The following is a 72,089-nucleotide window of genomic DNA, read 5'->3' on the forward strand; positions in this document are numbered from 1 at the left end:
ATATAAACACAACATAGGGTTTACACTAGACGTGTTATCTTAATCGAGAATATTATTCATTGTAACCCTAACAGCTCTCGTGATATTTGTTCATCACTGAGAGAGATCAGTTTCATTGTAATACTGTTTTATTAATAAGATTATTCTGTGTTTCATACTTGTGTTCTTAATTCGATTTGATTGTACTATACACTGTATTCAACCCCCTTCTACAGTGTGTGTGACCTAACATAGTATAATTGCAAGTGCTTCTGATCTTTCTTGTAATGTAATGCAAGTACTTTTGAACTCTTTTCATTATGTTGCAACTATTCCTAATAGTTTTTGTTCTATATTGCAAGTAATTTGAAGTACTTAACCCTAAAGCCTGATTCTTATTGATCTTGAGCCGCAATCCTGATTTCTTATAAACCATTGATTATTGAATTCTTGGATATGGACCACACATATACAATACTACTCCATATATACATATATATCACATACTGATTCTTGATATGAGATTGCTTAACATACGAACCTTTATGCCATGTATAAAAGAAGACCATTGCTTGTCACCATTGAACCCTGGTCTTCTAAATTCTGATTCTTTCCCTGAATTGAAAATTAATCTTTCTGTTCACCTTGTTATAACTTCATGGTATTGTGAATCACCCTATGCTCCAAGATAAATGTTGTTTAAGCCATAGATTAGAAGTCAAGTGGCATTACTGGAGATCAAGAATTATTCTGTTTTGGTACAGAAGGCAATGACAATAGAAGGAGAGCGTGAAGCTACGAAGAGAGAAAATGAAGGAAGGAAAAGAAAGTTTGACAACTCGGAGCAAGAGCAAGGAAGTTCAAAGTTTAGAGGAAAGTTTGGAAGGAATGGTGGAGGTCAACACCAAAAGTTTCAGAAGTTTAAACCCGGTAACGGAGCCCAGAAGAACCATTTCCAGAAAGTAGGACAACCGGGAAATGATAACAGACCTCAGATTCAAGAGTGCAAGAATTGTGGGAAGAGAGACCAGGGAAGGTGTAATAAGTTGGACATGACCTGTTTCAAGTGCAACCAGAAAGGGCATTACTCTTCAGAGTGTCCAAATGGAGCAAGGAAGCCTGACTTGGCTTGTTTCAAATGTGGAAAGGTGGGCCATATGGCTAGAAACTTTAAGGAACCTGTTCAGAAGGCCAATGTTCTTAGGATTGCTGGACCAGCGTCTCTCCCAACACCGTCAGCTCAACCCAGAGCTAGGACCTTTAATATGACAATGAAAGAAGCTGTGCAAGATGTGGACGTAGTGGCAGGTATGCTCGTTATAAACTCAGTAGAAGTAAAAGTATTGATGGATTCTGGAGCAACTAGATCTTTTATTTCTGAAAGTATTTTTGATAAGTTAAATTGTGTTGCGTACACTCTGGAACCTAATTTGATTATAGAGGTAGAAAATTGAGAGAAAGTTATTGTTAATAAAGTTTGTCCCAATTGTGATGTGGTTATAGAAGGCGGCACTTTTCTGCTGACTTAATTCCTTTTAAGTTAGGAGAATTTGAGGTTATACTAGGAATGGATTGGTTGTCAAACCATGAGGCGCAAATAGAGTGTAAAAGTAAGAAGCTGAAGTTAAGAACCAAGGATGGTGAGGAAGTGATATTCAAAGGGAAAAGACAAGAAAAGAAGTTTCTTACAGCTATCGAGACGAGAAGATTATTACGTCAAGGATGCGAAGTTTATTTAGCTCATGTTAAAGATGTGGAAAAAGAATCCGTAAGGGTTGAATATATTCCAATAGTAAGAGATTTTCCTGATATATTTCCTGATGAATTGCCTGGAGTACCTCCAGATAGAGAGATCGAGTTTACGATTGATTTGGCCCCTGGAACGGAACCAGTATCGAAGGCTCCCTATCGTATGGCGCCAGTCGAGATGAAGGAATTGGCAACACAGTTGCAAGAATTGTTGGATAAAGGAGTAATTCGGCCGAATGTATCCCTGTGGGGTGCACCAGTATTATTTGTTAAGAAAAAGGATGGAAGTATGAGGTTGTGCATTGATTATCGTGAATTGAATAAGTTGACGATTAAGAATAAGTACCCTCTACCGCGAATGGATGACTTGTTTGATCATTTAAAAGGAGCTTCGTGTTTCTCCAAGATTGATTTAAGATCTGGTTATCATCAATTAAAGATTAAAGCGGGAGATATACTCAAGACAGCGTTTCGAACGAGATATGGGCACTACGAGTTTTTGGTAATGGCGTTTGGATTGACGAACGCGCCAGCCGCATTTACGGATCTTATGAACAGAGTGTTCAAGCAATACCTGGACAAGTTCGTTATTGTGTTTATTGACGATATATTGTTATATTCCAAGACGGAAGAAGATCATAAGGAGCATTTAAGGATTTCCTTGGAAATTCTGAGGGAAGAAAGTTTGTACGCTAAGTTTTCAAAATGTGAATTTTGGCTAAAGAAAGTGCAATTTCTTGGTCATGTAGTTAATAAAGAGGGAATCAAAGTAGACCCAGCCAAGATAGAAGTTGTGATGAATTAGGAAAGACCCAAGACTCTTACGGAAGTCAGAAGTTTTCTGGGATTAGCCGGATACTACAGAAGGTTTGTGCAAGATTTCTCTAAGATTGATGTCCCATTAACGAAGTTGACAAGAAAGAACGAGAAGTTCGTGTGGACGGAAAGGTGCGAAGAAAGCTTTCAAGAGTTGAAGAAGAGATTGGTAACCACCCCAGTGTTGGTGTTACCTGATGAAAAAGGAGAATTTATAATATTTAGTGATGCTTCGTATAAAGGACTTGGATGTGTGTTAATGCAACATGGGAAGGTGATAGCATATGTGTCAAGGCAACTCAAGCCGCACGAGCAAAAGTATCCCATGCATGATTTGGAATTGGCAGCAATTGTGTTTACCCTTAAGATTTGGAGACATTATTTATATGGGGAAAGATGCGAGATTTTTACAGATCATAAGAGTTTAAAGTATATTTTCACTCAAAAGGAGTTGAATATGAGACAAAGAAGATGGTTAGAGTTGATCAAAGATTATGATTGTGCGATAAACTATCATCCTGGAAAGGCAAATGTGGTAGCAGAAGCTCTAAGTTGCAAGGAAAGGTTGAATATGTTAACGTCATCGGAAGATTTGATCAAGGATTTCGAAAAGATGGAAATAGAAGTGCAGACTCCAGAATTTGGAGGTGAAGCTATATATGCGATGTCATTTCAACCCAAAATTTTAGAAAAGATACGATGTTGTCAAGAGCAAGTGATGAATCGCGAAAAGGATAAGTTATCCGGAGAAGAAGTCAAAGCTCGAAAGGATGAAAAAGGAATATATCATGTTAATTCACGTATTTGGATACCTAATATTTTAGAGCTAAGTCACGAGATTTTGTAAGAAGCGCATAACTCGAAATTTTCAATTTACCCTGGAAGTACGAAAATGTATCAGGATTTAAAAGAGAGTTATTGGTGGCCAAACATGAAAAAGGAAATTGCGGAATGGATAAGTAAGTGTTATACGTGTCAAAGAGTCAAAGCGGAACATCAGAGGCCAAGTGGATTGCTTCAACCACTAGATATACCAGAATGGAAATGGGAACATATCGCGATGGATTTCGTGGTAGGATTACCTAAAACCAAGTCTAATCATGATGCGATTTGGGTGGTAATCGATCGATTGACAAAATCAGCACATTTCTTGCCGATAAATGAAAGGTTTTCGTTGGAAAAGTTGGTCAAATTATATTTGGATGAGATCATGATGCGTCACGGAGTTCCTGTATTTATCGTGTCTGAGCTAACTCACACCCTAATTCTAGTTGCCATTTAGCTAATACACACTTTTCTTAGACTATACCTAATAGTCTAACTCAACTATATATGAGTCGAACTCTCAAGCTATATAAATATATACCCAAAATACCCTTTTTAATCCTAACTTGTCTCAGGGACTAGATCCTGTAGCTCTGATACCAACTTGTGACGCCCTCAATCTCGGGGTTAGGAAATGAGGACACACACCTCTAATCTACTAATTAAATAAGCATAACCCCGATTACATACTAACAAAATCAAACAGGATAAAGTATGAGACAATATTACAACTACCAATCATAAAATATAACTTACAACCCCAAAATAAATTCAAATATACATAGTCGATCTCGGCTTGGAACCGACAGATAACCCATTGTATCTTTACAACTCTCTGGCTAAGCGCTTGCTCACTCAAAAACACTACGACCTGCTCTGGAAACCAGAAGCCCTTAACACGATAGGGACCACCAGGTTCGCTCTTACGAGCAGTGCGCCTAAGCCTAGCCATCTTCTTGCTTAACTGCCATGGTTAGATTAAAACAGAACATATGAGTATAAAACTCAGCAAGTAACTATAAAGCAGTTCTACGGTATAAAACCCACAATATACTTTATCAATCTCAGGGCATTCTACTTTATCAGATCTAGGTGGCAGATTTATATCTTTCGGGTTATGAAGGAAATTTTTAGGCTTTCAATGAACAAGGCTCAAAGTAGGGGGAAAGCCGACATTCATCACAAATCATTAAAGAATCAAAACAGATCTTTCAAATGGAAAGCGACAATCTTTTCATTATATAGAATCAATTGTATGATCAACAGAATTAAAATCAGGGTTCATGAACTATAAGCTTCTGAATATCACAATCAACTCTTATCAAAGCAATATAACCATTTTCATTTTCAAAGAATCAATTACCGAGTAGGAAATTTCAATTCCTTCTTAAAATCAATACGGAACCCTTGATTGGACCACTTTATCTTTCATTTCATTATGATACGGGTGATCAGACCATATAGACCTCCATCCGGTCTTTAAGGTACCAAATAGCATAATTTCATCCTTAAATTGGACTAGCCCCGCTAGCCTCTTACTATGACTGGACTAGTCCCACTAGCCTCTTACGTCCCAAATCAATCCATCAGGAATTCGTTTGGAAAACCTTGAGTTGGAAAAAAATAGCTTTTCTAAATTTATTTTATCATTACCAAGAATATGAAATCATTCAGACACTTTCAAGTCAAAACTCATTCTTAGATTCAATTTCAAGAAATCAAAGTTAAGGAAATGAATCAAGGATAAGAAGGTGCAATTCTAGGGGTCTTTGAATCAATGATAACAAGGTACTTAAGTTAGAATAATCAAAATTGTTTCGAGGATCAATAGGGAATATGGTGATCAAGGAGTGTAACATCATTAAAAAGGATTTGTAAAGGTACTTATAGGGTTTATAATAGTTCATGGTATGACAAATAATTTAAACAGGAAGATAGGTTACCAAAGGGTTGAATCAATAAGCTTATCAATATCAGTTTTACAAGATCAAAGACAGGGTATCTCAAATCAATAACAGGGGTTCATTCTTTTAACAGTTCAATACTCTACATGACATGAACAATATCCAGTATACCTTTCCCTTTCCTAGCCTGAATGCCCTCATGCTCCGAATCTACAATCAAAACCAAACCTTAATTAGATTCTCAACTCTCGTACCCAGAACGTTCACTCAATACAATAGCTCGACTATACTTTTGACTCGAACTATACGAATATAGCTTATATAGACACATGCACATAACACATACTTTTCTCGTGGCCTTTATAAATACTCAATAATCACCTTATACTTGATTTAATCTCGACTATTCTTTAAATCAAATGACTATAACTTATACGGGTACACAATTCATACACCACTAAATCTTTACGACCATAACTATCACTTATAGCTTTTAAAATCAATCAACTTAGTTCCCTTTTCTTTCATTCCTTAATTCGAACCACATAATATAATCAAACAATCAAATCCATAAACATTTACAGATACATACCCAATCATTCTTTTGATCATCAAAAACCAAGTTTTGACTTTTAACTCTTAGGGCCTATTCGGCCTTATTGCAAATACCAACCACAAAATCAACCAAATACTCACTTAGTTCACATAAACACATAACTCATTCAAAAACCTTTAAAGAATCATTTTCCTCTAATCAACAAAATTCGAACCATAACTATACATATATGCTTACATGCAATTCAAGTCCATCTCTTAAATCAAACACTCATTTTAACCACAATTTCCGAATTACACATCAAAACATCACTTAATGATTTAAACCCTAATCAAATTTTCCTAATTAATCATGCATGCAGTCAATTAACATCAAACCAATCTCTTTTAAACTCATTATTCATTCGGCTATAACCATAAATCACAACTCAAGAACCAAACAATGACATGCATCACTAATTCTTCTTTTAAACCAACATGCAATCTCATTTAAACATAGTTTACACCAAGATCAAGTCACAAAATCTAATTCCCTTTTATTAGTACAAAGGCCGAACCAAAACCTCAATATGCAACCCTCAAATTTGATTTCTTTATCATCCAAATCAATTACACAAGTCCAAATACTTTTAAAACAATCATAAAAAATCCTTTTATCAATCAACACCTTATTTTCATCATAAAACCAACTTAATAAACAAGAATCATTCGGTTTTCAAGCAAAATAATACATGCAACTTCTATTTTGATTCTCTAAATTCTCAACTAGTCAAATCTTTTATTTACCACTAAGAACATGCATGAACACATCATTTCATCAAGAACAATCACATTTATTTTTCTAAAAATCAAGGACTCATTCGGGTTTTTCAAGAATAACACATGCAACAATCAAAAATGAGTTTTCTGGTGTGGTAGAGCTCAGTGATTACATCATCACTCACCACCGGTTCACCGGAGTTCATCACCGGTGGCGGTGGCTTCACGGTGGTGCCCTCATTCGAGGGTATCCAATCACGAAACCTCCGATTACTTCTAAAAATCTCAACAACAAACACATGCAAGACATGATCATCACAAATTCACATCATCTTGCTTCTATAAAACAAGAACTCGGCACAACCGAACCTACATACACACACATGCACATGCAAGTGCCAAACCACACATGCAAGTGGATCAAAGCTTATATATAGAACAAGGATGAAGTTCTATGGAAGAATTCATAAAAAATCAAGTGAAGAAGAGAGATTTACCGAGAGGAAGAGAGAGAGAGAGACTTCGAGAGTGAGAGAGAGAAGAGAGAGAGAATAATGAGAAAATGGAAAAAAAGAAAGAAGTGGCCGGGTGGAAAAGAAAGAAAGGGGAAGATAATGAGTTTATATATAATATGGGGGTAGGGGTAATTTGGTAATTCACTAATTCCCCTTTATTTTTTATTTACCTTCTCTATTTATGCAAATAAGATATAAATTGAATATTGAATTTATCCCTCTCGGAAAGTCGAAAATTATTGCGAGTGACAATTCTAAGATATAGATCTCGAAATTAGCTTTCCAACCATTACTCATAATAAACTTTTGAGCATACGGTTGATTTCATATGATTTTTACAAGTTTGTGCTAATAATAGCATTTTATCACATAAAAATCAATTTAAAATGCACGATCATCAAAATAAATCCGTCTATCATTTTTAGAAAGTCTCTAGGACTATTTCGAAGATATCAAAACAAGTCTCATGCCTTTACCTTACTCAGATAATTTTATAAAAATGTGCGAAGGTTAAATAAACCTTATCTAAATCAAATGATTCCCTTAAATCCATAAAATATTAACGGATCACGTAATCACGCATACAGACAAGCAAGCACATATACTGACACATGACAACTCATGTCTGATCAAAAAAAATTCCCTTTTTATCATTACTCCTCTTTTCGCGTATCGGGTCACGTTCTGCCTGACGGTCCGACGCTCAGCGTTTCAACTACGCTTTACCATATTATTATCGACTGACACGTCACTAGAAAGCAATACATCACTTAAACATTCATTTCACATATTAACACATATTTCACATTTTAGATACTTTAATCCCTTTTTAGGAGGGGTTCCGTTCTACCTGACGGCCCGACAACACAGTTTAATTTCTAAGCTGACTCTTTAAATTGGAACGCGTCTATCTACACTCCCAGATGCTAATATACAATAAGGATAATTAATCATCACATAAATCAAATATTTTATAATCACATCACATAAATCATACTTTATTGACTTAATTACGTCGCAAAATTCTCGGTCGTCACAATCTACCCTCCTTAAAGGATTCTGTCCCCAGAATCTAGTCTAAGCAAATAGATGGGAATACTTTTCTTGCATTTCACTTTCTAATTCCCAAGTTGATTCTTCCACTATTGGATTTCTCCACAACACTCTGACTAGAGGTATGACTTTATTTCTAAGTGTCCTCTCTTTTCGGTCTAAGATTCGAACTAGTTGTTCCACATAAGACAAATCTAGTTGAATTTCCACTGGTTCCAATTCGATCACATGGCTCGCATCAGCATTATACTTCTTTAGAAGAGATACATGAAATTCATTGTGTAGATGTTGCATTTGCGGAGGTAACGCCAATTCATATGCCACTTTTCCAACTCGTCGCAATACCTTGAATGGTCCAATATACCTAGGACTCAACTTCCCTTTCTTTCTGAATCTGGTTATACCTTTCCAAGGAGATATTTTTAACAAGACTTTGTCTCTAGGTTCGAATTGCACATCTTTTCGTTCTCGATTTGTATACTTCATTTGTCGATCTTGTGCTGTAACTAATCTTTTTCGTCTCATTTCCACTTTTTTTTTTATTTGTTGAACTAGCTCCGGGCTAATTAAGAAGCTTGCTTTCATGACATGTAATGATGAGGAAAATCTTCAACTGATTAGGTATTATCTTATGATCAACGCAATTCAACTCTTACAATTCTTAATGTTGAAACACCTAATATGCATGTTGGAACCATCACTTCCAACACATAATCTAAGTCAAGTAAAGTGAATATTATGGCTAAAAATCTTGAATCTTTAAAGACGGTAGATGGTAAGAATAATAAATAGACTAGGAAAGGAATGTTAAGCACATGAATATTAATATAATAAGCATGTGTGCCTAATATTTCATGAAATAATGAATATATTTCTTATAAATCTGCCATTAAGTCACTAGGACCCAATAAGAAAGGATAATCAATTTGTGAATGCGGGAAGGGGTGATCGCGGTACGGACGATGCGGGTGGTTCGGATTTTTCATCGAACCAAAAATCAACTCGCACATGTGGTTTGATCGAATTTTCAAACCGCACCGTGTAATAGAGAAACCGACATAAAACACCCAAAAAAATGTGGTGTGATATGGTGCATTGCGGTTTTTGTAGTTCAAATATATTAAAAAATATAAAATTAAAACATAAATAATTTTGTAGTTCCGTGAAATGATAAATATTTATAATAAACACAACATAAATTTGTAATTTAACATAACATGGTAACAAAGTGACAGTAAAAATTGAATTACGAATAGAGTAGACTAGCTTATACTTTAACAATATAAAAATTCACATTATAACAATAATAATAATTTTCACATAAATTTATAAATTTCTAACGTTAGTATTATCGTAATTGAATTTTGTGCTATTAAGTTGGTTCATTGTGATAAAGACAATAACAATTAAAATAATTTTTAACTTAAAGGTCGAAATATGATATATGTACTTATATAATTTTATGTCCAAACCTTCTATGCCAAATTTCTTGATATGTATTAAATGTTGATAAAAAAATGTGTGTTTTTGTTCTTTATATTCCAATATATATATTATATATATATATATAACAAATTGTGATACTTTCACTCTTCTTCATCTTTCGACTAATTAGTCTTAACATCTTTGTGTTTGTAAGACAGGGGTAAACAAAGAATTTTGAAATCGAACCTAAAAAATGAAAAGTATAAATGTACAAATATTTTTGGTATTAGCTTTAAAAAAAAATACTCCCCTGTATCACCCAATTCTTTACATTATATTTGGGCATACAGATTTAGAAAAAGTGTAAATACACTTATATATAGAAAAATGTATAATGTCTAGCAATGTCATCAGCACGATAAATTTTTAGAAAAACATTTATTAATCATTTAAAAAAAAATCATAAACTTTTCACCAAATTATATTTATCTATTCGGTGAGAATCCAATGAGTAGTTATATGTCATGTTTATTTGTAAATTTACTTATCTACACTATCTATACTATACTATAATAATTCGAATGAGGTATAATTTGTAATTTGTAATTTGGTTAACCCCTTTTTGGTTATTCCTTTTTCATCACTACCTTCAAAACTTCTTATCAAATAATCAAAGCCGTTAGATCCAAATACTAAAAAAATACACTCCACAAGTTCTCAGGTTCGAATCGCGTCAACAACAAACATTTTCATTATTATTTGTAAAGATACATATAAGTTCTCGTGTTTGATACCCGTTACAAACAAACATTTATATTATTTATAAAGATACATATAAGTTTAAAAATTCGAATCTCCCTCAACAACAACAAACATTTATATTATTATTTATGACTAAGATCTCAACCTAACTTGAAATTATAATTATATAATAATTATTTAGTAGTTAATTATTTATATAAAATTTTAATAAAATTAAACAAAATAAAATTAAAAAATATATAAATATTAATCAAAACCCACGGGCAGCTAGTTTATGTAATTCTCAATTAGAAAAACCACTTTACATCTCGAGAATAAATAGCAATCTTGTAATATGTTATACAAGTTGTAGAAATTTTGTTAGTAGGTACATGCAAATAATAAATTTCATATCTTCATATGAATGTAGACCGGATTTTGATTTATGTTCTGTCATGAATGAAAATAATTTATTAATAGCAAACGACAAAATTCTTTCATTTACAGATATTGAAACGCATGCGTTACAAGTCAAAACGCGTATTATAAATGTATTTAGAAAAGTGACAGATAAATACAAATAGTAAATAAATTTAGAAGAATTGTGACATTTATTTTTACTCATCTATTTATTGATATTATGAATATTAAATCCTTCCGATGTCAAACAAAATATTGAACAATTACTAAATGGATATATGAGATATTATTTTTAATTTGCATTTTGAACAAGAAAAAAATCAAAATTAGAAAATAATCTAAGTAAATTCAAAAATAAATTGTTTTCTGTATAGGTAGTAAGTAGTGGATATGTTACAATCTGTGATTCAAAACTCTTGTTCTTTGTACTTGATTAATGATTGATATATTGCATTTGATCTCTGAATTGCTTGTGAGATAAAGATGTAAACTAGAGAGATAAAAGAGAGAGAGAGAGAGAGATCTTGTGAATGTGAAATTTTGGAAAATGAAGAAGTTAGTTACAACAGAATTGAGTTCTCGGCTATATAGAGCCACAGACTAAAACAATGTGAAAATACTACACTGCCCTTTACTCACTACAAACAAAGTAGTAAAATTAACAGTAATGAAAAATTCCAAATGTAGAATATTCCAACAGCCCCCCTCAAGCTGGAGGAGGTGTAAACATCCCAAGCTTGGACTTGAGATCAGATAGTTGTGCAGAAGGAACGACCTTAGTGAGCATGTCAGCTAGTTGAGATTGAGTGGACAAATAAGTGAGCTGAAGAAGACCTTCGAGTACCTTGTCACGAGTGAAATGACAATCAATGTCAATGTGTTTTGTACGTTCATGAAAGACGAGATTACGGGCAATATGAAGGGCGGACTGATTATCACAGTGCAAGGTCACAGGACAGAGATCAGAAACACCAAATTCAGTCAACAAACGAACGAGCCAAGTGACCTCAGAAGCAGCAGCTGCCATGGCTCGATATTCTGCTTCTGAGGAAGAACGAGAAACAGTAGATTGCTTCTTGCTTTTCCAACTAATTGGAGACTTACCCAGGAGAATAACATATCCTGTGACAGAACGACGAGTATCCAAATAAGCAGCCCAATCGGAATCCGAAAAAGCTTGAAGAGTAAGCTTAGAGGCACCTTTGAGGAGAATACCTTGCCCAGCTGTACCAGCCACAAAACGAAGAGTGTGAAGTAATGCTTCATAATGAGGTACACGGGGCTGACTCATGAATTGACTGAGTGTTTGAACTGTGAAAGATAAGTCAGGACGAGTATGACAAAGAAAGTTCAATTTACCAACCCAACAGCGGTATAAACCAGCATCATGAAACAAAGGACAAGAATCTCCGGTGAGTTTCAGATGGAGAGGTAAGGGAGTAGCAACAGGAGAAGAATCCATCAGTCCAGCATCAGTCAACAACTCCTTTGTAAACTTTCCTTGAGTTAAGGTGATACCCTCAGGTATGTAATTAACCTCAAGACCCAAGAAGAAATGTAGAAGACCAAGATCCTTTATGCTAAAAGTGACATCCAAATACTGTTTGAGAGAAGAAATAGCAGCTAAATTGTTACCAGTTAATATGATGTCGTCTACATAGACAGCCACAATGGTAAGGTCTGCATTAGATCCTTTGAGAAATAAAGAATAATCATTCTTAGACTGTCTATATCCTTGTAACAATAGAGCATGATGCAGTTTGGAGAACCAGTGTCGACTAGCTTGCCTTAAAATATACAAGGATTTATTCAACTTGCAAACCAAATTAGATGGATTATGTACTCCTTCTGGAAACCTCATATACACCTCTTTATGGAGATCTCCATGAAGAAATACATTATTTATATCCAACTGATAGAGCTTCCAATTGTTACTTGCGGTCAAGGCCAGAATGCACCTAACAGTAGTCATTTTGACTATAGGAGAGAAGGTTTCCTGAAAGTCAATGCCATATTTCTGTGTGTAACCCTTGGCGACCAACCTGGCTTTGTACCTCTCAATCGTTCCATCTGATTTAAGTTTGGTTTTAAAAACCCACTTACAACCGATCGCTCTTTTTCCTTTAGGTAGAGGAACAACATACCAAGTGTTATTCTTGGCTAGAGCATCCAGTTCAAGTTGCATAGCAATATTCCAATGATCATGCTTAGAAGCTTCAACATAAGAAACTGGATCAGTAGCAGCAGCAGAAATAAATGCATGATGTGAATTTGGTAAACATGAAGATGATACCAAATTACACCAATGGGAAGAAATCTGAGCAGAATTGCAGATAAAATCATTATACAGTGTTAATTTCCGAGGTATTCTGGTGGATCTTCTCAGAACAGGTGAATGAGAATGGTCAGATTCATTTGAAGGTGCATTAGAAAAATGAGAAGAAGATTGATGAAAAATGTCAGGAAGTGGAAAATCATCAAAAGTTTCAAGAGTTGGAGAATAAAGTGGCAGAAAGAAAGACATATTGGAATTAAAGGAATGAACTGGCATGTGAAAAGGAAAATTATTTTCATGAAAAATTACATCTCTGGAAACAATGATCTGATTTGTGGAAAGATTCAAAACTTTATAACCTTTCTGAGATAAAGGATAACCAACAAAAACGCCAGGTTGAGCCCTAGGTTGTAGTTTGGTTCTATTCTGATGAATAGTAGAGACAAAACAAAGACAGCCAAACACCCTCAATAAAGAATAATCAGGTTTCTTAGAATAGATGATCTCATAAGGAGACATGTTATGAAAAGATTGCATTGGCATTCTATTGATAAGATAGGCAGCACATTGCACACAATCACCCCAATACTTGATAGGAACCTTTGACTGAAAGAGAAGAGATCTAGTAACTTCTAAAAGATGCTTGTGTTTCCGCTCAACAATTCCATTTTGTTGAGGAGACTCTACACAGCTAGTTTGATGAGATATACCATGAGAATTATAAAAATTCACAATAGAACCATAACATAGCTCCTTAGCATTATCAGTTCTGATGTGAGCTATATTAGCAGAAAATTGATTCTTTATAATCAAAGCAAAATTTTGCAAACTGTCAGCAGAATCAGATTTATTAGCCATCAAATATACCCAAGTTGCTCTACTGAAATCATCAACTATAGTGAGAAAGAACTTAAAACCTTGATGTGTCACAGTACTGTATGGGCCCCACACATCAACATGAAGCAGCTCAAAAATTCTGGTTGTCTTGGTAACACTTGAGTAAAAGGGTAATCTATGTTGTTTGGCAGGAGGACAAATAGAGCATATATAATTGCTACAAAAACCTTTCACATCTAAATCAGGCTGTATCAAAGACATTTTTGAAAAAGCAATATATCCTAATCTCAAATGAAGCAATTTGGCCAATTTAAGAGAATGTGATTCAGTATGTGTACCAGAAGAAGAATCAGATCCACAATTTGCCATTCCTGCATGATGACCTGAAGATGAAAGAGACAAAGGTAGTGGTCCTTTGATAAAGAGACTTGTGTCAGCAATGTATAAACCATTCCTCAATTTACCAAAAACTGTTGACAAACCCTTTGATGAATCTTGTAGGAAACACATGTCAGGAGTAAATTGAACCGATAGATCACTATCTTGACACAATTTAGTCACACATATCAAATTGAACTTAAACCCAGGTCCAAATTATGGAATCAGTAAGTCTAACTGTTCCAACATGAGTGACCACAACTCTAGAACCATCAGGTATAGTGATAAAAGTATCAGCAATCTGTGTATAAGAGTCAAAAGAAGAAATCTCATAACACATGTGGTCAGAAGCACCACTGTCTAAAATCCACTCATTTTGTGTAGTGGCAGAAAGCAAACAATGAATACCAGTAAACAAAGTGCCTGCAAGCAATGCATTTCCATTTGAGTAATTGGAATAATCATTTCCCGAAAAACTGCTTCCAACTTCATGATCCTTAGTCTTAGTGTTGATTAAACTCAGTAAATGATTGTACTGCTCCATGCTGATGTAAGAAGCATTTCCAGATCCTGAAGAAACCAAATTTCCTGATTCTCCAGATCCAACCTGATTGCTTACTTCTAGATTACCATCTTCAATAGTAGCACAATTAACAAATCTTTTCAACTGTCCACCTCTAAAGTTGGGTGGATAACCATGAATTTTATAACATCTGTCAATGGTATGACCACCCATCTTACAATGATCACAAAAATACTTACTACTTGGACCTTTTCTATTACCAACAAATTGAGATCCATCAACCTTCTGAGGAAGCACATAACCAGTTTTGTTGTTAGAATTAAATCCTCCAAATCTGTTATTATAAGTTCTCTTTTCTGCTGCAAAAGCTGTAGATTCAACAATATTCGGAACAATTCTACTAATCTCTCTGTGTCTCTGCTCTTGCAACAACATCCTATAGGCTTGTGGTAAAGAAGGCAGAGTATCCATCATCAAAATATTTGATCTCACATTAGAATAATTGTTGTTTAATTTCATAAGAAAGAACATCAGTCTTTGATCTTGCTGCATTTTCAGAAACTTTGCAGACAAAGTACATGTACAATTGGCACACTCACACACAGGGAGTGGACTCAAATTGTCAATTTCATCCCATGTCTTCTTAAGCTGTGTATAATATTCAGCAATCGGTAGATTATCTTGACTAGAATCAGAAATTTCTTGCTATAAAGCATACAATTGTGCAGAAGAGGCATGTCCAAATCTCTCTTCAAGTTCTAGCCAAATGTCTCTAGCAGTATCTACGTACAAGATACTAGCAGCAATTTGTTGATCTAACGCAGTGATCAACCAACCAATTACCATACTATTGCACCTAGACCAAGCTCTATAACTATCATCAGTTATCAAAGGTTTCTCCAAAGAACCATCCACAAACGTCATCTTATTCTTAGCAGTCAAACCAATTATCATAGATCGTTTCCAATTAGTATAATTCGATCCATTAAATTGCACTGAAACTAACTTCAGGCCAGTGTTATCACTAGGATGAACAAAATACACAGAACTTGGATCTTGATTGAGATCCATTCAAAGAAATTCAACAAATCACACTTTATATGATCTAATAACAAGCAAACTAATCTAACAATATCAGATATGCGGATAATCTGAAGCAAAACCACCAGTAAAGAAGTGAATCAATCACGAATCGAATCAAGAACAAATATAGACAAATAGTCAATCGAAAAATCTTACGATTGAGTCGACCAAAGATCAAGAACCGATAAACTCAGCGGCAAAACTTCAAACAGATCATAGACACTCGCTCTGATACCATGTTACAATCTGTGATTCAAAACTCTTGTTCTTTGTACTTGATTAATGATTGATAAATTGCATTTGATCTTTGAATTGCTTGTGAGATAAAGATGTAAACTAGAGAGATAAAAGAGAGAGAGAGATCTTGTGAATGTGAAAATTTGGAAAATGAAGAAGTTAGTTACAACAGAATTGAGTTCTCAGCTATATAGAGCCACAGACTAAAACAATGTGAAAATACTACACTGCCCTTTACTCACTACAAACAAAGTAGTAAAATTAACGGTAATGAAAAATTCCAAATGTAGAATATTCCAACAGATACGAGTGCCATTTATATTTACAACACAAGTCCATAACATTTGCAACATTGCTAATCAGAAACACACAGACTAAAAAAACACACAGAAACACAAACAGAGACCCTCTTGGAAACAATGGCAGCAGAAAAGGGGAAGTGTATAGACATGAATACCCCCAGTCAGCAGGTAAAAAGAAAGAGGGGAAGGCTGGGAAAGTCCGACTCCGCAGGGAATTTGGCGGTGCCTCAAGGAAGTGCTGGTGCATCTCTGCCGATGAAAGGTGCTGTTATTTCACAGCCACCATTAACTGCTGTTGCTTCACAGCCTGTGCCACCCATTGTTTCGCAAACACGGCCTGCACTCACTTTGTCTCAGTCAGCTGAAAATTCAGTTAACAGGACCCAAGGGCGTGCTCGTGTACGACCCAGGGGTTCTGGAAACTTGGACATGCTTGCTTACACTGGTCAGTACTTTTTTCTACTGAATTTTAACAAATATTGATTTATTTGGGGTTTTTTTTTTGTTTTTTTTTGAGGTTTACACACTATTGTATTTATGTTGTTGGTCGTTTAGAAATAATAGATTTTTTTAAAAAAATAGAAGAAATGGATCGTTTTGGTATTTAATTTTTGGAATATATTTACTTTTCTTTTGTCTACTTTTAAGATATAGTAAATACCCATTTTAATAAATTATTTTTGAACTTTTCAAAAATAATTTTTTAATTTATGACAAGATTTAAAAAAAAACAAATAAGGGAGTGTGTTCAATGCACTATGTGTTTGTCTTTTTATGTTGACTTTATCTGTTTTTAGTGTTGACTTTATGTGTTCATTAATTTGTTAAGGTGAGGTATTTACAGACACCACTGTTGCTGACTTTAGAGTGCATGTGATACATGTAGACTCTGGAGAGGTATATACATGCTATTTCTCTTTTTAAATTTTTATTTTTTTAACGGGACTGTTTCCAATGCCTACTTTTTCCAGCCATCTTCTTTTGGTGGTCTAAGAACTTATGAGGTTTGACTCTTATCTACTACTACTTCAACTCTATTTTATTGGTTGCATGCGAACTAGGAAATTAGTTTGTATTTGCATTGTATGTGTCTGTTAGCAATGCAAATGAATTTTATCTTGAAATTTTGAAAAAGGTGATTAGCGGTTTTGTGCCTTGTGATTTATAGGCTAAAATAGAGGACATGCCCTGTTCCGATCAGGGCTATTGTGTTACTTGTGATTTCCAAGTGCGGGAGACAACTGTACTTTGTTTACATACATATATTTCAATGAAAATTTAATTGTTAAATGGAATTACTCTTTCATTAATCTGTCTTCTCTTTCATTCACAATTTGAACCTATATACTGCAGGGTCAGTTTCAAATCTTGTCATTAACTGGCTCATATACTGTCGCTGAAACTGGAAGAGGAAGATGTAGAACAGGTGGTTTCAGTGCATCCCTAGCATGTCCGGACGGCCGTGTCATAGGAGGTGGGGTGGTTGGTCCGCTAGTTGCAGCTAGCGGGGTTCAAGTAAGATCTTCTCTTTGCTCTACTATTAGGATTTGGTTATGTACACTTATAAGTGAAAGGTCTCATGCTAGCTGTTACAAAATTGGTATGCTGAGATGTAGTAGCATGCTCAATTTGTTTTCCATGCATTTCACTTTCCAACATTCTGCTGATTGAAGCTAGTAAGCATGCATTAAGTCAGACATGCATTTTTCAACTTAATACTCTTGTATTGTTAAATGCAATGTGTGCTATCTATTTAGTTTTGGGGTGCGTTAAGTCTATATTTTTAGTTATTTTTTTGACTCCTCTCCGGAAGCCTTTACCCAGGCTTGTGGTTGTCTTTTTTGGGGCTAAGTAACAATGATCACAGAGCAAAGTTTCATGAAATCAATGGGTTGATATAATCATGTATATGTGTGCTAGTTTTTAACCTTTATGTTAACACACATTTTCTTCTCACGCTGTGGTTGGGACCTTTCTCCCAAATTCTTAAAGAAATTATAGACGGCAACAAGATGCAGCAAGACCAGACCATGTGAGAGGCCGAGAAGCGAACCCCCGGCCTGATGAAGTATCATATTAGTTTCTTTCTTGGCTTGCTTGAGGCTCCTGGGAAGCTTTGCAATTATTGACTTTAATCTTTCTGCATATTATTTTCTTACATGAAGTTTCACCAATTTCGCCCGTATATCTTTCTATCTAGTCTAAAATAAATTTGAAATTGCACATCTAGATGATTGGGTGGATAGTTGTTATAGCTAACTAGTACCTGTTATAACGTATTACCCAACAATTAAGACGGTCAAGACAATTTGCGGTTAATACCACCGGATAATAATCGATACCTAATGAATAAAGCAAATAACAAATAGAAGCTTTAGCCAAATTTCTACCCATCATCCTAACCCTAATAGTCCACGTCCTTTTATATACCAACTTGGTAAAATATATTATATTAATCACTCAAATAATTCGATTACAATATCCAATGATATATGTCCTTTCAACAATATATATACGTCCTCTTTTTCCTTATCACTTGTAGTAACTTGTTGATAAAGTTATTCCTTGAATCAAATACTCTCTAGGACCTTTTAATAGCATATATAACATTATATACATTAGGGATCGTGAATGTACACAATTTGTTGATTTGTTAAATATAGATGATCAGGAATGAAACTCAAACACAATTGTATATACACTGCAACAAAATAGGCCAATTACGACGGCCAACTTACGACGGAAAAAAATGTGCGCCCAACTTACAACGGAAAAAAGTAAAACGTCGTAATGATTTATGACGAAATACAAAACCATCGTAAATTTAGTATTTTATTAATAAAATTATGCACGACACGATTAAACAAAAATGAAAATTATTTGAAGTTGCGACGATTTAAATATTTCGTCGTAAGTTAATTATTATTTTTTTTTTTTGAAGAAAATGAGTGGATTTCATTAAGCAACATCAAGCAAAAGAGTCTCCAACAACAATTCTGGAGGAGACGTTAATATGTTTGGACAATCTAGCGAACAAGGTAAACGAGCCATAAGATGGGCTGCCTTGTTTGCCTGCCGTTTAACAAACATTACTGAAAAACCTGGTCTAGATAGTAGTGCCACACGACAATAATCCAGAATGTGACCTACTTCTAAATGAATCTCATGAGCATTTTTAATCGCTTGCACACAAAGGAGAGAATCAGACTCAATGCATACTTTTTGGTGGGTCATCGAAAACAACCAGACTATTCCTTCCTGCAAGGCCAGTGCTTCTACAGTGCTCACCATTCGGATACACATAGTTTTACCTGCCACAAAATGTCCTCGATGATCTCGAAGGACTAGACCTATAGTAAAAGTGTCTGTTCCGAGTTTTATAGCAGCATCAACATTTAATTTAAAGCATCCCTCATCAGGTGGCTTCCATTTGTGAGACGATCGAGCAATAACTCCTGCACTCAGTGCCTGGAATTGAGACTTATTCTGTTTAGCCAGCTTCCAGTCTACTATTGATTTAGTGCTCCAGTCCATAGCCACTACATTAGTAACTACCTTGTCGTCCCAGACTTTTTTATTCCTGAAAAACCAGATGCCCCACAATACCTTAGCCAATACTTCTGTCTCTTCACTTGAAGCAATACTGATCTTCTGAAGGAGCCATTCTGTAACATCTTCCACCATTTGCATATCATAAACTATACCAGCATATTGCCAACAGCTGAGAGCAAATGGGCAGTCAAAGAACACATGAGCCATATGCTCAACATCTGACATACACATGGGACACGTAATTGGTAATCGCACTCCTTTAGCACTTAATCTTCTTCTAACAGGCACATTGTTTCTGCAGAAACGCCAAAGAAAGATCTTGATCTTGTGAGGAAGATTTAATCTCCAGAGCTTGTTCCAGCCATTTGATTGAATTATAGTGCCAACCCCCACATTGGACTCGTGCCAAAGTTGGTACCCAGTTTTGACTGTGTACTGGCCATTTGTTGTTCTTGTCCATGCTAGTCTATCTACTACATTAGTCTGAGGAATACGCATTACCAGAATCAAGCGAGCATCTGCTTCAGTGAAAAATGATTTCACCCTCTCAACCTCCCAACTCTTAGAATCAGATTGGAAAAAACTTGAAACAGGGATATGATTTGTTCCGTACTCAATGCCCTGTGTCACACAGAAATCAGTCGTGCCATGAATCCACGGATCTTTAACCGCGTTTATATCCACACCATCTCCTAGCACCCACTTGTATCCCTTAAAAATACTATTCTTTGCCGTCATAATTCCTGACCAAACATAGCTAGAGCCTGGACTCACAGAGGCATGAAGAAAATGTGAATTTGGGTAATAACGTGCTTTAAAAACACGAGCAACCAATGATTGAGGTTTTTTTATAAAATTCCAACAGTGTTTCCCCAATAATGCTATATTGAAACCATAAAGGTTTCTAAAACCCATACCACCTTTACTTTTCGATGAACTCATTTTATTAAAATTTTAACTTGAAATTGAAAAAAAAAATATTTAATCAAAATTTACAACGAAATATGTGCGATGGAAAAAATCGGATCGTCAAATTTACGACGGAAATTAAAATTCGTCGTAAGTTATCAAAGAGGGAAATTTAACTTTTTCCCCAAATTTTTGGCGGGGAAAATATTGAACATCCAATTTACGACGGAAATTAAAATTCGTCGTAAGTTATTAAAGAGGGAAATTTAACCTTTTCCCCAAAATTTTGGCGATAAATTTGTCTTTTCTCAAATTTTTTGCAGATAATAAATTATGATGGGTTCTGTCGTAAATTACCACATGATTTTATATAATTTCAATTTTTAAGAAATATTATTTCATTATCCAACCATATTAATGTCAGCATTTATTTGTTTGGGTGACATTTCAAGAATTTCAGTAAAAAATTAAATATTTTGATAAATAATTTAATATGAAACATTGATTATATCACTAATATATATATATAATCATCCATACGGTTGGATAGTTCAAAAATATATTTAAAATAATCGTAACACCAATTTAAGAATAAACACTAGTTACCAGTACTATTCCAACTGATGCTTCACTGGTAAATTGGCAAATCAGATAAAATTATTTTGACATTTAATTTTTTTAATAACATTAATTTATATCAATTGAAATCCATATAGATGTATCGTTCAAAAATATTTTAAAAATAATCGAAACACCAATTTAGAATTAAACACTAGTTAGTTGTACTAGTCAAACTAATGCTTGACTGTTAAAATGGCAAACCAATCTAAAATTATTTTGATATGAAATTTTGGTTATATCACTAATATATATATCTATTGACATCCATACGGTTGGATCATTCAAAAATATTTTTAAAATAATTGAAACATCAATTCAGGACTAAATACTACTTTCATGTACTAGTCAAACTGATCTTTGACTATTAAAATATCAAACCAAATAAAATTATTTTGATATGAAATTTTCGTTATATCACTAATTTATATATCTATTTACATCCATATGGTTGGATCGTTGGAAAATATTTTTAAAATAATCTGAACACTAATTTAGGATTAAACATCAGTTAACTGTACTTGTCAAACCAATGCTTGATTGTTAAAAAGGCCAACCAAATAAATTTGTTTTGATATGAAATTTTGGTTATGTCACTATTATATATATCTATTGACATCCATACGGTTTGATAGTTCAAAATTATTTTTAAAATAATCGAAACTTCAACTCAGGATTAAACACTAGTTAATAGTACTAGTCAAACTGACGTTGGACTTTTAAAATGGAAAACGAGATAAAAATATTTTGACATTAAATATTTTGACGGTAGGTTGATGGGAGGTATACGTGTGCCATCTTGCTCTTTGACATAAGTTGCAACGCCTTGAAGTTTATGTGCCCGAGTTGCTTGTCCCAAAACCATGCTTCATCCTTGTTCTTTGTCAATAAACAAATATGTTCTGCCTCTTTAATATAAATCTTATAGAGTCGATTTCCTGATCTTTTTACATGCGTAGTTTCCAACAACTGTCAAATACCCACACTATCACCATTTATCTCAACTTTGTTCCCTTCCTCGGTCAATTTCCCCAAACTGATAATATTGCTCCTCAACGTTAGTATGTAGTACACTCCATGAAGTTCTCTGGTTTCTCCATTCTTACAAGTAAATCATATGGTACCTTTTCCCTCGATTTTAACTAGTGACCCATCACCAAGCCTTACTTCTCCTTTTTCAATACTATATAGCTTCTCAAATTTCTCTCGATGCCCGGTCATATGGTTGCTAGCTCCATTATCAAGATACCATGTATTCTCCTCCATTTCTTTCTTATTCGTTGGTTTCTTATCTTTAGTTAGCATAATTATGTCTTCTGCACCTCTTTCACACATCACCATCAATAATGCAGGTTCATCATCGTTCAATTGAGTCAAATTTACTTCCTCTTTTGGTTGTCTGACCTTCCTCGATATTCTGCATTCGATCACGAAGTGTCTATAGGAGCCACAATTGAAATATTTTACGGTACATCGATCACGAACAAGCCGATTATCCCTCACACGGTAGTCACTTCCACCTACGGCGTTGTTCTTGCCACTTCTCTTCAACCATTCCTCTCTGGTCAGGAGGAGTTTACTCACTTGTTTTTCTTTCTTCAGCCACTCTTCTTCTGTCAACAAGAGTTGTTGTTGTCCTTGAATTCTCTCCTCTTGTCCCTGCAATCATTCCTCATGTGCTTTCAAAGCCCCTGTAATCCCAAGTTTCTTAATTGTTTCAATACTGAAGTAATTTGGAGAAACCTGGTTGGTAAGACTCTTAGCAACTTCTTCACTACATATTCTTCTCCAATCACTTCTCCTAGAAATCTGATCTTTATAACCAAACCAGTGAGTTTCATACAGAAATCGTCTATGTGCTCTAAATCCTTCATATTTAATGACTCAAATTCTAACTTGAGAATTTGAGCTTTAGCTTGATTAACCTTGTCTGCTTCTTGACACAAAGTTTTTATCGCTACCCACCCTTCCTTTGATGTTTTCTTCTCCGCCATCGACAACAATATATCGTCCGGTATGCCTTGATATATCATGGCTAAAACTCACTTATATGCCTTGTCTTCGAGTGCAGCCTTGGGATTTTTCGGTTCAATTGCCTCCCACACGCCATGAGCCCGCATAAAAACTTTCATCTTGGTGGCCCAGACAGTGTAGTTCGATTTCACGAGTATTGGATAACTCAACCCAAACTCCCCTTCTCTACCTCTGCTTGACTCCATCTTTAATCTAGCGTGTGCCAGAAACATAATGCACTGATACCATATATTGGATATAAACTAAATATGCAAAGAAACAAAGCACTTGATTTTCTGATATGGAAAACATAAAACCTAATAGTTATTGATATTATGGATATAAACGTGTTTTTTTTATTTGTCGCTTTGACTTTTGTACACATTTCAATGTGTTTTGACCGCATAGTTAAAATTATCATTTATAAAATTTTCTTTTTGTAAATAAAACTAGACAACTTATATTTTAATTCACAAAAAGAAAACTTTTAAAATCATATTTCTAACTAGTCAGTTAAATCACATTGAAGTATGTGCAAAAGTCAAAGCGACAAATAAAAAAAAACAGAGGGAGTACTACCCATGCTCTTACAAAACTGGTGGATGATCCTAACTACCCAGATTTATTCAAACTTACCAACGTTCACCACTAAGTTGGATTATTCAGACATAATTAAAGCAGTCCAAATTAAATGTTTAGATAAATAAGGCCCAACAGCTCCCGTCTGATGGGGACTGATGGATATCATATCATATGCCAACAATGTAGTGCAGTAGCCGGAGAGATGCACGACACAAGGAAGGCATTTTGTTGTAATGTGCTAGACTTTTAAGTTGGGACTTCTTCCTTTAGTTTTTATATATTTTATATCCAAAAAAAATTGTGCTGGGGATCTGTTCGTAATTAGTTGCTAGAAGATTTTTTCTTAATATTCCAATCAGTTCTTTCTATTCAGCTCTCAGAATAGAAATTAATACTTCAGCTAACAGTCTTTTTTTTGCCGGAAAAAGAAATATTTCATTAACTTCTCAAATCATTGAACATTACATGCGAGAGATCCAGATGATAATCATTCATCCTCCATATACGATCATCTAAAGAACAACTATAACTCGCTAAGAAGTGAGCTACGCCAGTTGCAGATCGCTTAACAAAATTAAGATAAATACCCATATTTTTTAACTCTAAAAGCAGAGCCCCGCACTCTTGTATTATACGACTAAAATCTGACAGTAGAGCTGCAGACCCCCGAATTGCCTGAACAACAGTCCGTTTCTACTGTCACATCTCTAATTTGTTGTTGTTTAATCTAGCTGAGTGCCTCTCTAATACCCATCACTTCTGCTCCCTCTGATGTGTTATTCCCAGACTTGCAACTCGACCATGCCTCTATTAACTCCTCTCTGTGATTTCTGTCAATATAAGCATAGCTAAATCGGTTGGAAGAAAGAAAAATTGCAGCATCGGTATTTACCTTAGTCTTATTTTCAGTTGGAAGAGTCCAGTGCCGGTCACCATCATCGCAGGTTATCATCCCCCACGACTGGTTGAAATGCTTATCTTGAGCAGCTTGCCATTGACTAAGAACCACTTTTGCCAATTCTGCAACCTCCGTAATCTCCGTCCATTTTTGATTCCATACCAGATCATTCCGACACTTCCAGATCGACCAGCACACCATCAAACCCATTTGACACTTATCAGCACTCCATTCTTCAAAATTGTTTATTAACCAATCCTGAAAAGTACTCTGAGAATTACTTTTTCCCAAACCTCCAGCTATTCCCAACAACCCTGAGCAAAAGAGCAGTTCAGTAAGACATGTGTTGTAGTTTCAGGTTCTTCATTGCATAGGGGACATTTAATATTCACTTTCACTTGCTTCATTCTCAGTAATTTCTTTGTTGGAAGACATTCAGTTGCTGCTCTCCACACGAAGTGCTAAACCTTTGGGGGTCCTCTGACATTCCACATCTTCTTCCAGAAATTAGAATTGTTATTTGAGATGCTTCCTGTTTTACTTTCATAGATGATTATAAGCGGTTTTTACTGAATAATGCCCAAGCTTTTCTCTTCTCCAATACCACTTATCTTCATCCCGATGACTCAAAGGAATTGACAGAATCAAATTTATATCTGTTTCTTCAAAAATATCAGTAATCAGCCCTTCATCCAATCTGTTTTCATCTGCAACCAACAAAGATGATATCGTTCTTCCTTTCAGTGATTCGTTCCTCGTAGTAATATATGGGTTGTCATTATCAGGAAGCCATGGATCTTCAAGTACACTTACTGACTGCCCACTACCAATTCGATGCACCAGTCCTTGTTTAAGGATAGGCTGTGCTTCCAGAACGCTCCTCCAAATAAAACTAGGGCTTCCTCCCAGATTAGCCGTCAGAAAAATATTATTTGGATAATACCGAGCTTTGAATATTCTAGCAACTAGGCTGTCTGGCTTTGTTATAAGTCTCCACCCTTGTTTTCCAACTAAGGCTAGTCGTGCAAATTTCTAAATCCTAACCCTCCTGGCATCTTTGATTTACACATCCTCTCCCATCGCATCCAGTGAATACTCTTATCCTTTTTTGTAGAAGAACGCCACTGGACTTACACATCATCGTCTCAATATCTATGCACATCTCAACGGGGAGCAAGAAAACACTTATGGCATAGTTAGGCATTGCTTGAGCTACCGTCTTTAAAATAATCTCTTTCCCACTTTTGTTCAACAATAACTTGCCATCCCACGTTGAATTCTGGATCAAACCTTTTCCTTTATATAACCCAGCTTAGCTGTTTTGTTCCTTCCTACACAGTTAGGCAGCCCTATATACTGACTATTAGCTTCTGCTTCATGAAATCTCAATGTCTCCACCACCACCTGCTTTGTTTCTGCATCTATGTTCGGACCAAAGAAAACACTTGATTTATCGACATTAGTTTTCTACCCAGACGCCTTTTCAAATGTATTCAAAATGTTTATCACCTGAGTAGCTTCTTCCTTGCTAGCATGACAGAAAATATAAGAATCGTCCGCAAAGAACATATGAGATACAGCTGGTGCTCCTCTCACGACTTTGATGCCTTTTATCATGCCCCTATTTTCATACCCCCTTTATATGGCTGAAAGACCTTCCATGCAAATCAGGAATAAATAGGACGACAGCGGATCCCCCTGGCTAAGACCCCTTTCTGGTTCTATATTTCCAAACTCCCTCCCAGCATGATTAATTCTGTAACGAGCTGATATCACACACTGCATGAATAAACCACTAGCTCTTCTTTAAAACCCATCTTCCTTAGCACTTCACGTAAATAACCCCATTACACCCTATCGTATGCTTTGTTCATGTCAAGTTTTAAAGCCATCCACCCCTTTTTACCCCTGGTCTTCCTCTTCATATTGTGCATTACTTCATAGGAAACCATGATATTATCTGTAATCAAACGCCTAGGAATGAACTCACTTTGAGTCTCCGAAATTACCCTATCAATTACTTCCCTCAATCGGTTGGCCAGTACTTTGGATACAATCTTGTACAACACGTGTTAAATATATGATCCTATTGGGGCCTTCCTCTAACACCCTAAGGTTTTAGATGAGCTGGTTACTCAACATGGTATCAGAGCTTAGGCTTCGAGTGAGGGGGAGTGTTAAATATATGATTTTATTGGGGCCTTACTCTAATACCTTAAGGTTTTAGATGAGCTGGTTACTCAACAACACGTTACGTAGAGATATTAGTCAAAGGTCCATCATATATCATATATTGTGGATTTTGCTTTTTTGGCACTAGAACAATGTTTGTATCTGTCAAGTGCTCACTGAACACCCCAGTTTCGAAAAAATTCTTAACAAGACCAACAATGTCACTACGAACGATTGACCAATATTTTTGATAGAATCCTGGACTCATTCCATCCGGACCGGGGACTTATCCGGGTACATGTGGAAAAGAGCTTTTTTATCTTTACTAACTTCAACAGGTTTCATCAGGCACGTGTTTTGATCTTCTGTAATTGAACTGGGAATGCAATCAATAATCTCATTCCACCAAGTATCTGAGGCTGAGAATAATATATTGAAATATTGGATCATCAAACCTTCTAACCCAGTTTCCCACTCGACCTTCTCGCAATTTTCATTTAACAAAATCTTGATTTAATTACTTTTTCGACGAGCCTTCGCAGTTGCATGGAAATATTTGCTATTTTGGTCTCCTTCCCTAAGCCGCAACTGCTTGCCTCTTTGTTTCCAGAAGACTTCTTGCTGAACTATAATCTCTGCTAATTTAGTGCTAATTTCCTGATATTTGTTTACTGCCTCTACATCTCTTCAACCTTTTGTACTCCGAATTACCTTTTTACAATCTGAGATACGCCTTCGAAAGTTCCCAGTAATGTCTTGTCCCCAATCAGTCAACACCTCCAGACAGTGATTTAGTTTATTCTGTAAAGGCTCAACTTGGTGTTTATTCCACGTATCCTCAACAATTTGCTTACATATTGGCTCCCTTAACCAAGCATTTTCAAACTTCAACCGTCTTTTTCTAGGAGTTATATGAAGCGTGATTGGCTCCAACAGAATGGGAGTATGGTCTGAAGTGGAGACTTCCAGATTAGTAAGCTTAGCATCTTGAAAAATTTCTAACCATGCTTTAGACACTATGGCTCTGTCCAGACGAATTTCTACCCACTTCTCTGTGCCTTTACCTCTTTCACACGTAAACGGGTACCCATTCAACTCCATATCAATTAAGCCACAATCATCGAGCACTTCTTGAAAGCCTTGTACCAACCAAGATGGATATAATCTACCTCCTCGTTTATGTGCTTGACCAAGCACATTGTTCATATTTCCGATTATGCACCATGGCATGTTAGATTGCGTACTCAAGTCACGAATGAGATTCCACGTACTCCCCCTCCTTGCTCGGTCTGGCTTTCCGTATATACCAGTTAATCTGAACTTACTCCACCCCTGCACTGTAATTATCATATCAATATGGCTATTAGTGTACGTACACAAAGAAGCTTCATTATTATTCCCCCACAGAAGTGCTATGCCTCCTGCCTGCCTTTGACAATCTAGTGCTAGCATTCCATCAAAGCCTAAGACTCTTTTAACTCTTTTAACATGGTCCCGTCTGATTGGGTCTGATGGATATCATATCATATGCCAGCAATCAGGAGTAGTGCAGTAGCTGGAGAGATGCAAGGCACAACACAAGGATGGAGTTTCAAGACATTTTGTTTTAATTAAGCCAGTAATTGTTAGTTAATCAAGTCTCAGTAGATATCTAAGGGCCAAAATTTTAATTATTGGTCATGAAAGAATTATGTTAAAACTTTGAAGTGTATTGAAGGTTAGTAGGTTCTACTCTAGTCTAAGCCCATTGGAATGGTTGTAAGGTGCAAGACTTTTAAGTTGGGTCTGCTTCCTTTAAGTTTCATATATTCTCAAGGTCATGGGATCTGTTCGTTATTTGCTGCTAGAAGATCATTTCTTAATATTTCAATCATTTCTTAATATTTCAATCATTTCTTTCCATTCAGCTCTCAGATTAGAAATTAATTTTTAAGCTAGCAGTCTTAATCAAACCATAATCTTGTAAGAAAAATCAACAAAACAAAAGTGGATGGCACCACCAATAAACACACTTTCGAAAATAATAAAAATCCACTTCATATATTAGAATGCTGAGCAGTTCAACCATGACTAATTTATTTGCAAACTAAGAATTAAGTCGTGACCAGTATCTGTGTCAAGCATAACAGAAATAACATAGAGTGTATATTCTAAGAGCTCGACCCTTGCTTCTGTGATGGCACTCCCTTGCAGAACTGACGGACGATCTTAGAGTAGTACGCCCAATCAGAATGCGAGGCTGTTATTGCAGGTTGTCCAAAAGGATTATCTTTGACGTAAGAAGGAACATTTGCAGCTTCAACAAGGCCATCTAAGAATGCCTGCAGCTCTCCCTTAGGACCTAAATAGCAATAATCATAGAACAATTTATATATATACAAAATACATTTTAAAATGACTAATTAAAAAGCCAATATCAGATTAGTCTTACCCAAAAAATTGTCCTTCACATCACTAACAATGTACTTTTTGGTAAAGATTGCTGTGTTAGGCTGCAACATTATAAAATATTATAATAATTATCCTACTATTGTCGATCTATATTCTAAAAGAAACCGAAAAGAAAACTTATGGAAATTACAGGATTCAGCAGTGCTCTGTAAGGTTCATCATCAATTAACAGAGTGTTGGAGGAGGAATACTGTCCATGCTTTTCCCAAACCTTATCAAGTTCCTTCAAAAAGATGGGCTTGTACTTATTTTCCAGGCACTTGAACCCGGTATCAGTACAATCCTCTTGATCCTGAAACAAAATGAGCAAAACGATATCGGAAAACTGGCATTTCTAACAAGAAACTGATTACAGGGTTTATATTATTGTCAGTTCTTACAGTTTACAATTACTTACCCAAACAAAGAGTAACCTGTTTCTGTAAGCTCCCAATAGGGTGTTCAATAAAGCTTGTATGTTATGTCTGTCGAAGCAATGCATATCAAATATAAAATCATCAGCGAAGTATTAATACTAATTAATACCGGTATAAACATGCAGAGAAAAATTACTAACTCTTTCGCAACAGACCAGAGTCCGACTTCAAATCTTTCAAAGCAAAACTTTAAGAATTCATCACAAAATGGCCTTTTATACACTGCTCAAATATTAAACCAGCACATTAAAATGCAAAATGTACAATATTGTAAATGTAAATTATATAACATCCACAAAATGTATAATCATTTCGAGAAAAAAGTTACCACGAAAGTGTCCATGAAAAACATCAGGACGAATATTTGATGGAATTTTGGTGAATTTTTCACGATCATGCTGCCTGTGAACTAACAGCCCTCCTAGAGCAATCACAAGAAGTTTCTTCTTGGGACCAAGGCTTAATTTGTCCAAGGAAATGTCTAGACTAGCTTCTGTCTTGTCCTCCTCATTGTCACTGCTTTCATCTGAAACGGAAACATTTTTCAGTTTCAAATTTGTCTGTGTGGATGCCATGAAATATTGATATTTGGATCAGTAATACTAGGCACGTATATAGGACGAAGCTTAGAACCTTTGGGCTTCAAATCAACCCAATCAAGCTGGCTTTTCAAATCAATCCAATCAAAACGTTTGGCTTTTCAAGGCAACCCAATTTAATTTATTCATTTATTGGGGAAGAATTTAGGCGGTCCCATGAACATGGGAAATGTGAAACTCAGTTCTAGTTAATTTCCCTTTTTCAAGTTAGATGTGTACTTAAAAAAATTACATATATTAATAAAAGTTATATTTCATAAACCAAAATTACCACTACAAGAAATTCGGGTACATACGACCGGCATAAAACCGGTTGTATTTAGTTAAATACGACCGGAAACGGTCGTATCTAAATACGACCGGTTTTCGATCCGATCGCATTCGGTCCCATCATATTTAGTAACCGGTCGAATTTAGTGCGCTTAATTTGACCAACGGTGGTTGAATTTAAATTTGCCAATTTTCTAATTAAATTTTTAAATTTTCATTTGAAATTTGAAAATCCCGCCAAAAAAATCAAATTTTCGTATAAATTCAAAATTCCCGCAAAAAATACTAAATTTGACCGGATTTACTCATTTATCAAATGCAACCACTTTTGGTTAAAATTAAATTTCGACTGCTTTTGGTAAAAATTCAATTTCTACTGGTTTTGGTCGACTATTATTTTCAACCGGCTTCGGACGAATTAACTTAACAAAATCCCAAAAAAAAATTCCTGTTAAGAGGAACCTCTAATGAATAACCAAATTATTCTCCTTCAGGCATACCCCAAGCATCACAAAATAATGAATAAAAACATATAAACCAAACAAGATTTAAACATAAAACTGATCACTACAAGAAATATTGAATCAGACAATGTTTTTCCACCGTTGTCTAAAAGATGAATTTTTCGTTGTCTATCCGGGGGCGGTGTGTTGGGCACTCATACAATGGTTTCGCACCATTGTAACAAATACATCACACAACTGAATATAAAACCTTTATCTCATTTTATTCACGCAACGCATATGACCCTTTCTAATATTCTACAAACAACAGTTTCTTAGCCGTTGTAACAATTTAGAGGCACAATAGTTAAAAATAGTGTTATGTGAATTTACTCCTACAACAGTTTATGTATAAATTTCATCTAGTTACACAATGGTTTTTATTAAGAAAACAATACTTTAGACAACGGTTTTTTATTTTTTGGGTATTGTGTTTCAGCTATGCTCACAACAGTTTTTGTAATGACCAAGATATTGTTAGAAGAAAATAATTTTATAAAGTAAAACATACAATGGTTTTAATAATTTTTAATGGCTTTCACACAATTGTGTACTAGATCAAACTCATTTAAAACAAATCAAATAGTATTGTTAAAATAAAACTGTGTCTTAATCCTATTGTAAAAATTACAAATAAAATTAAAATTTAATATTCAAAATTTATAAAGAAGAATTACAATTATAGCTACAAATCTATTTTTAACACTCATTTTTCAATTAAGAAATTGAGATCTTGAGCTCCCCTCCTTTTCTCTTCCATCTTCAAACTTAACATCCTGTTACCTACCTGCAATATTAGTTATTTGTTGGAGTTAGGACATGAATTAAATCAAATTGAATGCATCGGAAAAAGCTTAATCAAAAGTGCACAAATTTTACATTATATACAAGGTACTAGTATAAAATAAATCAATTTCAGATGTATATATACTAGGACAATCTAATTTTTTATCCAAGATACATGCTTATTTTTTATCCACATGCTCTTTTTTACCCAAGAACAATAACATAAAACAAATACGCATCTCTCATAATTTTGAAACATCTTGGCAACTAAAATAAAAAGGGTTGTTAAAATTACATAATTTAAGGAAAATAAATAACTTAAGTTTTTTCATTACCTAAAACGACTTGCAAGAGGTAGGTAGAAAAAATAAGTCAATGGATTAAAGTGCTTCCAAACATGCACAACATAATATCTTTTGCAACCCATTTCGTGACTGGAAACATACTTGCAAAATTGCAAAAGCATGTATGAATAATAACTTACTAAAAAGCTGGCATGACAATAATCTTAACAAATAACTATAACTGTGATAATGAATTTACCTATATATTACCTTATATTTGCACACACATATAAAGACATTCCCAGTCTTGCCGCATATGAAAATGATTATAACTTTGCTTGCAATTACCAAAAAAATACCATTTGCCGACAACAAGATGATGGTAGTTCCTTTGTGAATAATTTCCCTGCATAACCATAGACGTAAGTGTATGCCTTCGAGAAGTCTTGTCAAAAAATAATCAGAAGATCAGGCTGCTAAGAAATTTTAGTATAAGGGGAAAGGCCAGTTTTGTATGATGGTGAAATAAAACTCAGGCCACTGCCAATCTTTGAAGCTGCGAATTGACAACATATATACTCAAAATACTGGGTCAACATGCCAAAAAAAGTGGGAATTCACATGCCTCTGTAATATTAAAAGTATATTTCACACACTAAAGATTCATTTTATTCTAAATCTGATCATTGTAATGATGGATAACAATGGTAAGTTTTTTCTGCATGCAAGATCAGTAGTGGATACAAGAAAGACTATACTTTACACCACTGGATGGTGGATACAAGTCTTGCCTGAGGATTTTGCTAGTGAAGGCATTGGAATTGTTGAATTTAACCCTGGTCGGGCATTTCTCCTTCTGTGTCGGAACAACATAACCCAAGGAACTGCACAATAAAGAGTCAGAGACAGAGAGCCTAGCAAAACTATAATTGCAATTACACTGCCTTTAAGTCCATTTTTATGTTGCTACCTATTGACGTCAACCCCAAGGGGCTTAAAAGGTCTCCTTCCTTTTACTATCCAGACCGGAATATGCCTCACTATCAAAGGTTGAAGGTGCAGGTGGAGATGCAGGAAGACCTATCAGTGTATGAAGTACGACTGCATTAATCAAACAATCGCCTGCATATACTTGATACTGCAACATCAAAATAAACATTTCATACCTGGATAATGCAAATACAAGACCTCGTATTTACCAAAATAATAAGGTTCGATACCCACTTCCTTTTGATAGAATTTTTGATATATTAGATAGGCTGTAGAGTTATCAAAATTTGCACCAAAAGGCACCAGGTCTAAAAGGACAACAATCTTTTCTTGATTCTGGTTGTTTGCATTTGCTCCCATTATGCAAACTTGACTTTTCTTCATAAATATCCCACAAGAAATTTGTGCAGCAAGGTCCGATACAAGAGAAAAGAATGCATACAATGGTAAACCAAGCCGCAACCCAACTTTCATTGCCAAAACACAACCACATGGAGATCCAGAAGGCTTATTGGTGTATGGCTCTCTGCACGATAGTGACTCTGCATCTGCTATTTTTCTCCGAAAGACCACATTAACAACCGTAATCAACCTAGTGGCTTGAAATATCACCTGGATGCCCAAACAAATGATTTTAGACTATTTTAACCAAACACACAATATCACCATAGTATATGCAATATCACAACATCTCTCCCAGTGAATTAGAATTAACACAAAAATAAATAAATACATAACAAAGAGAGAGAGACTAATTACGAGAGAGAGAGAGAGAGAGAGAGAGGGAGGGAGAGAGAGAGATAGAGGGGGAGTGAGGGGGAGTGAGAGAGAGAGATTACTCACTTCAGCAGTGAGATATTCAAGAACAGCAGACAAATACACAGGGGAACCAGATCCAACACGCTGAGCATACCTCCCATTCTTCAAAAATTTAGTCAAACCCTTACCCTTGCCAGCTCCAGTTGAACCCAAAATCAATTCCCTTCATCTACTAAATGATCTACTGAAGTGTACTCTACTTTTGATTACGAAACTTTAGTGAATAATAACATTTGAGCACCTACCCAGAGAGAGAGACTAACATCTTTATGTTGAAAGAGACCGACTTCGCCTAGATAAACAACGGCAAATTGCGCAGATTATGTAAGAAGAATGAGTTGAAAAAGATGCATCGGTTCTAAAGAGAGAGAGAGAGATAGAGTGATGCATCGGTTCAGCAGCGAGAGGGAGGGGAGAGAGGCAATTTCAATTGAGATTGAAAAGTAAAGGGGGAAAGTGAAGTAGTAAAGGGGATCGAGAAATGAAGGGGGAAACCAAATTTTCATAGGGGGATAAATTATTTGACATGGGAGAGAAAATAATAAAAGTATTTTTGTTATTGGTCAGGCATGACAAAATATTTTTTACAAAAAATATTTAAAAATCTAGGTAAATATTTCACATTACGGTTTGATAATTTGAATTTTTTTATAATATGAAGTTTTCATGCAAAATAAATTTGAAGTTCTTTTATATTTTTTCTGACTAAAATGGATATATCTTAATATGTGTACAGTTGGATCATCGAAGAAATCATTTTAAAAATTTATCTAGTAAATCGGGAATGAGTCTCGTTGTTTGGAGTTGTACTTTTACTAGATTTTTTCTAATCTTGACATGCAAGATGAATTTGAATTTTTTAATAATTTTTTCATATGACTAAAATTGATATATCTTAACATCCATACGGTTGGATCGTTGAAGAAATCATTTTAAAAATTTATTTAGTAAATTGGGAATGAGTCTCGTTTTTTGGAGTTGTACTTTTACTAGATTTTTTCTAATCCTGACATGCAAGATGAATTTGAATTTTTTTAATAATTTTTTCATATGACTAAACTTGATATATCTTAACATCTGTACGGTTGGATCGTCCAAGAAATCATTTTAAAAATTTATTTAAAAAATCGGGAACGAGTCTCGTTGTTTGGAGTTGTACTTTTACTAAAATTTTCTAATCTTGACATGCAAGATGAATTTAAATTTTTTTATAATTTTTCATATGACTAAAATTGATATATCTTAACATCCGTACGGTTGGATCTTTGAAGAAATCATTTTAAAAAATTGATCTAGTAAATCGGGAACGAGTCTCGTTGTTTGGGTGTTGTTAAAGACCATTTATCTAGTAAATCGGGAACGAGTCTCGTACGGTGTCTCTATGTAATATTGTAAACTTAACAAGTCCTGAATCATTCATATGTATAGTTATCGACAATATTTCGAAAGTAATGACGGGATCTACGTATGTATATGATTACGATACAACATATTATAACGAAAAAATATAAGTTATTTATTTCGTATATCCTTAGTGATATTTAAACATGTGTTTGATAATGTGAGTTTTTACATGCCAATCACTTCTCTTGTAGCACATTTTGAAAGCGTACGGTATCGATTCAAGTCCCATTCAAGTCTTTGGGATTGTCAAGAAATTTGATGTCAATAGACAATGGTTTGAACGAAAAAGACTTGTTTGTACATGTTCTTACAATGGATTTTCGCCTAAACCGTTGTCTTATATTTTGTTAAAAAGGTTGATGTCATGACACAATGGTTTCCTAAAAAAGGCTTGTTTGTACACTTTCGTACAATGGTTTAATTTTAAAACTGGTGTCTTATATTTTAGAAAATCATTCTTCCAAATTTTAAACCCCTATATCGAATTAAATTAAGAAAAAACGAAATATTCAAATGGATCGACATTAAATGGCTCGTTTCACTTTTCTTTACTCATACGGCGTCTCTATGTAATATTGTAAACTTAACAAGTCCCGAATCATTCATATGTATAGTTATCGACTATATTTCGAAAGTAATGACGGGATCTACGTACCTATATGATTATGATACAACATATTATAACGAAAAAATATAAGTTATTTATTTCGTATAACCTTAGTGATATTTAAACATGTGTTTGATAATGTGAGTTTTTACATGCCAATCACTTCTCTTGTAGCACATTTTGAAAGCGTACGATATCGATTCAAGTCCCATTCAAGTCTTTGGGATTATCAAGAAATTTGATGTCAATAGACAATGGTTTGAACGAAAAAGACTTGTTTGTACAGGTTTTTACAATGGATTTTCGCCCAAACCGTTGTGTTATGTTTTGTCGAAAAGGTTGATGTCATAAGACAATGGTTTCCCAAAAAAGGCTTATTTGTACACTTTCGTACAATGGTTTAATTTGAAAACTGTTGTCTTATATTTTAGAAAATCATTCTTCCAAATTTTAAACCCCTATATCGAATTAAATTAAGAAAAACTGAAATATTCAACTAGATCGACATTAAATTGCTCGTTTCACTTTTCTTTACTCATATTGTGTCTTTATGTAATATTTTAAACTTAACAAGTCCCGAATCTTTCATATGTATAGTTATCGACTATATTTCGAAAGTAATGACGGGATCTATGTACGTATATGATTACAATACAACATATTATAACGAAAAAATATAAGTTATTTATTTCGTATAATCTTAGTGATATTTAAACATGTGTTTGATAGTATGAGTTTTTACATGCCAATCACTTCTCTTGTAGCACATTTTGAAAGCGTACGGTAACGATTCAAGTCTCATTCAAGTCTTTGGGATTGTCAAGAAATTTGATGTCAATAAATAATGGCTTTAACGAAAAAGACTTGTTTATATAGGTTCTTATAATGGATTTTCGCCTAACCCGTTGCCTTATATTTTGTCAAAAAGGTTGATGTCATGACACAATGGTTTCCTAAAAAAAAGCTTGTTTGTACACTTTCGTATAATGGTTTAATTTTAAAACTATTGTCTTATATTTTAGAAAATCATTCTTCCAAACCTAAATCACCTTAAAAAAAAATCAAATTTTAAATTTTTGTAAATCAACGGCTCAGAATAGTATATTCATAATCCAACGATAAAGAAAATGTGACTTTTTTTAATTTTATATAAATAAAATTTACAGTAAAAAAAATTCAAACCCTCTGAAAATTAGACACCGATTTTTCATGAAAGTTGTTGTAACATATTTTCCAATGCAGGTTATTCAGACAACGAGTAAGACACCATTGTCTGAAACTCTTTTACTCAACAGAGGTGATAAACTATTGTCTGTTATGCTTTGTTTCTAACATTGGTTTTTCTGCACCATTGTCTCAAATAAATAACACATTAGTACCGGAAAACCATTGTCTAAGTTGCACAACAGTCCTTAAAACCCATTGTGTAAAATAATATAAAGCACACCGGTTTATTGTGACCTAAACAACACCTGTACCAATCGAAGTCACACAATGAGGATGAATACAACCATTGTCTCATTGGAGCACAGGGGCATCATTTAGACAACATTTTTGAATAAGTTGAATCACCATTGTGTGAAACAGAATGATACAAGGCTTTTTGGTCAACTACCAATTAACCGTTGTCTAATTTTTTGGGACAACAGTTTTTTTGGCCACCATTGTGTAACAGGTGTTGTCTGATTCAGTTTCTGGTGTAGTGGATAATTGACCTAAAGCCATAATAATAATTACTTGAGTACAATCCTTCCGTGCTAGAAAAGTTCAAACCAGTACATGCCCCATTAAGTACTTTAACAAAAGAGGTAGTTTAACAAAAGAGGCAGGAATATACTAAATCCCAACTGGTTCATTAGTTCACAAAACTGAGCAAGAATTACCAGGCTAATATACGGCCTATATCAGCGGATAGTTGTGTGCCTCACAGTTTTCATCTTCATTGTTGCCGCTGTTTTCCACAACCTGATCGGCAGGAACAGTTTCCTGCAGAAACATATCAGACTTTTAAACATTTTAACCTATATTTGGAACTCTAATCAGAATGCAATTTAAACATGAAATTTAAACATGCAATTACACCCAAATAACAACAATTTAGCCCAAATTTAATTAGTCGACATCAAATTACTCATTTCGTTGGAGTATGAAGTGATCATGTTAAAAACAAAAACAATTATAAGATCCTAATAGCAGTATGGTTAACATTTTTTTATAAGACATTCATGTTATTAACAAGTTACAACATCTGTATTCTGAAGATTATATTCCATCAAGTTCTGTACACCCAAAACCAAAGGTTAAACTACTAAAACGCCTTAATCACATCACACAAGCCCCTACATGAAGTTGACTATAGTGAAATTAAACTATCAACTTTAGTCTATTGCAGAGATAGCAACTTAATCACAAAATGTTATTTTATCTTGCATACCTAGTTTTGGTTATAAATTGGTCTTCACATTCTAGAGCCAAATGGCAAGCAGTCGAATTATACTCTCTTTTTTATTAGTAGGAGTCTTATAATTGGCTTGGTTAAGCTCGTTGACGATGATTTTCCAGAAACTTGGTAAAGTTGGTAGAGTAAAATCTGCTCTGAAGATCATATGAATGATTACAAAAGCAGATTTTGAGACTTTGCTTGTCAGGTAGCGATTCATATAAGAAAGTGATGGTATATGCATAAGCACTTTTATATATAGGTAATCAGCTGTAAATATAGTTCCACCAACTAGGTCCCTATTCATTTCTGGTACAACACTTCTTATATATATATATTTAATTATGTGTCAAAACAACTTATAATTATGTAACTAATTTTCATAATTTTCTACTTCTTGACTTGGTGTTCATATATTTAGAGAGAGAAGGACATTTTAAAAGGCATATTAAAGCTAGTTGAGCATAACATATATAAGATTTACTTACAATAAAATTCAGAAAATTTATCCCTTAATCCTACTTTTTCTACACTTATTTTATTTACCCCAGTAGCTACTTTGTTCACCTTTTGCGCACTTACCATCTGACTGCCTTTATGTTTAATGAAATCCAAATTTATGAAAGAAGCTGTAAAAGATGTAAAAGAATGGTATGTTACCACTACAACTATCTTATCATTCTTCTCCAAAATCGGACCAAGCAAAGCAGTTGCTGCCCTTACGTAATGATTGTGCAGTGGTTCCTGACTCGGGTCCGGAAGAGCAACATAGGCTAATTTACGCACCTCCTCGTTTGCTTCACCTCGCGCGTGGGTAAAGAACGAACCATCTCCCACACAGCATCTAAGATCTCTGACATCATCTTGTATATCTCATCTGGAACATCACCTGCAGATTGATGTTTCACCACCTTCCGTTTCTTTATAACTTGCGCTGCATCCCTTGCGCCCGGAAGCTCAGCCAAACTGTCTTGTGGATGAAGGCTGATCCTCCCTTTCCTTGGGGATCTTGCCCTGGCCAACACAATAACCTCTTTTTTCTGATGAAATTCCTTTAGGCTACGAGGGGATGTCGGTTCTTCAAGAAGCTCGAAATCAGGTGCCAATTCAAGTCGCACCTTCTTTATTTTTTCCTACAAAAATTAAAAACAAGAAATTCATCTTATCTCATAAATAAAGAAAGCAATAATTGAAACTAAGAATTTCTCATAAATAAAGAAAGTAAATATATCTCACACAAATGAGTAACAAGAAATCCATCTTATCTCATAAACTTTATTCTCAATATTCCATTCAGATATTCTATATGAATAAGCATAGAGACTTCGACATACCATAGATTAGTATTAATAGGAGGGAAGATACATAACAGTCACCAAATCCAGAAATATAAGTATATAACATCAACACATTATTGTACTTTACAAAGACTAAAGAAGCAAGTTTCATGTGCGCACAACTAAATCCAGGTCTCTGGATCCATGACACCCACATTGCATTATATCTGACATAAATAAAGAAAGCAATATCCATTTTATTTTGAGTCTAAATTTTATGACATGTGATAGTAAATTCTGTTACAATTAAAACTATACACGTCAGTTCACATACAGACACACATACCCACAAACAAATCCATCTTCAGGTGATACTTCAGGCCTTATCATAATCCTACCCTCTATTTCTTTTTAATTACTTTCTAGTTCATTTTGGTTAAGTATTTTATACCACAATCTCCCTGGATTTATTAATATGGTTGAAATAATATAAAAAGTGTTCTCCATGAGATTACATAAGGAAGATATATAGTAGAAAGTCGGAGTGATTAAGCAAATCATCTGGGAATTATTGACTGTGAGAACAACAATCTAAAAGAATGAGTACAATACCCCATACCTGCAGATCTTGCACAGCTGGTTGAGTGGGATCGTACACCATACCCATGATTCATCTTCGGAGATAGGCAACTCTCCTCTAGCCTCTCTTTCTTCATTTATTTCCTATCAAATGATAATAATTCATGAAACAGTTTTGAGGCAATAGAAAATGAAAATGTAGATTAATTAATCTATTTACAAGATAGAATCCTACCTGACGTCTCTGCTCAAATGATTTGGCCCCGCTGCAGAAAACAAACTCAACCTTACTTCGGGCAATCTGGGAATTAGTGGACGAACCAATAATCACACATAGAATTCCATGTGCGCTGAGAGTAGTAGTATGGCTTCAATCCGTCATCCCTAATGTTGAAATCCTTCTCAGTATAACCACATTCCAATAGTTGCTTCACTTTGTCCATGAGTCGGCTTCTCTCAGCACCAAGATAAGACTTCCAATTCCTATACAGATACGCCCTCACAACTTGGTCCCCAACTTCATCATCATAAGGAAAGGGATAAGCATAATACTCCTGTCAAACCAAATTGAATAGTATTAATTTTAAAAAAAACAAAACAGTAAATTTTACATGTATTTCATAGTATTAGATGAAAGGAAAAAGAATATAACGTGTAAATTGCATTGTATTATGTGAAAGGAAAAAGTGAAGGTGTTTACTTACTTTAAAGTTCTTGATACATGAGTTGTAAAAACCTTCGCGTGTAGCTCCCTTTGTCCAGATCGTATCTTCATCAAATTTCATGCGAACAATGTGCCCTAGAGTTTTCTTCAGTGTATTTTCTAAGAAGCTATAACAAATAACAAAAATAAGTAGTTTATATACACATATATAATTATTTTACAGGGGGGCACGCCCAGCCCTCCTAATGTTAGATAGAATAAGACACAAACAAACAGATGTAATGAAGAAAAGTAATTGAACAAAGGGGTATAAAAAAGGTTAAATTTTTTAAAAGTTAGTCAAGCAGGATAATTAAGCATGTTCTCATGTTATAATATAAACTTGTTACATATAGCATCCTCAAATTTCTACTAAGTTAACATATTACAATGCAACTAGTATAAATGTATCAAAATAATGTCACCCATAAGATCCTTAATTTGTAATCTTATTATAAATACAAACAGACTGCAGTTGCAGGGGATTAAAAACTCAAGTATGTCTTAAGATTATATATATATAGATGTTTCGAATTACTCTGTAATGAATGTGAATGTGGAATAGGAAGCTAGTTCCACGAGAAGAAAACATTAAAAGAAGAGTACAATACTATTTGTAATAATTACGCAAACAATACAAAAAGAGAAAACATTGAAACAACACCATCTTTATGAGTAACTAGCCATATAAAATTATCTTAGGTGTTTGTTAGTATACTAAGACAACTTATCTTGAATTTTTTTTAAACACTGGACATGATGATTTCAAACAATAACTCTTTCGATGTGTGATGATGAAGCATTCAACACTTCATTTTGTAGAGCTTCATCATTGATTTTGTTCCTTTCTTGAGTTGATACACTTTCATCAACTTGTCGTCTCTTCGTTGTTAGAACCGTGTACCCTGATGATTTCGCATTCAAAATATTTGGTGCATAGTATACTTGATGGGCTTGACTAGCCAACACAAAAACGTCTTCGGCATTCAGTCTGATTTCACATCCACCTTGTCATCCGATGTTTATCAACTTTGACATGTTTTGTACGATCAAACCAATGACATTTGAAGACCATCACTTTATGCCCATTATGATATAAAAGTTTAAAAATTTCTTCTATTCTTCCATAATAGTTGCCATAACATTCTTGATAAGAAGTTCCTACAATTATAAATGTTTAAATTTTAGAACAAATGGAAATGAAAAAGTACAACTACAATTTTAAGAAAAGAATGAATTTCTCACCTATGACAATTACACCGGAATTTGGTGAAGTGAGCTCATTTAAGTTTACGCAATCAAATTTGTAACCATTGTACTTGCATGCTTTATAAGACTCCACTTTATTCAATGGACCTCTTATTAGGTCTATGAATTTTTCCTTGAGCTTCTCATCATCTTTGACCTAAAATAAATCTGAGAAAATTAATTTATCCGAGATTTGTAAATATGTGGCATTTATAAAATAAAATACATACCCTTCTTTCGAACCAATCTCTGAATTGTCCTTTTTGAAAATTTTCCTTTTCGGCATCATTAAAATGTGGGTATTGTCGTTCTACCAACTTTTGGAATCCACTACATATATTTAAATTAAAATTATTAAAATTTATATTATAAACTAAATTAAATGCAAAATTAATACTAAAAATATCTTACCGCAAGTACTTTGCAACCTCCGGAGAATTAATAAGAACATAGTATGCCACTAATTCATATTCGTCACCACTCAACATTTTATCTTTAGTCCGTAGACTAGGATGTGTTGGATATGTGTACACTTCTAACAAATTGTCATCATGAAACATTCGAGGGGCCTCATTTCTTCGTAATTTATTACGCATTATTCCTTTTCTGGAATCAAAATACAACGTGCAAAAGTGTACACATTCCTCCTCAATATAGCGTTGTGCCATTGAACCCTCCGCTCGAGCTTTGTTTCCCACTTTTAATTTCAAGTTGCGCAAATATCTTTCAATAAAATACATCCAACTCCCATTAGCCGGCCCACCCAACTTACACTCCGTTGCTAAATGTAGTGGTAAATGCTCCATAGGATCAAAAAAACCAAGAGTGAAGACGGTTTTAAGTTTGGACATTATCCTCAGTATATCTTTCTCCATTTTTCCCAAATCTGAGTACTTGAGAACTGAAGAGCATAAATCTTGAAAGTAGTTGCATAATTCAATGATATGATCAACTACATGCTTCGGAAGAAGGTCACGACAAACGATAGGTAACAACTTTTGCATGAAGACATGGCCGTCATGTGATTTCATACCGCGAATGTAATTTTTTGCCCAATTCACACACCTAGATATATTTGAGGCATAGCCATCTGGAAGTGTCAATGACTCAATCCATTTGAACAACTTATGAATTTGTTCCTTTGAAAGTGTGTATGATGCATGTGGTTCAGTGCCATCGCCTCAAATCCACAACTCACGGTGTACACATAATTCTTGACAATCCTTTCTCAATTTTTCGTTATCTTTCGTCTTCTTTCCATCACCAAGAATTGTGTAGAAAATATTATCAAAGACATTCTTTTCTGTGTGCATAATGTCAATATTATGACGAAGGCTAAGTGTCTCCCAATATGGAAGCTCAAAAAATTGAGAAAAATGTGTCCAATTGTGTTTCACCCCGTAATCCCTTGGTTTTTTCTTATGTGACTTACCTAGAGGGGAAAACTGTATCTGCTCACACATCACCTTGGCTCGACCCCCTGAATGTCTGGCACAAACTGATCGTGTCTCTACACTTCCAAATTTAGTACTCCTTCGTAGGGGATCATCTGACTCCAAAAAATATCGAGCAGTGCCATAAAAACTTATTTTGCAACCATGTTTGATTTGTTTACCTTTTACTTCTCCCATGCAAACTGGACATGATAACTTACCTTTGGTGGACCACCCGCTAAGCATTGCAAGTCCAGGAAAGTCACTAATCGTCCATAAAAGTGCCGCCTTCATGATAAAATTTGTACGTGAGAACATGACATATGTTTCAACCCCGGTATGCCACAACACTTTCAATTCATTAATTAAAGGTCTAAGATAAACATGTAAGTCTTTTTTCGGATCTGTCGGTCCGGGAATAAGAAGAGGCATGAACATATATGGAGCCTTTGTACACGTAGATGGAGGAAGGTTGTAAACAACAACCACCACAGGCCATACTGTATACTCCTTCACGTGCTTGTCGCGAAAGGGGTCAAGTCCATCTATAGAGAGCCCGAGTCTTATATTTCGAATCTCATTTGAAAATCTTTGAAATCTTTGATCATATTGTTTCCATTCATCTCCATCCGCTGGGTGACTTAATTCCCCTTCAACTGTAATTCTATCATGGTGCCATCTCATAGCTTTTGCAATAGTCTCGGCCATGAATAAACGCTGCAATCTCATGGTAATAGGAAAGTAACGCAAGATTTTTCATGGAATCTTCTGTTTTTTTGGATCTTTCTGCTTTTGGTATCTGTCTCCATTGCATATATCACACTTTGTCTTGCCACTATGCTCCTTGTAAAATAACATGCAATTATGCTTATTTTTCCACTCACGCAACTTCATTGAGAACTCTAATGTTGTATAAATGGCATTGTTTGGATAAATTGGTCCAGAAGCGGTATTCACCATCTTGTAAAAATGTTTTGCCGTTTCATTTGGTTCTTTTTCAAAATCCTCGCAATCATCAAAATCATCCTCATCATGTGTAGCATACATATCATCGTCTCTATATCCCGAACTCGTTCCAACCTCGACTTGTGATATATTTTTCTCCCCATGACAATCCCATGTAGTATACCATTGCATGATACCATGTCGATACAAATCATTTTTTACAGTACTAGGCTTCTTAAAGTACTTATTTCCACAATCTCGGCACGGACATTTTATAAGACCGTTATCTTCTTTTTCGCTATGTTCTATAGCAAATTCAATGAATCTATCCACGCCGGCTTTATATTCTTCTGTTACATATTTTGACTCATTAAACCGGTTACGACCAATCTAACTACGATCGGATGCAATCTACAAATGCGCACATACATATAATTATTAACCACTAACAATATCAACATTTTACACTATTTATCATCCTATTGGAAAAAATAGTAAATTATAATTAATATTTATCAACAAATTCAAGTTATATGTATAAAAGTAATGCAATTATATCAAAAAAAATATATAAACACAAAAATAAATGAAAAAAGATAATTATACTTACTTGATAATTAAGAATGATCACATGAATGTAAATTGGGTGGAAAAGGGGAGAAGATGGGGAGGAAATGGATAATTGTTGCTGGTAAGAGAAAGGGACAATAGGGTTGCCAAAATGGAGCTACTAAATTCAACCGGTTTCAAAAGAAAAAAGGAAGTGGCTAAATACAACGAAAAACGGTCGTATTTGGAGCTGCTAAATTCCACCGAATTCAGAATAAAATTAGGAAGCGACTAAATAAAACTGAAATCGATCGCATAACATTTTCAACAAACGTCGCTCGTATTTAATTTTCCACTCCACGCGGTCGTATTTAATTTTCTTCCACCATCGGTCATATTTAGGAATGTGTACTTTACAACAAACCGGGAAAATTCTACCTCTTTTGGCGCCGAAATTGAAAAAAATGCGGGAAAAGCTAAATTTGACCAAAATTGGTTGTATTTAGGAGTGCCCATTATTTCAATAGGCGGGAAAATTCCCTCCATTTTTATGCCAAGGGTAAATTCAATCGACATTCGGTCGAATTTACGAGCAAGGCTAAATTCAACCACCAGCGGTCGAATTTGTTACTAAATTCGACCGCGCTAAATACTACCAGAGTTTTATTTGACTGAAATCGGTCGTATTTAGCCGCACCTTTAATATCAACCGTTTTCAGTTGAATTTGACTTCGATTGTATTTATGCGGTTGTATTTAGCCTTGTTTTCTTGTAGTGTACATATATTAAGAAAAGTGATATTTAATATTTATTAATTACATTAAATGAATATAATATATGGTGTATGGTTGATATTCAAAATATAAATTAGACAAATATGAAATAGCCTTGACTTTAAAAAAATAAACTTACATTGAAAGTTAAAGTGGATATTTAATTTAAAATATTTTTTTTACTCCAAAGTGGACGTGTATTATGAAACGGAGGGAATATGATATATTCATTATAATATTTTAATATTATAAAAACTAAAAATTGCCTTTTTTACTATTTAGGGATGATATTTGTGTACATCTATAAATAAAACTCTCCCTCAATGATAACATGTGATTATATTAAATAGATGTTGGATGGGAGGATTCAAACGGAGTCCAATGCGTGTGTTAAGTAATTAGACTCCAGCCAAATATTATATTACAGTTTGATAATATTTTTTCAAGTAAATTTTAGAGTACAACAAATAACTTTTTAAAGAAAGATATTCGAGTTATATATGTTGAAGTAGGGTAGGGTAGATTTGGAAAACACTATTCTAAACTTTTTCTTATGAAATTGGCATCATTGTTATACGGAGTTGATAAAGCTGTGGCTCAACTTTATATATTTTAAAATTTTATAAATTAAAATTTGAATTTTATAATATAGTAGTAACATATATTTTTCACTTTTTAAAAAGGTGACAAAGAACCGTTTTTATGAAAATATTGTTTCCCGCCAATTACCGAAGTAATTGTTTCCCGCCAATTACCGAAGTAACTCTTAACAACTTTTTGAACAATATAGTTAATGTTTTATTCCACCACATTAACCTGTAATCAACATTTTGAATAAATTACAATATTTGAGCTACATATATATTTCAAATTTTAAATCTTGGTCGGTTAAACATATATAAGTTGTTAGGTAATGAATACAACATAGAGGGTGTGAATGTGTTTTGGATTATTTTTAATCTTTTTGATTTGTTATGGATGTGGTGAACAAAGTAGTCTAAGGTTCTGTTTGGTATTGCTGTTGCAGACAGCTACGACAACTTTTTGCTGAAAAGCTGTCAGAAAGGTGTTTGGTAAATTCTAAAAGCTGGTGTCTGGAAAAGTGCTTTTGGTCTAAAAGCTGCTGTTAGCAAAAACATGTGCCCCCATGCTTTTGAAAAAAGCTGTTTTCGGCTTTTACAAGAAGTAGCTATCAGTTTTACCATTAAACCTTCTTAAAAACATTATTTTTATATATTATATCTCAAAATATCCATAAATCAAAAAACATTACCAAACAGTCGTCTAATTTTCCTGACAACACTTTTTCTACCAGCATTTTTTCTCACAGCACAGCAGTTTTCAACTGCACTCCCAAACGGAGCCTAACTTGTAGTGAAAAAGTGTTTTAATAGAAATAATAAAACATGCACATGAACATACTATCTTCAAAACTCAGATTATGGCATATTTATGCTACGTGAATCCAAGTAGGATGTAAAAGCATAAAACATTCCACAATAAAACATTGCATATTTATGCTACGTGAATCCAAGTAGGATGTAAAAGCAACCTCACATGATTACAATTTTCACTGAATAGGGCTTATTCCCGACAATAATATATAAAATAAGTCTCTGAATGGCTTTCCATTAATTATTATGCATCAATATCTCATTAACCAATTAAAAATTAGGATATGCTTTTAGACACTTAACAACAGGTGCTATCCACAAATTATTGCTTAAAAATTGTCTGTCCACTAGAATCTCTCATTCAAATCCAGACCCCAAGTCATGCTTTGGGGGGGGGGGTTAAAATTACAAGAGCAAAGAAAAAAACAGCAAGGAAAAACCAAAAATGTAAAAGATAAAGGAAATCAAATGTACAATCTTGCCTGCAGCCTTGAAAGAAATCTTGCGAGCATTAAGTGAGAGAATCTTGTTACGTCCAAAAAGATTTTTAGAATATTTAACACCTACAAATGCAAGGAAATAAATAAATTATACAAAAGTAAAATAAAATAGTTGAGGTACATTCATGGCTTATCGTAAATGCTATTTCGGTGTACATGCTTCTACAAAACCAAACACAAAATAACCGCCAAAAGTAAGATGCATAAGAAAAGTCAAAATCAAACATTAAACAAATATCAACTTACTTAAAATTCTCTTCACATAATTTTCCTTGGGTTTAAACATCTATTTAGTGTTACTAAGCACTAGTGTCGCAATGGTGTTAAAACTTCAGTTTAGTACTCCTAAAGCACAAGTTTAGAACTCTAAGAGTGCGTAATGGCTAAACAATGAAAATACCTAGTGCTGGGTTCCGAGGCATAAAACGCAGCGGATAAACGTAAATAAAACAAAGTTTCGAAACCCAAGAATAGGATCCATGTATAATTGTGGGCAGATTATGGAGATAACGAATCATACCTTTCAAGGGCTTGACTTTCACGAACTCAACGGAGATCCTAGCTATCACGCTTTGTGTCTACCTCTCGGAGAAACACCTCTATGGTATCCACACGAGCACCTCCAAGAATGTCTCACGAACTTGACTAATGAATGGATGTACTAGCCTTCTTCTTGACGATCCGAATTGCCTCTGCCTCTCTTTGCTGCTAGGGTTTTCCCCGAAACGTACCAGCCTCTTTAACCTATCATTATCTATTTATAATAACTGATTAAAAGGCCCATAACAGCAAAGCCCAACCCTAGTAGGTATAGGATTAAATAATAAAAACGAATTTCTATTATTTAATTAATAACTAAGTCATAGTTATTATTATGGGCAAAAAAAACATTCCCTTTAATTCGAATTTATATTATCTCAATTAAGTCTTACTTAATTATAATAAAATTCAAATAATCATCAATTAATTTAAATCCATAATTTAAATTAACTATTCCATTAAGTGCTCTATTTGTATGACCCTATAGGCTATTATTTAATTGACAATAATTTTATTCTCTAATAAAATTATAAACAATCAGCGGTATCTAGTAATACATCATTGTTACCCAATTAAACAATAATTAAATCGTGATTAGATAAAATCTTTCGAGAGTAATATTTTTCATGTAATATAATCCCTTTAACCATACATATTATAGATTAAAATCGAGGCATGTATTTAGTAATCCTCTTCAACATTTAATCCGGGTTTACTTGATCCATGAGTAGACTATCAAGACAAATCATTATTTGAGCATGACCATGCTTTTTATAATCTCACTCAATCAAAAGGCCAATAATATATCTCCTAATTATAGGAGGGTTAAATCCTTTATCTATCGTTCATATTTCTCAAACGACTCATGATATACCCGATCTTCACTTTTATCATCACCCGATCAAAAGTAACTTTTAATGTAGTCAAATTATATTTATCCTCGTATAGAAATATAATGATTTCAAGTCAAAGGATCGTTACACCATTATCACTGTGAGTCTTTCTTATGACTTTATTAAACATGAAGAATCTCATTGTGGGTCTGTCCAGTACCATGTACTCTCACATGTACCTATGTATTGACTTTAGTATCCCCATACTTATAACCAATGAGATGTGGTTATCTTGTCAAACAACATACTAGTCTTTCTATGTATTATTATTGTCCTATATAATAGTACTCGACTAGGGACCTTTAAGAATATGATATATTATATTATCTCAAGTTCAAGTCATGTACTTAAACTATACAATGTGTATCATGATTCTAAGGACATTTATTATGCTAACAAAATATCGCAGTAATTAAGGTCATAATAAATATATTTATTGAATGATCAACTGACATAAAGATTTAAAAGAATAATGTATTGCTTATTGGGCACCTACACTTACACCTAGCTCCAGTTCGATACATTTTCCTGAAGAAACCTAGCTCTAACATGCCTAAAGAAACCTAGCTCCAAAATGCTTATAATATAATAATTTTGTTATTTTTGAATTCATGCATTAAGAACCTAACTGTGTACTGACACCCTTATATCAAAACAAAGCAAACATGTCAAATGGTCCAAAGAGTCAATTAAGATATATAAGCAAAATTTAATACTCATGTGTTAAATGTTGATACTGAAGAATTGAACCATATAAAAATGCATCCATCTTTAAATCTATCTTATTATCATAAGCTTTTTCTTCAAAAAATATTTTTACCAGGCTACATAATTTTATTTAAGTAGATTGTAGCAATTTGAAAACTTTACCTTGCTTCTCTTTCCCATTATACTTCAGCCTTTAAAGCTTTACCATCCCCATCCTCATTCTTAAATTTAATATTTTCTATACTTTGCCACTAAATGTAATTATTTCTCATCAGATATTTTCCTTCCTATCTATGAGCAACCTAAAAGTTTCAAAATAATATTTCTTTTAAATCGAAGAAACTGTAATGCGCCTTAATAATAAATAAGCTACTAGCTGGTCATGAGAAGTCACATGTATGTGATGAGGCACTACCCGTGGTCATTCCTCGTAGAGCCCTCACCACTAATTTTGAGCAATAAAAAGTAAATCTAACCTTGCCATTTAAGCAAGTGCAATAAACACCTAGAAGCTATAGCAAACCCTGATATAACATTATGAACTACAAATTTTTACAAACTAATATATCAGCTTTATAGAAAATCAGACTATAATCTTTTAATTAAAGTTAATAAAGCCCTTTTCTTTTTTTTTGAAAGATAAAGGGTATATTTGGGTTGATGTGGTTTAATAAACAAGGCTACAAAAATTGTACAATTGACAAGTCTTCTTATGCGTCTTTTCCACAACACCATTCACTAGTCCTCACAATTGAGATGCAAAAGTTGGAGTATAGATAGAAACATAAAAAAATACAACTTAGATAAGGTAACAAAACTACTGTAAAAATAGTTTTAGCAAAAAATGTCATCTATTAATTTAAAATCATTCCATGATGAATTTTTAGAAGGAGACACATGCCTCTAGATATATTCATAATAGTTACATCATTTTGTTTATAAATCTTAAAGCATTAAATAAAAGTCAGAAAGTTTCAACCGCTAACAATGCTACTACGTATCTTTAACCGTATACTTTGTCAACTACGCAATCAAACCATAAAGTATCCCACTTTGCAACAAAAGCACGAGTTCGTACAAGAGAAATACATTTACTTATTGAAAACAATAATTGAAAGAGCCAGTACCTCATTATTGCCATACTATATAACATCGCCAACATCTCCTCCGAATGTAACAAGTTCTCAAAAAAATCATCCCTAAATAAGCCACAAACACGCCATATATTATACACTATAAATTACACATATATACACATACCTCAAATCTCATAGATTACCTAAGATTTAAAAAATAACTATTCGATGATAAATTTATAGGTTTTGTTGTATTAACTTGTTCATTTACATAAGTAGAAAAGGAAAATCAAAATGTACCTAAAGAAAGGATCCTTTTGCTAAATCTCGATAATCGAAGCCGTAACTTCAACCACAACAGGAATGCATCCCCTGCTTCACCACGTAGAAACCTACAACCGCACGAAACAAATAGCACAATCAGTTTAACAATCAACAAATAGCACAATCAATTTTCACATAATTGAATAAATAAATAAAGAAAACAACATCATTTTCGATTTTAAAGTAAATAGCCAAGACTTACTCTACGAAGAGATGAAGAGATTGAATTGGGAGAAGAAGAGAAGAGACTGTCTTTCACGAAGCGCCAATTATCCCGGCTTATCCATGACACTAGCTTCTTACCGGAAAATGAATCCCCGAATAAAAGTAAGAAAAAAGAAATTGAAAAAATTAGGGTTTTGGGTTTAAAAATCCAAAATTTAAAACTTAATCAAACTAATAATTCGAGTTAATAGATGAAGTTTTCTAGCTTACCCACATACCACTTCAAGGTTTACATCTTCTAACAAATTGAATTAACAAGTCGAACAAATCAAATGTCAATCAGACAGGGGAGTGAGAAAATAGTGAGAAGAATTTTATTCCAGTTTTGTTGTGTGCAAGCGAATTTGAGAGTGAAGAGATTAGGGTTCCTAGGGAGAGGGAGAGAGAGAGAGAGAGAGAGAGAGAGAGAGAGAGAGAGAAAATTTAGTCTAGAGAGAGTGGAAAGAAAGTGAGATTAGTTTTTAGTTCATTATTTTTGTTTGACTTGGTTGAAAGAGGGGGAAGCAAATAATGGACCATGGAGGGAGAATATTTTGTTGTTAGTGGGAAAAATTTTGACTAAGGGGGGAAATATTGGAGCCGCGCGAATTCAATTTTTTTTAAGTGAATTTTAGACTTCGGTTTTAACAAAAGTGATGTCTTAAAAAGAGAAAGACATCATATTTATGCGGGATGATGTTAATAAAACTTTTTACATCGGTGGCATGAGTGACCGATGTCTATTAACATTTTTCTTGTAGTGGGTTAGGCTTGAAAATATTTACAGAAAAATACTCCAGTCTAATCTATTTACACTTTTACAAACTCAAGTAATACAATGCACAATGCAAACTTAGGTTATCATACAACTTACTTAGGACTGTCAATATGACTTGGTCTTGTTATAGTACAGGCATGTCTTGCACAACAATCTCCCCCAATTTGTGAGGAGATTGTTTGTCACAAATTCATGCCTGGTAACAACACTAACCTCAAGCTACAATGAACAATTAAACTTTACATTTAAATTGACAGGAATACAACATTCATACATAAAGGATTTCTTGAGTTTGATAGATACATTCATTAGAAAAATGTCTCATCCCCTGTTTCTTTTCTAATGAGGTCCTTTAACTCTACAAGTAGTTCCAATTCTTCTATGATTGATGTCCCTCTTAGAGCTTCTACAAGTTTGAGTTAATTAGCTAATGGATAACTATACAAGAAACCAGTCCTAATTCTTGAGAATCGGCCAACCTTGATGTTTAGAAATTGTCCATCCTTATTTATTCTGCTCATCCCCTTTGCCTTATCTTCAGATCTTTGAATATATATTTCTATCTCCTCAACATACTTTCTTTTCCTCTCCTGACTTGCAGCCTTTTCTTTTGCTCTTCTTTCTTTCCTTTCTACCAACCATTTAGTCAAAATAGATCTCCATACCTTAGTTGCAGTATCCTTATCCTTCAATAAGCTTATCACCCTTTTTGATTTATGTGGGTGAGAATGTGTCCATTAAGTTTCTGCCAATAAATAAGAAGGTTCCATCCTAATAGTAGATTCTTACTTCCCTTAGTGTTACAAACCAAACTCTGACCAATTCTTCAGCTAATTGTTGAAAGTAGTCTTCATCCGAGATGCACCAGTTTAGAGGTAGAAAATCACTTTGATTGAAACAGTTCCAGATGTCCCTCTCAGTTACTTGCAGTTTCTTTGATTTTCTCCCAACATTTTTGTAATGAATTTTGATTGGTGGCTCAATAGAAGGTAGGTTTGAGATTTCTAGATAGGTTTGGCTTGAGGTGATTGGTATTTTCAGTAAGGTGTTAGAAGTTTGTTTGTACAAGAATTTGGGCTTTGAGGTTTGAGGAGATTTATTATTTGAGTTTGTTGGCTTAGGAGGTTGATCTTGGTTGATTTGGATTGGTAGGGATTATTTTTGTGGTTTTGAGGTGTCTTCCTTCTTCTTTCTTCTTCTCTCCTCTCCTCTCTTCTTATCATCTCTCTTCTTATCATCCTGCTTCTTCTCTTTTGCTACCAGTTGCTTTAGAAGTTTGACTTAAATTTGAGCCAGAAGGTGGTTGATCATCTTGCTTCTGCTCATCATCATACTTGTCATCCTTTAAGTTGTATTATAAGTTTGGCAACATGGTATCATCATTTACAAGGTATCTGTCAAAACATCTGATCATCTCTTCATCTTTAATTTTTTTGTTCTTTTTGTATTTCATGTCAGATTGAAGAGTCATTATCAGCCTCATGTTTCCTCTTTCACAATTTTTAGGAATAGTGTAGAGTTTGCATTTCTTAGACTGAGGACAGATGTAGGCTACCCCTTTGCTTGGATCGAGATAGGCTTCAGGAAAAGAATCTATCGGAGCCTTCTTAAGTTCATGTAGCAATTGGGTGTCCTCTGGAATTAGTGCATGTACTTTATCAATCACTACATCCAGCTCAGATGCTCTCAATTTTTGAATATTGGAGAGAGACACATGTAGACATCTGACTAGTCCACAGTCATTCACATTTGGTACAATCCTCTTCTCTAAAAAGTTGTCAACTTTAACAATTACCACTCTAACAAAGTTGATGTTGTTGGCCAATGCTCTTTTGTAGGTGATGTATTTGTTGTGGAGAGACACCCTTAATACTGACAGAAGTTCATTGAATTCTTGATCTTGATATGGTCCTTCTGCAGCTTTTATAAGTCTGTCTTTCCCCACATCTTTTGATAATTGAGCTTTAGAAGAGCTTTGACCAGCTGAGTAGTTGATGTCAATTTTCTAGGCTCCTTTGATTTACCAGCATCCCTGGATTGTTGAATCCTAGCATCTATCTCCCCCTTCGTCTTTGGAACAGGCATGAGTAGAGGAGTTGGTATTTCTGGCTTTATAGTCTCAGGATGTGCAGGAAATGGAATGTTAAGTTTTCCCATGATGGCTCCCAAAGCTACATAGTTTTGCATTTGTAAATGCTTGTGGGAGTCCACCAAGGTCTGTATATCTGCATGTTGACTCTGCACCAGAATAGTGAGAGCTTGAATTTGAGCTGTGAGTGAATCATTGGAAGACTGCAGAGTTGAAACTTGTTGGTAGAGAGCTTGAATCCGTAAGTTTGTGGATGTAGAAGTGGATTGTTGAGAACTTGAGGAAAGGGAGGTACCAAAGGTATCTTGCACAGCCTGTTTGATTCCTTCCATGAGAAGAGCAGTTGGCTCATACCTGCTTTGGTGGAGTTGATTTAACTTGAGTTTTGTATCATTTGAACTTGTAATTTGTTGTTTAACCACCTCATGCAAAGCTATGAAAGACTGTCTGAGATTTTTGACATCCTTTTCTACAGAAGTTAGATCAAATTTGCCCATTTGGTCTGTAAAGTGTAGAAATCTTGAAGTGATCTTGACTTTAGAAGGAATAATCTCATCCATCTTACCTCTCACCAGCTTCCCGATCTTGTCTTCATGGCCAGTCAATTTTATTTCTAGTGCTCTACCATATAGGTGAAAAGCTTCGAATTGAGCCTTGTACACTTCATTGACTGCATCATAGACCTCTTAAGGAGTCACGACCTTGGCATTACTTCCCAGTATGGTTACATATTCATCTCTAAACCTGGCCAAGACCAGATCCGTCTCCAAAGAAAGTCTTTAGACAACCAAGCATGTACATTTCCATCTTGCTTAGCTTCATTAACTATTTTCTGTTTCTGCTTTTCAACTTCTTCATTGTAGGTTAGCAGAATAGCTTGATAGTCTTGGTTGCTCATATCTGAGGTAAGAAGATGCTGTTAGATGTTGGCTAGACCAGAAATTTGATCAACAAGGAGATCATCCACAATTGTTGTTGAGTTTCAGTTGTTTGTAACCATTGGGTGATGATGTGTGATTGTTGTAGTTGAGAAGTAGAGGGTTGATCTGATGGTTTAGAACCACCTGTGACTAAGGTCACTGTTTGACTCATAGATTGCTCTGTGGTTTTGACAGTTTGTTGTTCCTCACTTGTGATGGGAACCTCCATTTAAATTGGAAGGGAGTTAGCTAGGTTACTTCCATGTACTCTATCATCAAACCCTTGCTCATTTTGCAGTGAGCTTGCACTAAAATGTGCTAAACTTGACTCCCCTAAAGCTGGATCATTGGCAATTGAACTCCTAACTTCAATTGTGAGAGCAATCTCAGCTAGGGTTGTGAGGGTAGTTGTTCTCACAAGAGGAACCCACAATTAAAATGGAGAGGATTTAGATAGCTCTCCCTCAGGAGTACTACCCTCAAACCTTACAACCGATGAAGGTTGATTTGCACATGAAGGTGTATTTGTATCTATTACAGGGTCTTCAGTGAAAAATGATGAAACCCTTATGTTAGTGTTGGTGTCATCATGGTCTACCCCAGCATGTAGCATCTCACCAACTAGTTTGTAGAACCATGTCACTTAAAGTTGAAAACTCTTGAGAACCAGAATCAAGAGTTTCATTGTAGGAAGATGAAATTTGTGATATAAGATTTTGAATGTCAATATTGAGTGTAGGCAGCTCCCCCTGAGTAAATGAGGGAGCTTTAATAGATGTGCTCTCCTTGTGTGTGCCATCCTGTTGAGAGGATGCCCCTAGAGTCTGTTCTTTTCCCTGTTTTACAACTACATCCTTTTGAGAGGATGCAGAGGTGGCTTGAGTGGTCAGCTCAGATTGTTTAGCCTTTTTTGTCTTTTTGACCAAGGATGACTCAGGTACTGTTTGTTCCTCACCACTCTCATTAATGATTGTCAGGTTTTCCTGTTTTCTCTTCTTTAACTCACTTCACCCTTTTGAGAGGATGCAATGGTTGCTTTCTTAGCTTCTAAAGGTACATATGGAAGGGTCTCAGCATTGGTAGGTCCCTGTTGGTGTGCCTACGTTTGTACTTCTATAGGTTCAGGGACTATTGATGTACTAGATTGTGCAATGTTTGTCCTCATATCAGGAATGGGGTAAGGATAGGTCCTAAATCTCTCCAACATGAATGAAGTTAATTTAAGCCCTACATGTACCTTATTATTTGTAATAAGTGTTCCAAATAGAATTTTGGGTACTTGTTTACAGTTGCCTGTTAGTGATCTATCTATACCTTCCAGCATATGTATGTCATTTATTTTATGATTTAAAGCTGACATAATAAATCTCGGAAGAAAAATTTCCTTACCTCTTGATATCACAGACATTGTTAGCCTGGTGCTCAGTTCTTCCAAGATGTAGTGACCTACAATGATCTATTTGTTGTGAGCCATTAAGTACCCTAGCTTCTGGACAACACTTGAAATGTTGTCAAACCCTGACTTTCTGCAAGTGAATGCCCTTATTATTGAATCAAATAAAAAGGCGCATTCCTTTCTCAGGTTCTTTTCTTTCAGGCTTGCCAAGTTAATCTTCTCTGAATAATTGATGAAGTCCATGAATTCATAAAGCTCCTCCTAAGTTGGAACCTCCACCAGCTTGTCAGTAGGAATGCGCAAAGCCATGTTGACATCACCCTTAGAAATCTCCACCTGTTGGCCCTTGACTGAACAATTTACAAAAATTGAAGCAGCCTGATTGTCATGCACTACTATCCAGGTCACAGCTGTAGTCCAGAAATCCCTTAGAACATCCAAGTAGAGTATGGGATTTTCAGTAAAAGCCCCAAAAAGGTATGTCTCTGACAGAAACTTCACAAAGCTTTTAAAAGCTTCAGGAGCCTGGTTTACATCTAAGAATGGAAGAAAGTTGGTTTCCATTGGGATAAAGGGTACAATAGTGTTTGATGCCATTGATTAGTGTCTGAGGTTTAATGGGTAAGAGAAATTTAAAAGAAAGAATTCAAAACGAGAGAGAAATCGGTTTGGATTTGAAAGTTCTAGATCACTTGGAGTTCTCGAAAGCGTAAAGAACTGTATGTATAGATGTCTGAGTATTTATTGTAAAAGCAAATGACTTATCGAGAACTAAAACATAAACATTTGGAATTTTCTTATTGAGAAGTCATTGTGAAGAGTGAATTACATATCGATAAGTCATTTAAATTTACTCTTTTAGAGAACTTAAAATTGACTTGTAGAGATGTCAAATAAATACTCAGTTTTTTCAACTTGGACTGAATTGTTTCCAGTTTTTATTTGAATAAATCAAAATAAAATCAGAATGATTTTGTAACAAGTCTAAAATTTTACTTGTAGAGAACTCTGTAAGTTGACACTTATTGAGAACTCTAAAATGACTTATCGATAAGTCATAATGAAGCTTATCGAAAAGTCCCTCGAGAAGTCAGAAAATTGACTTATCGAGAACTCACTTGAGAAGTCTTAAAATGACTTGTCGACAAGTCTGTTAAACTTATCGAGAACTCAGTTCTCTATATACTTTTGATTACTTTGATTCTTCCTTGTGCTAATTTTATATATTCAAAATGCAAATAAACATATAAACAGTTTTCTTATAATTGAAAAATTCCAAGCTAAATTTTAAAAAATAAATATGTAGAGATTTCTAAAATATTTATAATTCATATTCCAGCAAATTTCCAATTTAATCAAATTAATTTTGATTTACTAAAAATTAATCTGCTGCAAAAGATTAGCATAGTTCTTGCCTTAGGATGAAGAATTTAACATTCCAATTTCACCTACAAGTCTAGTGAAAGTTGCTTCATCCAAAGGTTTAGTAAAAATGTGAGCTAACTGTTTTTATGTTGGAACAAAAATTTGCTCAATGCTACCATTTGCAATATTTTCTCTAATAAATTGGTATCTTACATCAATGTGCTTTGTTCTAGGATGATTAATTGGATTATCCACAATAGATATAGCAGTAGTATTGTCACACATATTTGGAATTTTATGTTACACTGGGCCATAATCTATTAGCTAATTTCTAATCCAAAGCACTTGAGCATAGTAACTTCCAACAGCTATGTATTCAGCCTCAGTTGTGGAAGTTGACACAGATTGTTGTTTCTTGCTATACCAGGATACAAGTCTTTGTCCAAGAAACTGATAGCTTCCACTAGTGCTCTTTCTGTCAACCCTGCATTCAGCAAAAGCTTCATCTGAGTATCCAACAGCTTCAAAACAAGTTCCCTTAGGATACCATAATCCCAAGTTTGGAGTTCCCTTCAAATATCTGAAGATTCTCTTTACCGCCATCAAATGTAATTCTTTTGGATTGGCTAGAAATCTTGCACACAGATATAGTGCAAAAATGATGTTTGGTCTACTTGTAGTTCAGTATAGTAAAGATCCAATCATTCCTCTATAGCTTGAAATATCTACACTTTTGCCCTTTTTATCTTCATCTAATTTTGTAGCTGTAGACATAGGTGTAGATTAAGGTGAGCAATCAACCATACCAAACTTCTTTAATAAATCCTTAATCTACTCAGTTTGGCTGATGAGGATTCCATCACTTCTTTGACTAACTTGAAGTCCAAATAAGTAACTCAATTCCCCGATCATGCTCATTTCATATTCACTCTGCATAAGCTTGGAGAATCTTTGACAAAGCTTTTCATTTGTAGAACCAAAGATAATATCATCCACATAGATCTGAACTAGGATCATATCATCACCATGCTTCTTGTATAAGAGAGCCTTATCAATAGTACCTCTAGTGAATCCATGTTTAATCAAAAATTCTGATAGTGTGTCATACGAAGCTCTAGGTGCTTGTTTTAGTCCATAGAGAGCCTTGAGTAACTTTTATACAAAATTTGAAAATTCTGGATCTTCAAAGTTAGGTGGCTGTTGCACATAAACTTCTTCCTCCAACTCACCATTAAGGAATATACTCTTCACATCCATTTGATACACCTTGAAATTGGAGTGTGTAGCAAATGCAAGAAAGATCCTTACTGCTTCAAGTCTTGCAACTGGAGCAAAGGTCTCATCATAATCAATTCCTTCCTCCTGTGAGTATCCTTTTGCAACCAACCTTGCTTTGTTTCTGGTGATAATTCCATTTTCATCCATTTTGTTCCTGAACACCCGCTTTGTTCCAATTATACTCCTGTTCTTTGGTATAGGAACCAATTTCCTAACTTTTTTTCTTTCAAACTGATTTAGCTCTTCTTGCATAGCAGATATCCAATCAGGATCAAGTAGGACTTCCTCAGTTTTGTTAGGCTCAACTTGAGACAGAAAATATGCATGAAGACATTCATTTGTAGTTACACTTCTAATCCTCACTCCAGCATCGAGATCACCAATAATTGCATATGCATTATGACTCCTATCCCATTTCCTTGTGTGAGTTTGTTCACTTGTGTTTTCAGCTTCTTCTTCATTATTATCATGACTTTTAGAATTTTCTTCTCCCCTCCCCCTGAGTTTGTGCTATCAAATTCAGGTGTTTGAGATGAGCTTCTATTCTCATGATTCACTTGATTAGTAGACTCTTCATCAATTATGTAATTTATGTTGACTTCATGTTCATCCTTAGAATTACTATCAATTTTGAGATTTTCAAATTGTAGGGTCTCAGCTTCATTTTCACTAAGGCATTCCAAGCCTGGACATTTGTCATCATCAAAAGTAACATCTGTGCTTTCCATAATTTTCTTCTATTCAATCACACAGACTTTGCATGCAGTTCTCCCCAATGAATATCCCAGAAAAATTGCCTAAAAAACTTTAGAGTCAAATTTTCCAACATATTCAGATTTGTCCTTCAAAACATAGCACTTGCTTCCAAACACATGCAGATGCTTCACAATAGGCTTTCATTTAGACAAGATTGAGCAGAGTGACTTGCCAAGATTTTTGTTAATGAGATATTTGTTTTGAGTATAGCATGCAGTGTTAACAGCTTCTTCCCAAAAACTTGCTGGCAGTTTGGCATCTTGCAGCATTGTTCTGCCTCTACTAGTGTTCTGTTCTTTCTCTCAACTACCCCATTTTGAAATTTTTGGTTTTGGCTCCATGTTTGAAATTTTCATGAAACTAAAGTTCATTTCCTACCAATATTGGTAGGTTTTGAGTTAGATATTTTTTTTTGAATATTTTCGTTTCCCTCCAAAATTAAAAATTTTGATCTTGCTTTCATGTTTAAAATTTTCGTGAAACTACAAATAATATAGGTAGGTAATGGGGTTTAACGATTTTTTTGAATTTTTAGTGTAAGTGCAATTATTTAAAAAAATTAAATATTAAAAAAAATTGAAATATCAATACAATACTAACCACTAGTAAAATTGACTAGTCAAACTAATGGTTCACTGTTCAAATAGTAAAACAAATATATTTATTTTTTTCCAAATCTTTTATTATATCCCTAAAATATATAGATCTTGATATCCGTACGGTTGGGTCATTTTAAAAAAAAAGTAAAAAAAATCGAAACATCAATATGGGAATAACCATTGGTAAGAAGTACTATTCAAACAATTGTTGATTGTTAAAATAACATACAAAATAAATTAATTTTTTTTAAAGGATTTTTTCATGTCAATAAAAATATAGATATTAACATCTGTACGGTTGGATAATTTATAAATATTTTTAAAAAAATTGAAACATCAATGTGGGACTAAACGCTAGTGAGAAAAATTAGTTAAACTACTGGCTGACAATTAAAATAGCAAATCGAATACCTTTTTTTTCTAAACATTTTATCATGTCACTAAAATATATAAATCTTGACATCCGTACGGTTGGATCCTTCATAATATTTTTTATAAAAATCAAAATATGAATATGGGACTGAACAATAGTTGGAAGTATTATTCAAAATATTGGTTGATTGTTAAAATAACAAGGAAATTAAATTTATTTTTTTCTAAATTTTTTGCAATATCAATAAAATTTATAGATCTTGATATTCGTATGGTTGGATCATTATTAAATATATTTGTTTAAACGTTAGATATATTTGTGATGTCATGTCTAATCTGTTGTGTTTAGTTTCAGAACTTAATATCAGGACTTATCAGGACTTACTGGAAATCAGAACTTACCGAAGTCAGAACTTATATCAGAACTTAAGGCCGTCGGGATTTATATCAAGACTTAAGTGCGGGTACTTCAGATAAGGAATGCAGCTGATTTACAGGAGATGATCATGACTAAAATACTGGAAGATATGCTTTAGAGTTGGAAGACTAGAAGACTTGTAAGAAGATAATATCTGATTGATATATTTTAGGAAGAGATATATTTCATATCAATTAGAAGATATCTTGTAACTATGTACTATATAAACACAGCTCAGGGTTTACAATATATGTGTTATCATTCACGAGAAAGATTATAAATTGTAACCCTAGCAGCTCTTCGTGATATTGTTCATCACTGAGAGAGTAGTTTAACCTACTTTGTAACAGAGCTTATTATATTGCATAAACTTGATTACTGTTACATACTTGTATTCATAATCGATTTGATTGTATAAACACTATATTCAACCCCCTTCTATCGTGTTGCGTGACCTAACAAGTGGTATCAGAGCATCTTTGTTGATATACAAACAGTGAGATGCAGTTTACAATCATGTCTGACGAAAAAAAACTCCACCTAAGCCCACCAAAATTCAAGATACTCAAAACAATCAAACCCACAGTCGATATGAGAGTATTAGGGTTCCCATACTGAGAGCATCTGAGTATCCTATATGGAAGGTAAAGATGGCTATATTTCTGGAAGCCACAGATCCTTAATACCTTGATAGAATTAATGATGGACCATATAAGCCTACCAAGCTCTCTGTTGCAGTTGCTGATCAACCAACAAAGATGATACCAAAGGAGAAAGGTGATTACACACCTAAAGACATCTCATCTATTGCCAAGGATGCAAGGGTAAGGTATCTACTTCATAGTGCAATTGACAATGTCATGTCAAATAGGGTAATTGGATGCAAGCCTGTAAAGGAAATATGGGATGCTTTGGAGACAAGATGCCAGGGAACTGAAGCCATCAAAAAGAACATGAAGACTATACTCACACAAGAGTATGAGCACTTTGACTCAAAAGATGATGAGTCATTAACTGATTTATATGACAGGTTTTTCAAACTCTTGAATGATCTGTCATTGGTGGACAAGGAATATGATCTTGAAGATTCAAATCTAAACTTCCTTTTTGCTCTTCCTGAAAATTGGGATTTGAAGTCTACTACCATAAGAGACAACCATGACCTTACTGAAACTACTCTTGATGAAATTTATGGTACGCTCAAGACTCATGAACTTAAGATGGATCAAAGAAGTAAAAGGCATGGAAGAAAGTCAAAGACAGTTGCACTTAAAGCTGAGAAGGAATCTCCTAAAGTGATTGTCTCAAAGAGGGGCAAAGGAAAGGCTCTCATCATACAGTCTGATTCAGAGTCATCATATTCTGATGATGATGATTCAGAATCTGAAAATTTATCTGAAGTGGATGTTGATGTAGAGATGATGCAACTGTGTGCTCTTATGGTGAAGGGTATCACAAAGATAGCCTACAAGAAATTCAGAAAGGGTAAGAAGTTTTCCAGGAAAGGTGGAAGTTGTGAAAAGAAAGGGTTCAGAAAGACTGAATGCAAAGGAGGAAAGTCTGACAGAGGAGACAACTCAAATGTCAAATGCTACAATTATGGTGAAAGATGCCACATCTCTACTGACTGCAAGAAAGGAAAAGGTGATAAAGGCCAGTCACTTATCATAAAGAATAAAAATTGGACATACACTTCATATTCTGAAGAAGAGGTGAACTATGCTTTGATGACAAATGCTGATAGCAGTTCTGGAACTGCTGAATTTAAGGTACCTCATTCAACTCTTGCTTTTCATACTGATGATATTTCTGAGCTAAGATTATATCTTAAAACCATGTTCATTTGTTTTAGAGATTAGACTTTAGAAAATGAAAGATTAAAATCTGAAAGTCTTGCTTTTAGAAACAGAACTGACTACTTAGAAAAAGAGTTAGTTATATTTCCTCAAACTCAGAAAGAAAGATATGAGGCTTTGTATGTTAAAGATGAACTGCTAAAATTGAATAAATCTTTTAAATTTGATCTGGAAAAGGAAAAGGAGAAAATCAAAACTTGGACTAACTCTGGAAGAACAACTCAGAAAATCTTAGAAAATGGAAATTGGAAAGAAGGACTAGGTTACCTAGATGAGAAAGAAGAAAAAGAAAGCTAAAACCAAACTTTACCAAGAAAGCTAAAAAGCCTAAAGTTAATCCTGTCAAGTTTGTGTCAAATTCAGACAAGTCAAAATCTGAAAAGATGAAAGACTCTAAAACAGAAGTCAAAGAAAAGTCAACTTCTGACAAATTAAAACAGGATAAACCAGCTGTAGTAAACATTGGCTTAATGACAAAGAAGCAGCTTAAGCATGAGCTGAAAGAGATTAAAAATGTGAACAAGGTAAAGAAAGCAAGGAAAAATAGGAATGGAAAGGAAGGTGTGAATAAAAACAATAATTCTATGCCTGTTCCTAATGCTCTTAGAAAGAAATGCTATAATTGTGGAAACTCTAACCATCTTGCTTCTTTTTGCAGGAAAAATAAAGATATAAACTCTTTACCTCCTAGATCAGGAGTTAAGAGTCAGTCTGTTAGGATTAAACCACAAAATCCTTGTTTTCATTGTGGTAGTTTATGGCATTCTATTTATACTTGTAAGGAATATCATAGTTTGTACTATGATTATTATCAAATAAAACCTTCTTTAAAGAAAGTTAGTGTAATTCCTTCTAGTTTAAATTCTGATGGAAAGTCTAATATAAAGTCTAATAAAAAGCATTTGAGCATAAACTCTGAAACTAAATCCAGTGCAAATGCTAACAAACTTAAAAAGGCCAAAGGATCCAAGCAAGTATGGGTCCTTAAAACTAACCAATAGTGGTCCTTGTGATGGCGGGGCAACAGGAAAAACATTCGGGTTCTGGATAGTGGATGTTTAGGACATATAACTGGGAATAAAGCCCTGCTATCAGAATTTGTGGAGAAAGCTGACCCATGAGTTCCTTATGGAGATGGCAACATGGGAAAGACTCTGGGATATGGCAATATCAATCATGGGAATGTCATAATTGAATCAGTAGCTCTTGTCTCCGGATTTAAACATATTCTGCTAAGTGTGAGTCAAATCTGTGAGAGAGGTTATCATGTGGATTTCTTTGAAGAACACTGTGAAGTTGTAAGTAATTCTACAGGAAAAGTGGTTCTGAAAGGTTACAGACATGGTAATATTTATGAAGCCAGACTTTCAACAAATTCTGATGGTTCTGCAATCTGTCTGTTAAGCAGAGCATCAATTGAAGAAAGCTGGGATTGGCACAAGAGACTCTCTCATTTAAATTTTAACAACATAAATGAGCTAGTAAAGAAAGATCTTGTGAGAGGACTTCCAAAATCAATATTTGTTCCTGATGGTCTTTGTGACTCATGTCAAAAGGCAAAACAAAGAAAATCTTCATTCAAGAACAAAACTGAATCCTCAATTCTTGAGCCTTATCACTTACTGCATGTTGATCTATTTGGTCCAGGTAATGTCATGTCTATTTCAAAGAAGAAATATGCTATGGTTATAGTGGATGAGTTCACAAGATACACTTGGGTGTATTTCTTGCACAAGAAGAATGAAACTGCATCTACTCTAACTGATAATGTCAGACAGCTGGATAAGTTAGTCAAAAATTCTGTTAAAATAATAAGAAGTGATAATGGCACTGAGTTCAAGAATTCAATCATGGAAGAGTTCTGCAAAGAGCAAGGAATAAAACAGGAATTTTCTGCACCTGGAACTCCACAGCAGAATGGAGTTGTAGAAAGAAAGAACAGGTCTCTTATTGAAATACACGAACCATGCTTGATAAAGCAAAGCTACCAACCTATTTTTGGGCTGAAGCTATGCAGACTGCTTGTTTTACACAGAATGCTACACTTATAAACAAGCATGGAAAAACACCATATGAGATGGTGAAGAAAAATAATCCAAATCTGAAATACTTTCATCTATTTGGATGCAAGTGTTTTGTTCTTAAGACTCATCCTGAACAGTTGTCAAAATTTGATCTAAAAGTTGATGAAGGATTTTTTGTTGGATATCCGCTTTTCACAAAAGCCTTCAGAGTCTACAATTTAAGAATAAGAGTTGTCATGGAATCTATCAATGTAACTTTTGATGATAAAAAGATTACTGGACTTGAAGATTTCAATGATCACGATCAACTGAGATTTGAATATGAAGATGTAAATTCTGATTCTGTAAATTCTGATGACCTAAATCCTGATTCTGTAAGTTCTGACGGGTTAAATTCTGATATCATTGAAACTGTGGTAACTGCTCCAAAGGTAAATGCACCTATTCAGGGGGAGCAAGCTGATGATCATACCACGTCTCAAGACTCTCAAGAAGCATCAGAACCAGTCACTGGCTTTTCAAGTTCTGATTCATCAAGTTCTGATGAGCCAAATTCTGACAATTCTGGAAACTCTAATTCTTCAATTCCTGAAGGATCCAACTCAAATTCTGGAATCTCAGAGAGCATAACTTCAGGGGGAGCATCAGAAAATGCTAATGGAGACAGCATGGATCATGGGGGAGGATCCAGTTCTAGAGATCAACTTCCATCTGTAAGGAAGTGGACTAAATCAAACACACCTGACTTAATAATTGGAGATCCTGAAGTAGGTGTCAGAACTAGAACAACATCAAATGAATGTCTCTATCATTCCTTTCTATCTCAGACTGAACCAAAAAAAGTGGAAGAAGCTCTTCAAGATGCTGATTGGGTGCAAGCAATGCAGGAAGAGTTAAATGAATTTGAAAGAAATAATGTCTGGACCCTAGTGCCAAGACCAAAGGACAGATCAATTGTTGGTACAAAATGGGTGTCCAGAAATAAAACTGACAGTAATGGCATAATTAGAAGAAACAAAGCAAGGCTGGTTGCTAAAGGTTACTCTCAACATGAGGGTATTGACTATGATGAAACATTTGCTCCAGTTACTAGATTGGAAGCCATACGAATTTTTTTGTCTTATGCTGCTCACAAGAAGTTTAAAGTCTTTCAAATGGATGTGAAAAGTGCTTTTCTCAATGGAGAATTGGAAGAAGAGGTATATGTTGAACATTCTCCAGGGTTTGTAGATCCAAAATTTCCAAATCATGTCTACAGGCTTGACAAAGCACTTTATGGCCTCAAGCAAGCTCCTAGAGCATGGTATAAGACTCTGGCTTAATTCCTTCTTGAAAGTGGATTTACCAGAGGCACAATTGATAAAACTCTGTTTTACCTTAACCTTGGAAAGGACTTACTTTTGGTACAGATATATGTTGATGATATCATCTTTGGCTCTACAAATACACAACTTTATGAAAGATTTTCTAAGTTAATGCAGTCAAGATATCAAATGAGTATGATGGGAGAGTTGAGTTATTTTCTGGGACTTCAAGTCAAACAAACTGAAGAAGGTACTTTTATCAGTAAATCCAAGTACACGAGAAATCTACTCAATAAATTTGGAATGCAAGACAGTTCTACTGCATCAACTCCCATGGCCACTGCCACCAAGTTAGATAAAGATACTGGAACAATAGTAGATATTACTAACTACAAAGGTATGATAGGCTCTTTACTCTATTTAACTGCAAGTAGACTATATATCACGTATGCTACCTGTCTTTGTGCAAGATTTCAGGCGGATCCAAGAGAACCTCATCTAATAGCTGTGAAAAGAATATTCAAGTACCTCAAGGGTACAGCTGATCTAGGATTGTGGTATCCTAGAGAATCATATTTTAAGCTAATAGGTTACTCAGATGCAGATTTTGCATGATGCAAAATTGACAGGAAAAGCACTAGTGGAAGCTGCCAATTTCTTGGAGGCGGATTGGTTTCTTGGTTTAGCAAGAAATAGAAATCAATTTCCACATCAACTGTAGAAAAAGAATATATTGCTGCAGGAAGCTATTGTGCACAGATTCTTTGGATAAAGAATCAGTTACTGGACTATGGGTTAGAATTTTCTAAAATACCTATCTACTGTGATAATCAAAGTGTTATTGCTATGACAGGAAATCCAGTTCAACACTCAATGATAAAGCACATCAGCATTAGGTGCCATTTTATAAGGGAACATATGATGGAAGGTACAGTGGAATTGCATTTTGTTCCAACATATCAACAACTAGCAGATATCTTCACAAAACCACTATGTGAAGCTACCTTTACAAGACTTGTAAATGAACTTGGAATGGTTTCAGGTTCTTTCTCAAAATCTGTTTAGTTTTTGTTCTCATGCATCAGATTTTATGATCAGTGTTTACAGATTTTCTTATCTCCATGTAATCTGTGCTTAAATTGTAACATATTAAACACTGCTTATTATCTGATGTGATTCTATAAACTCTGAAAGTGTTTTGAATATTCTGTGACTGTTCAATCCAATGAGGATTATCTTGTTAGATGCTGACTTAGTAGTCTTTAACAAACTATGTATCCCATGTTTGAATTAGTTGTTAATGTGGAAATCAATAACACAAGCAAGATTTTGATTTTAGTCAAGTTTACTTTGTGTATCTTATTACTAAGTCACCAACTAGATTATTGCTTCTTATCTGTCAAATTATGATGACAGTAAATCTTACGGATGAACTACATGCTTGATATGCCTCACTTATATGAAGAAAATAAAAGAAAAGAAAAATTGAAATCAGGTACTCCTTTGAGATCTAGAGTAAATATGTGAAAGGGAAGACCCAAGTGCATTGCTGGTATTAAGTAATATGCATTAGAAAAAAAAATCTTGGTGACTTTTCACATTCTATGATTACTGGAAAAATATTCTGATAACAACATAAATTCTGATGGCAGTTGTAACTCACTTACACTGAGAAGCCACTGTCTTAAGAATTTGAAAAGATGCATAAAATGAGCACAAACAGTTGAGGTGGACTCTTGCATAACTTTATTCTACAGTAGACTTCACAATTAAAGACATATTTTAAGCACTTTTCTTAGTTATGCCTTATTTCTAAGATATACTGAAGTTTATCAGACTTTAATCTTTATATGATCATTTGCAAAAACACACACTATCACTCCATATGAATGATGAAAATTACTGTGGTGATTAAGTTGTTTCTGACAAACAGTTAAGTATTATTTGCATAAATTCCGAGGACAAGTTCTGATTATGTTCTGATGATCAAACTGTGAAGATACCAGTCAGTATTTGTGTGAAGAGTCACATAAACAATCATTCACTTTTTGAGTACAGAAGCCATGTTCTGATGACCGTTAAATTCTGATAATAGTCAAGTTCTGATGTAAACTCTGATGCTTACGTGTCACATTTTAATTGCTTGACTTATTTTAAGTATTTACTGTAACGATTATATTTCACAGGAAAATAATTAAGTGAGATAAAAACAGTGATAATGATTTGGTTAATGGAAATAGTATAAATATTAGAGATAAATATTAGAGATAAAAGATTAAGTGAGAGAGCCGTTGAGTGGAAATAGTATAAATATTAGAGATAAAAGATTATCAAATCTTTTGACTTCTCTCTTATCTTATCTCTTATTTCTTTTACTCTCTCTCTCGCTCTCTCTCTTTTTCTCTCTATTTTCTGACGGACTTTCTTACAGGCATTTTATCAAACACCTTGCAACCACACAACTTTTCACTTAATTTCTGACAGAAATGGCACCAAAGGACCTTATCTATGATGGAGCCAAGTTTGTCCCCAACAACTATATGGCTATTCTCAACAAGGATGAGGATCCTTCAGAACTTCACTTCATTCAAGACTTTCTTGCTCGAAGTGAAATTGGATATGCCCTGACCCAACCACAGACTCTTTCAGGCAAGCAAATTCTAGAGTTTTGGAGGTCTGGAGTCTATGATGATGGTGGTGAAGATGGGTCCCCAAGTATCATTTTCACAACTGGGGAAGATGAGCATCTGGTTACCTTGTCTACTACACGACAAGCATTGCATCTGCCAAAAAATTGTTCTTATAATTCACAAGTTGGGGAGTCAGCTCTTTAAAACATGATGGCAAATCTAGGATATGAGAAATCTTTATCCAAGCTGGGACAATTGCAGAGGCCCTACATAAGGAGAGAATGAAGCTTCTTTTTCGATTGCATTACCAAAGCCTTTGCCAACAAATGCTCCAACTTTGATGCTATACCAATCCTGAGTCAGCAAATTGGGTATGCTCTTATTAATCAAACTCATTTTAATTATGCTAGTGTTGTTCTAGGGTTTATAGGTGATAGGATGAAAGAAGATAGCAACATAGTATATTTTGCTAGATTTTGTCAGCTTATATACAATTTCTTTTGTTCTGATGCACCTCAAAACTTTAGTGAGTTAATTGAACCCTTTAAACTTCACAAAAGGGCTTTCACAGAGTTATTATCTACTGATAATAAGAAGAATATACTAAGACCCCTCCAAATTCCTCAATTTGTCAAACAATTCTTTGTAAATTCTGATCCTCACACATACACAACTATATATCCTGATGTTGCACCTACACAACCTACTACTTCACAACCTTCACCAACACAGCCTTCCAATACTCAACCACAGCCTAATATCAGAACCTACTATCAACCAGCACAATCCTCTCAACCAACCTCTGGTACTTCTCAAAAGGTGCCAGTTGTAAAATCTGCTACAACATCCAGACCCAAATTTTCAAGAGAAAAATTTGTTCCTCAATCTCCACCAAGGAGAAAGAGAAGGCTGATTCTGAGAGATGAATCAGATGAGGAAGAACAGGTCCAGGTTCCAGCATTAGAACCTGTGACAGTAGAAGCTGAAGAGTCAACTCTTCAGAAAGAGAATGAAGCTGAGGGTTCTGGGATTTTGAAAAGGAAAAGATCTTCAAATTCTGATACAGAACATATCACTCCACCATCTAGAAGATCAAAGAAGACTAGAGCAGGTGTGAAAATTATACAATCTCAATTTGAAGATGCTGAGGAAGGGGATCGAGAATCTCTGATCTCATCAGAACCTATTATACTTGAAGCCCTTCCAACACCTAAAGACACTGTTCCAGACACAGTGATCACACCTCCTATCTCTCCACTGAAAGAAACTAACACAGTTGAAGATTCAGGATTAAGTCCTTAAATTGATATTCACAGGTTAAACATTCCATCTGTGTTATATCTGGAAGCACCACAAGCAAAAGAGTTCACTCCACCTGTTTTTCCATTAAATGCTGAAATTCCTACTACTCCAATTTTGAATTTGGAACCTGAAATAGATGAAATAGTTCCAGAATCTCGTTCACTTACACACACTCTTGTGTTGTCAGAAAATGATGAGCTTTTATCAGATTCTGGAGATAGTGCTCCAGCAAGTGCTCCAGTCAGTGCTCCAATTCTTGGAAAGGAGGCACTACTTAAGTTTGTTGAAGAAGATGCTCATGTTCCATGGGAGGAAACTTTTAGGGGAGTTGAATGGACAAGGAAGTGGAATGAACCTGACTTCATTCCTAGCTCACATGTTTTGTCCGAACATATTTCAAAAGCTGATGAGTTGCTAACAAATTTTGATTTCAAGCACTAACTTAAAGTCATTGCTCTCAGTATTAAAGCACTTCAAGGTCTACACTCCAAGACTCATGAAAAGGTTGATAAACTTCTGGAAAATGCTGATAAGCTGGACCTGATGCTCAAGCTAGACAAAAATAGGTTTATCAGACCAATTCATAAAAAAATGGAAGCTATTGAGCAAGTTCAAACCAAGCAGCAGGCTCAACTGGATGAGGTCTTGCAGAATCAAGCCTCTCAACAAACACAGCTCAATGAAATCCAATCTTTAATGGAACTCCTTCTTTCTCTACTCCTGTCAGATGATGTCAAAAAGGGGGAGAAGGTAGTTAAGTCCAAATGCTTACCAAGCCAAACACTGAAGTAAAAGGATGATTCTGAAGATGACCAGGGAAACCCTAGCAAGGGAAAATATCAAGGTCAAGGAAAACAAAGCAGCAAAGTTTCTTTACAGAAACTAATTTCTGATTCTAGCAAATCTTCTACACAGAAGAATTCAAGTTCTGAAGCTTTGAATGCTCAAACTCTGATAGCAAGTTCTGATAATCAAATTCTAATGACCAAGTCTGATGTTCTGATTCAGTCTGGAAGTCAAGACTCTCAGAAGTTTTTACAAACTCTGAAGCTTAAGGGAAGGGAGACTACTATCTACTATAAGGATCCCAAGATTCAGACTCTTGATGAAGAAATTGCTAAAAGATTGTTTCTCAAGGATAATCCTGGAATGGATTTATAGACTTTA

At 34.6% G+C, this 72,089-nt stretch overlaps 5 protein-coding genes across 5 annotated transcripts; 1 reads left to right on the forward strand and 4 right to left on the reverse strand.

Moving 5' to 3' along the window:
- Positions 1 to 14,430: 14,430 nt before the first annotated feature.
- On the reverse strand, positions 14,431 to 15,678 carry LOC141715196 (uncharacterized). The gene is made up of 2 exons (XM_074518674.1): positions 15,598 to 15,678; positions 14,431 to 15,459 (listed from the first exon to the last, which is right to left on the reverse strand). Exons 1-2 carry the CDS (start codon positions 15,676 to 15,678, stop codon positions 14,431 to 14,433), a joined length of 1,110 nt encoding a protein of 369 aa, XP_074374775.1.
- An 815-nt stretch (positions 15,679 to 16,493) lies between these two features.
- LOC141715197 (AT-hook motif nuclear-localized protein 11-like) lies at positions 16,494 to 19,338 on the forward strand. The gene is made up of 4 exons (XM_074518675.1): positions 16,494 to 16,821; positions 17,206 to 17,273; positions 17,730 to 17,891; positions 19,318 to 19,338. The coding sequence occupies exons 1-4, from the start codon at positions 16,494 to 16,496 to the stop codon at positions 19,336 to 19,338; spliced, it is 579 nt and encodes a 192-aa protein (XP_074374776.1).
- A 3,230-nt stretch (positions 19,339 to 22,568) lies between these two features.
- LOC141715198 (uncharacterized) lies at positions 22,569 to 23,449 on the reverse strand. The gene is made up of 2 exons (XM_074518676.1): positions 23,234 to 23,449; positions 22,569 to 23,114 (listed from the first exon to the last, which is right to left on the reverse strand). Exons 1-2 carry the CDS (start codon positions 23,447 to 23,449, stop codon positions 22,569 to 22,571), a joined length of 762 nt encoding a protein of 253 aa, XP_074374777.1.
- Positions 23,450 to 27,807: 4,358 nt separating this feature from the next.
- LOC141715199 (uncharacterized) lies at positions 27,808 to 28,572 on the reverse strand. Its single transcript, XM_074518677.1, has one exon. It carries the CDS (start codon positions 28,570 to 28,572, stop codon positions 27,808 to 27,810), a length of 765 nt encoding a protein of 254 aa, XP_074374778.1.
- A 525-nt stretch (positions 28,573 to 29,097) lies between these two features.
- Positions 29,098 to 30,667, reverse strand: LOC141711137 (putative FCP1 homology domain-containing protein C1271.03c). The gene is made up of 6 exons (XM_074513569.1): positions 30,316 to 30,667; positions 30,128 to 30,209; positions 29,969 to 30,035; positions 29,702 to 29,863; positions 29,552 to 29,612; positions 29,098 to 29,461 (listed from the first exon to the last, which is right to left on the reverse strand). Exons 1-6 carry the CDS (start codon positions 30,560 to 30,562, stop codon positions 29,271 to 29,273), a joined length of 810 nt encoding a protein of 269 aa, XP_074369670.1. The 5' UTR covers positions 30,563 to 30,667; the 3' UTR covers positions 29,098 to 29,270.
- Positions 30,668 to 72,089: the final 41,422 nt, after the last annotated feature.

This window comes from Apium graveolens, chromosome 3 (genome assembly GCF_009905375.1).
Source record: "Apium graveolens cultivar Ventura chromosome 3, ASM990537v1, whole genome shotgun sequence".
In the NCBI taxonomy this organism is placed as follows: domain Eukaryota; kingdom Viridiplantae; phylum Streptophyta; class Magnoliopsida; order Apiales; family Apiaceae; genus Apium; species Apium graveolens.

What these genes read in the sequence shown, in the direction of transcription:
- LOC141715196 (XM_074518674.1), bottom strand. Translation starts at nt 15,678, where the DNA reads ATGACGTTTGTGGATGGTTCTTTGGAGAAACCTTTGATAACTGATGAT. An exon ending in GGTCTAGGTGCAATAGTATG is followed by an intron (nt 15,460 to 15,597) that starts GTAATTGGTTGG and finishes TATGCTTTATAG; the next exon opens with CAAGAAATTTCTGATTCTAG.
- LOC141715197 (XM_074518675.1), top strand. Translation starts at nt 16,494, where the DNA reads ATGGCAGCAGAAAAGGGGAAGTGTATAGACATGAATACCCCCAGTCAG. An exon ending in TACATGTAGACTCTGGAGAG is followed by an intron (nt 17,274 to 17,729) that starts GTATATACATGC and finishes TATATACTGCAG; the next exon opens with GGTCAGTTTCAAATCTTGTC. An exon ending in TTGCAGCTAGCGGGGTTCAA is followed by an intron (nt 17,892 to 19,317) that starts GTAAGATCTTCT and finishes TTTTTTTTGAAG; the next exon opens with AAAATGAGTGGATTTCATTA.
- LOC141715198 (XM_074518676.1), bottom strand. Translation starts at nt 23,449, where the DNA reads ATGGCGGAGAAGAAAACATCAAAGGAAGGGTGGGTAGCGATAAAAACT. An exon ending in AAGTGATTGGAGAAGAATAT is followed by an intron (nt 23,115 to 23,233) that starts GTAGTGAAGAAG and finishes GAATGATTGCAG; the next exon opens with GGACAAGAGGAGAGAATTCA.
- LOC141715199 (XM_074518677.1), bottom strand. Translation starts at nt 28,572, where the DNA reads ATGCTAGCACTAGATTGTCAAAGGCAGGCAGGAGGCATAGCACTTCTG.
- LOC141711137 (XM_074513569.1), bottom strand. Translation starts at nt 30,562, where the DNA reads ATGGCATCCACACAGACAAATTTGAAACTGAAAAATGTTTCCGTTTCA. An exon ending in ACAGAGCACTGCTGAATCCT is followed by an intron (nt 29,613 to 29,701) that starts GTAATTTCCATA and finishes ATAATGTTGCAG; the next exon opens with CCTAACACAGCAATCTTTAC. An exon ending in TGTGAAGGACAATTTTTTGG is followed by an intron (nt 29,462 to 29,551) that starts GTAAGACTAATC and finishes ATTGCTATTTAG; the next exon opens with GTCCTAAGGGAGAGCTGCAG.